A 62,083-nucleotide genomic window follows, 5' to 3' on the forward strand; every position below is an offset into this window, starting at 1 on the left:
TTAAATATTAATTTTATTCTCATAATTTTTTTTATTAATTTGATTCCTATAAAAATAAAATATATTTTTCTGGTCATCAATGGTAATTCTATTAGATAATAATTTGACGTTTATAAGTGAAATTTAATTATAAATTAATTAAAAAGTTATAATTTATGCCGGTTAAAATCTCTCAAGGTGAATAAAAAAAAATTCACAGTTAAAAACTTTCAAAACTTATAACTTTTTGTCACTTTTTTTTATGGTTTTCTTGCGATGAGATTAGGGGAATAGATAAAATAATAGTGAGTTTTAATATCTTCTATGTGTACTTGAAAAAAGTAAAAATAAAAAATAAAAATAAGTAAATATGTTAATAACGTCAAAGAAACATATAACAGCTCAGGCACACATCCTCTTTTATGAATGCATTAACAATCAACACCATAAATTATGGACGGAAAAATCAACACGTTTTTTTTTTTTGCAATAGTAAATTTAATTTAAAATATCAATAATTTATTATTTAATTTAAATAAATCATTTCTCTCTCCTCTTTTATTTTTTTAAGTATTCTCTCTCCTTTCACCCGGCATTAATTTTTTAAATCTTATTTTCTCTCACCTCCATAAATGCATTATAAAAATAAATGTATATTAAATATTTCCCTAAAAATAACCTTAGAGAAAAAATTTCATTTTATGCATAATATATTAAGCGTTAATAATTTAGCTCATGTTTGGTAAAAAAAAAAAAAGGTTACGTTTAATTTTTTTATTTATTTTAGCTTAGGATGTGCATACATTTTAGCTTATGAGTCTCGTGATATAATAAACATAATATTTTTGAAACATCTTAAATCAACATAATATAATAACATTTTATATTAAACATAAATTATTGTTATTCGTTAAAAATTTACATTTGATAAATTTTTAATAAAAACAAGTTTACTAAATCATCTGATGTAAGATTATTTTTTAGAGAAATATTTAAAATGTACATGAAATTATAAAAAAACTATAAATTAAAATATACACTTATTTTTATAATACATGTATACTACAATGAGAGGTGAGAGAAGGGAGAGCTTAAGAAACTTAATGATGGTAAGAAGAGATAGGATCATAGGAAGAGAAATAATTTATTTAAACTAAATAGTAAATTACTATGATTTCCTTAAATTAAATTTAGTATTACAAAATAACTTGTTGGTGTTTTTGTCCATAATTTATGATGTTGGCGGTTAATGTACTCATATTATAAAAGGGACATATATAAATATTATTATAGTCACACGTTGGTTTTGGGGAGAATATACCTTGAAACAATCCTTTCGGGTTTTAGGTGGAGATGAAAGCAAGGAGAAGCCCATAGCAAAACCCCAGAAAAGTGAAATGAAATTTAACTTAGAATTCTTCTTTTAAATGAAAAAAAAATAAAAAATCATCAGCAACGTACGACCCCACAGTAGGCTCTCCTTTAATGTTTCACCAATCTTATCTCAACTTTTCAATATTTCTTGGTCTGCCAAAAGTGGTGTTTCTTTCTTTGATTCTATTAATTAGAAGAGCCAAATCCACTTTTATATGATTCTCAGACGTATATGTACATAGTTGAAATTGTTCAAGATCCATATCCCGTAACATACCATAACTGCTTAACAACTTTTTCCCTCTCTTTACCTCTATATGAGACATTCATGCAATCAGGTACCTTAGACCTCATTTTATACACATCTTACTCTTAATTATTGACTTAAGTGTCGAAATATGTATATGTTTGTAGGTTTTTTCACTCATTGTGGATCATTAATTTTCACTCTTTAGAGTCTTCTTGACCTATGGATTTACTGTCCCAAACAATAGTGTCGTATGTAAAAATGTATGGACACTTCCGGTGGAGGAGTCAACTTCGATGAGCAACATAACATTAATTGGATCAACAATAACTAGAATTTGTAAATTTCTACTAAGATACTCCAACGCTTAAGTTAATTAATAAGTGCGAAAGGTGAGCATATCAAGCTATAAGAGTGGACGTGAAGGTATGTGATACACCTTATATAGCGTGTAAGCGAAAATGATCAATTAAGTGGTTAACACGAGTTGTAAGGCATGTAGTGATACTTAAAATAATTCAAAACTGTACATATTGTAGTTAATTTCTTTGCTGAATAGATCAATGATGTTAAGTTATTGTATCATATATCAAAGGTATTTGCGACGTATGTTGAAAGTATTCGATATATATGTTCAGGGATCAGGCCAGACACATAATCACATAGCCTCATTATTATATTAAGCTAAATTTGAACATAGAGGAGGGTGCATGTCCTCGCTCGCTATATATGGTCAAAAGAATAGACATCAATCATGTCTGGCTCAATATTAACCAACTATTTCTTTAAAACATATATAGTTTATATGGAAATTAAGGATAAACATGAAGAGAAGCATTGCCTTTTGACATTAATTAAAAACATATTTTATCTATTATATAACGACAGTCAATAGAGATAAGCAATATGGTCTTGTGTTCTCTGTGGCCCTTAAGAAGCCCTACTTTATGAGAAACAAATTATACTACGTGCCCTACTTTTTGAAAAAGATTAAACATGCTATGATCATAGTGGGTTATAAATTATTGAAATAGGCATTGCCTTGACAACTTTTGAAGTTATTCTTTGATCTTCTACACTTTCCTTAGACGATAAAAAATGGCTACGAGGGGATATAAGGCCAGGTTTGTGCTCATAATTGTGCTACCTCTTCTTCTGTCTTTGATGTGCCAAGAGATTGTAGCAACGGGAAGATTAAGAAGCAAAAAGGAGGGTTGTGTATCTACTGGCATTGCTTGCCATGTCAAGGTCACTGGATCACATGATCCTCTAGAAATGGATGAATATGATCAAGCTTTTGTTTCTCCACCTCATGATGATTATGACTTCTATAGAAAACATGGTGATATTCCAAGCCCAGGTGTCGGTCACTAAGGTGAGTATCGATCTATTGATATTTGATACACCTATTGTTTCTTAATTAATTAACATGTGTATTTTTCATAAGATACAGTTTGTTCCTTTTTCCCTTTTTGATTTTTTTTTCAATGTTCAATTGGGCATTTTGTGATATTGTTCTTGTTCTTGTTCTTCGTAGATTGGCTTAAGATTGTGATTATGGTTTTGGGGACCAAAACTTGCCTGTTGGTCAAATACCGTGCCGAAGAGGATGTCAGAGATGTTTTATATGGATTACTGTGGGTATTTTAGTTGTTGTTTAGTGTTTATATGACATACAAAATTGAGGATAAGATAAATTGAATTTATAAAGATTTGTTTATTTACATAGTGAGGATGAGATGCAATGTTTGTGTATTTTATTCTGTCAAAATAAATAATAAGTTTTTTTTTTATCGTTTTTATTTTGCCACTTGAACTTGAATAAGTCCAGCTTGATACGAAATGAAGATGAAAAACTATATATAAGAAAGAAAGAAAAGATGAGAAACACTGCCTATTGCTTTTTTTCTTTTTTTTTTTTCTTTTTATGGTGGGCACATTGTCAGTTTCTTCTATCTTTTGTCTGGTTAAAGGGTCATATTTATTAGCACTTTCTTTCAAATTGCCAAATTAAATACTGTTGAAAACTTGAAATGTTTATTGAAAGGAGGCCAGACACCTTAAACAGAACTAGAATATGTTTCCAAAAAAATAATTATGTTTATAAGATCAAATATATTTTTAATCCTTGAAAATAAATAAAAAATACTTGCTTTTAATCTCTAAAACATAGTCTCTTTTAATCTTTCATTTATAAAAATATGTCAAATGTAGTTTTGATCTTCCATTTCTAACCATATTATTAATAAATGCATACTTGACATATTTTCATAAATAAGAGACAAAATGACACAATTTTTTAGATATTAATTCTTTATAAAAATTTAAAACATATTTAATTCTTTGTAATTAAATATTTTTGGAGGTTCTTATGAACTTAAGGGAGGAGGAGTTGAGTTATCTTTGATATATATTAGATGAGTTATTTAGAATTTAACCTTTTAAAAAAATTATTCCTATATCATAAATTAGATTAAATAATTTGAAGAGAGGGACTTAATTTCATTCTTTCCACTCTTTTAATTAGAAGTTCTCATCATTCTCTATTCCTTTATTTCTATAATTTGAATTTGCAACTAGCCAAAAGAATTTTCTCTCAATCATCTCAAACTACATTCTTTTTATTTTTGTGTATAAGTGATCTTCTTAATTGTAAATCTTTTTTCAATTTATTCACCGGAAACAGCATCTGCCTAATCTTTTAGTCTTAAAGGGCTGCAAAAAACAACATCAGAATAATGCCCAGACATATGCCCAATGCGTCAATACTACAAAGCTCTAATTCTAAAGACACGAAACTAACAAGAAAACCATAAGGCAACTACTTAATACACCTTCTTTTTACTTGGTGCACCCTATAAGCTAAAATAATGAATTGGAATGGATTATTATGCCCGTTGATAGTGTTTTACTCCATCCCACTGCCACCAGAGACAGTGTTGTTGTGATGTAGCCGACAACAAAGGAGTTAAAGAGCATGGCAATCGGAAATGGAAGTAGTGATCGAATTTGAAAATAATAATTCTAGATTGAGTAATATGGAATACAAATGTATTCAACATTTGAATAACCAAGCTCCTCTCACAGGTTTCAAAATTTCAAAATGCAAATGGTACCATGAAAATAATTTCAAATAGCTGCATCGTTTCAGGAATTATATAAAGAAAATTACTCAATTAGCTCAAATTAGGTCAACTTGATTCGGGTCCCTGGTTTTGACCAAAATAAATCAGGTTGAACTAAATTAATTACATAACCAATATGATAATCAAACCAGACCAATCAAAATATCATTTTCTGATTGAACTGATTCAATTTTCACAACTATGATTATAACTCATCCAACTCTTGCTTACCACAAGTTTATTATATTATTTTTTTATATTATCTATGTATATAATATGTGTATATCATTTGTGCTGGCATTTATGTAGATAAACTTAAATCACTTTCCTTTTATAAGGTGTGGGTTTGAAACTCTACTACACCTTTATATCTCTAAGCCCAAAATCACATAATTTCTTGAAGATGTTAGAATAACTAGTTTAATTGAATCCTACATTATGTGGAAAATAATACAAGGGAAATTAAGGGGATGCATTTAATTGGAATTTTAAATGATTTTAAAAGTTTTTTTTAAAACAATCTTGTGGTATTCAAAATCATAAAGCTTTCAATAAATTATTTTGTTGATTGAATTTTTATGAATTTTGTATGACTTTTTAGTTGTATCTATAAATATTATTAATATATATATATATATATATATATATATATATATATATATATATATATATATATATATATATATATATGATTGCTTTTCTTTGTTCTGTGGTAAATTAGTACGATGATTCCGTTGAATTGGTATTATTATTATACTTGCCTCTGTTATTTATTCCTGCTATTTTTTCTGTTAATTTTTTAATTGAATTTCTTTTTTTTATGATTGTTAGTTTGGTTTGATGATTACTATTGTATAATAACTAGTTGCTTACCAATATAGGAGGTTCACGACAAGGAAAATAACAAAAGAAAAGATAAAGAGAAAAACAATTATGAATCTTGGAATAGGGAGGATACCAATGAGTTGTTGCACCCCTTGGTGGAAGCTATAAAAAATTGATTACATGATATGCTACTGGGTGCTCAGTAAACAAAATGTAGAAAGAGTTACACTTTCTCGTCTCAATGCCAAAACTAGCTAGATTCCATAAAACCCATAATCATTGCCTGGATCGAATGATTGAAATGGATCTTCATCTTTGGAATTATCGGTTAATGAAGATCAAAATTTTGAACCTATTGTTCGGATCAAAGAGCATGGACGAGAAGATGTTAATGTATGGAGGACTAGTATAACTTTAGATATGTTAAAAAAAATACTATATTGGAGGACAAGAATATAGAGTCAGGTAATTGTTATAATTTATATTGATTATATGTTTTTTAATCCAAACTTTATCATTTATTTGTTATTTTTCTCATTGATCATGATATTTTTGAATGTTTTAAAAAAATTTATGAAATTCTTTAAAATCTTTTAAATTCATAAAATCTTTTTAAATTTTATAAATTCATATTTTATAAATTTATTAAAATATAAACTATAAAATCCTAACCATAAAAGTATTTTAAGAAAAAATCTTAAAAATTATTACATTCTTACACAATCTTTTAAAATGCACATGACTTTTTTTTATGGAAAAACTTTTAAAATGCTACTTAAATACACCCCAATAACTAGTTCAAAGATAAAAAAGAATAAATATTAAAAAGGTAAAAACTTATATTTTAAAGAAAATTCTTAGAGTAATATCTCAACAAATGCTACAAACTAATTAAAAAAAACTTGTTACAAAATATTGGCTTTTATAGTTCAAAATTATAAAAGCCAATTGTGTCGGCTGCCCTGGGTACTTTGCATGTTGAATTTACTTTAAAGTTGAAGATAAAATTATCCTTAAAATTTTGGCACTGTCTCATTTGTTTCGAATTTTTATAGTTCAAAATATTGCACTTATGAGAGGTTGTTTGGACTAAACTTCAACTTCAAGCTTAATTTATCTATGATCTAGCTACACTTAATCTAATCAGAGTTTCTCTTCATGAAAAGTATAGATATTTGTTTAAGCTTTCCATATAAACTAAAATCACCTCGATCGATCACATTATTGGATAACAAGTTATGATCTAGAAAAAAAAAGAAAAAAATCATTAAAATCCAAAACTTAAACCTTTTAAATATTACTCAATTATCTTAATTACCCCCTCCCCCCAAAAAAATAGTTTAATCATAGTTTTTTTTTTTCATTTAACAGCTTCATCACATGAGAATATAAGTTAAGTTATTTTCTTCCGGTATTTCATGAAAATGGAAACATTAAAAAATAACTCTAAATGTACATATATACTTTATATTTATCACTACTATAGTATTTTCTTTTTACTTTGTTTCACTTTTTTTATTAAAAAAAAAAACACTCCATTAATGAAGATGTAACATCTGCATGATAATTGGCTAGTCCAGTAGTCCTCAACACTCAATCAATCAATCATGCTTGGTTCCAAATCCACCAAATACTGCAGAACCAAACCGTGTTCCAGCACAATATCCTCGTATCACAGTTGTTGAACCGTCACTTCCCAACTATGTGCTATATCTTGAGCAAGTCGATCTATATATGTCCGCTTGCTCTGATACAATGGAAGAGGAGAGTTGAAATTATACCACAATTGCACGGTCCTATATATGTACATAAGGGAGGAAGAGTCACTTTCTTCAAATATTACTATATATCCGAGATACACTTAATTTGGCCGTGTAAATGAGATGCCTTTTTACAGGTAAGGTTTTAATATTTTATATCAAAATAATAATCAAATTGGATTAAGTGGTGACATTAGTTTATGTCCAACTGCATTTTGAAGCACAATTCACAAAAGGTGGAACTGATCCAACTTCCAATTGGTGCTCATCTATATATGTCTCGCATTCATCATTGTAATTCTATACATCTTGATTTTGTTGTCTTGTGGTCTAATCAAAGTATTTCTTATCTATTAAGCACTCTTAGCATTCATCTAAATCTAATGGAGGTGCGATCGATGGCAGTTTGTAGCAGTTCGGACAGTAGCTCAGTTCAAAATAATTTTGTTTTCTTTAGTGTACACATCGTATTTGCAGTTCTGAAGAGTTTACGACAGTTCAGTTCAGTCTAGTTTTAACTGACTCCAATGCATATAATATTAGAAAAGTTGATGTTACTTCTCATTTTTCTTCCCTGGAAGCTAAGTCCTTGGGCAAAAGGAAGAGATGCATGAAAATGGGGGACAATGAGAGCTAAAAGGGTGAAACCTTATGAGTTAAAGTGATGTGGTTTTGATCAGTAGTTTTTTTTTTTTTAATCAAAAAATATTAATTTGTTAATTTTATTAAAAATGTTATTAGGAATTCGAATTTTCTCCTCCTGACTTTTTTCTTTTGTCTTTCTCTAAAGTCAATCTTATATTTTTCGTTTGATTAGTTGTTATTTTCACGCTGGATAAATCTTTGCTAACTAAACAATTTAACGTGTCAAGTATTATAGATATTTTGTTAATTATTGGAACTCACTTGAGAGACGAATGTGACATATAGTGTAGTTTATTAAGGACTATGTCCATGTCATTTCTTTGAGGGGCTAGTGTGTCCCTTTTGTAATTTTTGCTATAAAGCCAATTTAGATTTTATTTTTGGATTTAGCTTATAGATAAAAAGATATTTATTTTTGGAGAGCCACTATTTTTATTCTCTTATTTTTTTAATTATTTCCAAACTTCCCCTTTTATGATAAGAAAGGAAACATTGATATCCTCTCTCTTTATAACAGGGCATTGTAGGAAAATGTGAGAGTGAAAAAAGTATGAAAAACATTCTTCTTTCTCTTGGGCTATATGTTTATTATGCAGTTGAATTTTTAACTTAATTACGGTGACATATAAACCAAAACATTTCATCACAAGTTGTACAGAACCTTGTGATTATGGAAGGTTACAGCATGGCGAGCAACCTTATCAAAGGGAATGTATACCCCTCCTCTGATTCTACGCACGTTCTACACTCTCTACAATCCCAAAAAAATAATAGTAATTTTTGTTTTCTCCACATTGTTTATTTAGCGACATTCGTCACTGTCGGTTGGTACACAAATTTAACGGCCCTCATCTCCACTCTTGTTCATTTAATCTGAAACATAATTCTGTCTTTACCACTGTCTCATCCCTCAACCTTAAAAAAGAAAAAGAAAAAGAAAAACAAAAACCCTCTATGCATTCGGAATTGGATGTATCTATATCTGTTTGCCTGAAGTGCCATCAAATATGCACACAAGTAAGCTAAAGTGAGAGTGAGGCTTTCCTTCATGATGGATTGAGCATGATTTATTGCCCTAACTCAGACCTATAAAAGCTGTTCCTAAAAAAATTATCTTTCATTTATATATTATAGGAATGAACATTTTTGAATGGTCCACTAATAGTTAATGTAGATCTCCAATACACTTCTTTACGTCCCATGAAATTTATAGGAATGAACATTTTTGAATGGTCCACTAATAATTCGATAGCAAATGACACTAAACCTAATAATGTATCGTTAGAATATGTTTTGATATCATATTAGAAAAGTTAATTAAGTTTTTAGTCCTCAAATTATGAGATTTTGAATTTTTGGTGCAACAACAACTCATGAAAATATTTGCGCCTCGGGATAACAATTCATTTTTCTCATCTACAATCTGTGGTGTATTCATAGTCACTTAAATAAACAACTCAATACTTAACAAAGATTATTAATGATAAAGATTATTTATAATAACAAAAAATTATTTAGGGATCAATCTTTTTTAAAAAACAATTTAAGGATAAAAAATTAAAAATCTTCATAATTTAAAATCTAAAAACTTAATTAACTCCATATTAGAATGTGCGACCCGGTTTCACTGCAACAAAATAATTAGGATCTACCTCTCAGAATTCCCACGTGACACATGCAGCCCACCATGATATAAATATGGGATAGATTCATAACTCATTTTCACACACTTCACAGAACGTGCTGAGTGAAGTGGTGATTTTCACGAGCACAACTTTACGACTTTTGGGACGATGCGGGATCCCATCTTGACGTGATTGAAACAAGCCTTTCACGGTCAAAAAGTTTGATTTGGGTGAATGCCAAAAAGGGCAAAGTGCTTCTCCTCACAAAGCGTATATAGAGCTATATATCCACATAAAGGAATTGTGGAAAGCTGGGACTTGGAGTGGTGGAGGAAGTGAGAAGCACGTTCACTTGTTCAGGTATTATGGTCCTTTCAAAATGGCATTTATAGTCATGCACATGCCCTTGCTTTTTAATTAGTCCATTATGCTTAGTGCGGCATTATGGTCCATTCCATCATTTTCCAGATATTATTTCCTAGGCAGAAATTCTACTCTATTTGCTTCTTCTTCTTTTTTTTTTAATTTTTTTTTCTTATAGTTGCAAAGAGTATTCTTAGTCATTTACAGATATTAATCTCCTTTGAGAGAGGTACTCAAAGGTGGTATTCTCCATACACAAAACACATGATTGAAATTTTGATAATATAATGTATGTTTAATTTGCCGTTGAAAATATTGAGCGTTTCAATACAAATCAAATAAATAAAAATAAAATAAATACAAAATTAAGGATTCTGATGATTCATTGACAAAATTACTTTTGCCTCGAACATATAATTTTTCAATTACAAATCAAACAAGTTCTTATTTGATGTATACTTAAATTAAAGTTCAGAGAATCCAAAAGTATTTTTTACCTTGAAAACAATAAATTTTCGGTCTTTATTTACTGTACTAAAATTCGTTATTATAAATTAGAGTTTGTACAAATACTTTTCAAGCTTTAATCCAAAGACCAAAGATAGCATTAAAAACCTAAATCCGTCACCAATCAACTACTTGTTGGTATTTATTTATCTATGGATAGCCTAATTTTTCCTAACTCTTTGAATGGTTCGTCCACTTGTCTGGCTGCTTTAACTAGTAACGGACTAAAGAGAATTTCAAAGGTTAAGTGGGTGGGGAACTATGAAAGTTTGGTTGGTTATGGATACCAAACGATGATTAGTCATTAGTGTGTAGTATTAATAAATAAAATGACATAAAAACCCAACATGAAGAAAACAGTAGTGGTGTACTATAAATTATGTGAGGGAGAAGAAGGGAGGGGAAATAAAAAAAAAATGATAACTGATCCTCCAAATTGACTTCATTTGGGGTATGCACTTGGGACTAGTGAATTTGTAATTAACTGTCACTAAATCGCGTGATTATGCCTTCTGTCAACATCATGGAGACGGTTGGTTCATTCTATTCTTGTTTTTCTTTCTTCCTGTTGGCAATATTATTTGATTTTATGTATCCATTCATCTATAGCAATATATAAAAAGGATATCTCTTTTAGTAATCATTTTTTAATTTTCATTTTTATAAGAAATATTTTATCTTTTAAAATTTATATTTTTTCTATTCATCTAACCATCTATGTTATATAAATGATTCATGCCCGCACTCACTTTATGTAATTTATTTACTTTCTTTAAAATACAATAACTACTTAATTTTTTTTATGAACGAAACAACAAATGCTCTATACTATAATTTGGAACAAGTTTTGGCACAACGTGACGGAATGACGATGACAAAGGAAGAATGCGGCGGCGAATAAATGAACAACTTGGAGTCCCACTATAGGAACACCGAGGAGGATTGCAAAACAATGTGTATAAATATTATCTTTACAATTTTTTATGGTTTTCAAGAAAAAATATTTGGTGCTAATGCTATTAAGCAAAAGAAATTATCACAACAAAGGGAAAGGAATTGGTAATTGGTAGTTCAGTGGTTCCCCATCTTTTTTCTCACTATCTGTCTTGATGGTAAGACAAATAATCTCTAATTTATGTTAATATTCTTCTTATGTAATTATTTTTATCTATTTTCTTATTGTCGTTATATTTTTCTTTTGACAATGTACAACCATCTCTCTCTAGCATACATATACATAATCATCTCTACTAAACCAAATTTAAAAATGTCTATTTTTTATTTTGTTTTCATTTTGTTATTACTTGATTTTAAAATTCATTTTGATTTTAAAACTAGTCATTTTTTAATGTATGTACCATCATGGTAACATAATTGTCTATTTTAAAACTTCTCCTAAATCAAAGTTGCAAATAACTAATTCTTTTTAATCTCTAACTTCATTATAATTTTTTAAATCTACCAACTAATAATAAATGGATTTTTAAAATTTGTCATTTTTAATTTAAAACCCATTTTATAGATATATTTGTGAATTTTAAAATTACCCATTTTTGTTTTTTTGTATTTTTTAATAGAACTCTTTTTTGTTAAACTGCTCATTTAAAGAAATTAAGAATTAATTTAATTTTAGATATTTGTTAGTTTTAAAACTGATTTTGATTTTATATATGTCCACCTGAAAATTTCTCATACCAGTATTTGATTACTAACATTTACTAGGGATTGTTTTAATTTATTTATTTACTTTTTGGTTTACATAGGTTGTATTTTTTTTAAAGGTAGTTTGTAATTTTTTTCTAATACTTTGGTTTGCTTTTACATATCAAAGAAAAAGAAAACGAAGATCATGCATGTGTCATATCATATAAGTTTTGATAACGCTACAATAAAGGGTATGTTATATTATAAATGTGAAAACAATTAATGTAAAAGTTTTGTAATTAGAAAAAGGAAAAAAGAATATAGAAGATAAATAAAATAAAAGAATTGGTTGTTGATTTGAATTACTTATCTTATTTGAAAAATTGTAATACCTTACATGTAATATCCACTTATTTAAGTTCACACAACTGTCACATTGACATTATAGTTAAATTTAAATTGCGCATTAACATTAACATATGCTATCTTATTGCATTTGAATTTGAATTCCTATGTTATCTTGTTAGTTTGAGGTAATATATCTAAGCATATAAGAAGAATCATGTATCTAAATTAAAAATAAATATAATACTAATCAATAATCAATAAATATTTTACAACACATCTAACAAACTTATAAAAAATGATAATTAAAATATGAATTGAACATGAAAGATTATAAAACATCTCACGATCCTATATTATTCTTTAAAACATTAATCATGCTCAAATTTCAAGGGTTTCATGTGTCCTAAACTAATTTAGTAATTTATGCTATTTTGTTAAAAGTATGTGAAAAAAATGAGGTTTTTAAATATAAAAAACAAAAAGAAGTATCAAGAATTAAATAAATTAACAATAAAGAAACAATTTTTTGGAAAGTGATATAGGATACTTCTGATAAAATTTATTGAGTTAGAAAAAATATATACATACAATTATATTATTTATTTACAATTTTTATTATCAATAATGATAAATAGTAGAAACATAAAAAATATACTCCTTTTATTCCCATTTAAAATATCCAAATTCACATTGCAATTTAGTGATTAATTTTTAATAATTTATTTTATAAGTAGTTCTATTATTATGTAGTTACAATGTATAATAAGAAAAATCATTATAATATATTAAATTTAACACAACAAAAATATAATAACATAATAAAAATATATTAAATTAAAAAATAATAATTTATCTTTAATTAATTTTTACATCCATTAAAATATAAAATATATTAATTTTAGCACAATAAAAATGACACAAAATATTAAATTTAACGCGACAGCACTGGTATTTCAGCCCGTGATAATAACTGTACCGTGAAATTAGCTTCTTTTTGTTCTGTCTTCATCCCCATCATTGTCCCAACTCTCTCTTATAAGTTCTAATACACATTTAATTTCCTAAGGTGCTTCCTTTCCCTCTAAGGTTTAATTATTCGTTTTGGACCTACCAACAAACAAACAGTGAAGCCTTTGTTTTTATTACCTTACTTACACCTCTCTATGGTCTAGACCAAATAAAAATAAATGTCTGGAAGGTAAAATTAAATGAAGAAGCAAGCAGCCAGATTATGATCAAATGGTGGCATGTGATCATTTGTTATACAACCGGTTCTTTGAATGATTATTTGTAGGATGGATGAGATGTACTTGCTTCTTTCTTTGCCTGGGTGGTTCTTGCTCTAGTGTGTCTGATTAACACAACTTGTGAATTCTTTCTCCTCAATGTTATTTTTTTAATCTCTTACCTTTGAATATATTATATGAAATCAAATTGTGATTTAATGAAAAAGTATCACCTTAGGAATACTGATTTTTTGAGGAAATAAAAAATTGTGTCCACTTTTCAAGAAGATTTGACAGTGATATGGATGTCATGTGAGTGTTTATCCAAAAGTGAGTGAATGTCTTCCTTCTTCTAATCACCTCTGATTGTGGGCACCCAAGATGGGTGGCTGTAATTGCTGGCCTGAGATTCCTTTATTCTTGTATTGTTACAGTGTGCATGTTCCTTTGGTTTGTGTAACAAATTCGGTGCTGTTCCTCAGTGCAGATCTGCAGCTACAAGTGTGCTTAAGCTGACACTCTCCGAGTGGAGAACATTCACAAGTGAGTGAGGCTAATGGATCTTGAATCCAGCAAGTGTTGGGACACATCAAAGGTTAGTGCATTAACTTGGAAAACCATTGCAAAAAGAAAACTTTGAAATATATATATGGTGGTACCTAGATGTGGCTTCTTCATTGGCTGATAAGGGGTTGGTAAAATTTTAGTTTAGAATGAATGATTAAGGTGTAAGAAGCTAAATTGCATTTCAGGACTCTTGGAAGACAATTCTGCTCTTGGCCTACCAAAGCCTTGGTGTGGTATATGGGGACTTGAGCATTTCTCCATTGTATGTTTACACCAGCACATTTGCTGAAGATATTGAACATTCAGAGACCAATGAAGAGATTTTTGGTGCCCTTTCTTTTGTCTTCTGGACTCTGACACTGGTGCCGCTCTTCAAGTACGTTTTTGTGGTTCTTCGAGCTGATGATAATGGAGAGGGTAAGCATTTGAATGAGTAAAATGAAGGAAGCTAATATGCTGCTTCTGCTCTTGTTGATGGTTTTTTCTTGTGTGGTTCTGCAGGAGGTACTTTTGCTCTATATTCCTTGATCTGTAGGCATGCTAAAGTTAGTCTCCTTCCAAATCGACAACATGCGGATGAAGCGCTCTCTACATATAAGATGGAGGAGGCTCCGGAGAAAGATACTTCTAAAGTGAAGATGGTGCTTGAGAAATATAAGGGCTTGCATACAGCTCTCCTAATTGTGGTTCTACTTGGCACTTGTATGGTAATAGGGGATGGACTACTTACCCCAGCTATTTCTGGTAAGATTCCACTGGATTAATCTTAACTGTGTTTTTTTTCCAAATAATATCTCATCAATTTGTTGACTAGCCATCCATTTGTGTAGTTTTCTCGGCAGTATCTGGTCTTGAGGTATCTATGTCCAAGAAACACCACCAGTGTAAGTTTCACTTATGGCATTCTCCATCTTTCAATTCCAATTAAATGAAAAAATAATTTGTTTGATAGTCACATGAAGATAACTGAGAAAAAATTTAAAGTAATATGTATCATTTTAGAATTCAATGATGAAAGAGTTCATTCATAGCTTATCATATTAGTTGAAATGGTTAGTTTGCTGGATTTGTTCCTTGTTTTATTTTTTGAACCAATTGATCTGTGTTTGCAGATGCTGTGATTCCCATCACTTGCTTCATACTGGTGTGTTTGTTTGCACTGCAACACTATGGTACACATAGGGTGGGATTCCTTTTTGCTCCAATTGTGTTGGCATGGCTGTTGTGCATCAGCACACTTGGTTTATATAATATATTCAAATGGAATCCACATGTATATAAAGCTCTTTCACCATATTATATGTTCAAGTTCTTGAAGAAGACAAGGATAAGTGGATGGATGTCTTTGGGTGGAATATTACTGTGCATAACAGGTAAACATAGAAAATTCATATATATGGTTAAATCTTATCTCTTGCACTGTACTCCTACATAACATATTCGTTAAATCCCAACCTGTGCTTTTCTAAAAAAACACATGTTGTGTAGTTATCTCTCCTGCAAGCTCCAAGTCAAAACTTCGATATAATTAGGACATAGATTAAGTTCTATGTGCACACTTACTTTGAGTCAATTTTTATTTTTATCTGCTACTACATTATTATTCCCCTAAAAATATTCAACAGCATGGTGTTATCTACATGAACAAATTTCACTATAACCAAGAGATTTTGCCCCCAATATATTTCAGTTTCTATTGGAGCATTGAAGATATCTATGGTTGCTTCAACATGATGTTGTTTACCGTATGAATGACTTCTTGTGTTGACCTTGTGTGCAGGCTCAGAAGCTATGTTTGCTGATCTTGGCCATTTCTCATATATGGCCATTCAGGTTGGTTAATTTCATTTTCTATTTTCCTATATTTTTCTGGAATATTGACAAGCTCTAATGGGTCTCGGAAAGGTCATTTAAACACGAAAGATCTTCTAACAATTTGTCATGTGCAGATTGCATTCACCTTTCTGGTGTATCCTGCGCTTATATTGGCATATATGGGTCAAGCTGCTTATTTGTCACATCATCATGATTCCGAACTCCAAATAAGTTTCTATGTCTCAGTTCCAGGTATTCATTATCCCAGCTCATTTGACATTTACTTACTAGCTGGAAAAAATTTCCTGGCAATGTGGTGGTAGTAAATACGAACATATCTAGTGCCTTTATTAGTTTCCTGAATGTATATGAATTTTCTTGCCTGTATGATAGCATATTATAGAAAACATCATGCAACTTTTCGGCTGCAGAAAGTGTGAGGTGGCCGGTGCTTATCTTAGCTATTCTAGCTTCTGTTGTGGGAAGCCAAGCAATCATCAGTGGAACATTTTCTATCATAAACCAGAGCCAATCTCTGGGTTGCTTCCCAAGAGTTAAGGTTGTTCATACATCTGACAAGATACATGGTCAGGTCTACATCCCTGAAATTAATTGGTTACTCATGATCCTCTGCATTGCTGTGACCATTGGATTTAGGGACACAAAACACATGGGAAATGCTTCAGGTAACTTGTACATTTATGCATGATTAACTGAATCATGGTTTTTGCCTTTGTTAAAGCTTGAAGTGTTATTTGCACTATCATTGTTTTTTATGCTAGATCTTTTGGGTTTACCCAACTTATTGTTGACTCAACATTACATTTACTTTCTTAATATAAAGCCTCAGCTAGGTGAATTGGAGATAGAAGATATGTTGGTGTTAAGACAAATAAATAAATCTTTTTTTGGTGCAGGGTTAGCAGTGATGACCGTGATGCTGGTGACAACATGCCTTACTTCCTTAGTAATCGTAGTTTGTTGGCATAAACCCCCTATTATAGCCCTTTGCTTCCTGTTGTTCTTTGGCTTTATTGAGCTGCTGTATTTCTCAGCTTCACTGACAAAATTTTGTGAGGGTGCCTGGTTACCTATTCTGCTGGCCCTATTCCTCATGATTATAATGTACCTTTGGCACTATGCAACCATCAGAAAATATGAATATGACCTTCACAACAAGGTATCACTAGATTGGCTTCTTGCCTTGGGTCCAAGCTTGGGAATTGCTAGAGTCCCTGGAATAGGCCTAGTGTTCACTGACCTCACCACTGGCATCCCTGCAAACTTCTCCCGCTTTGTCACCAACCTTCCTGCATATCACCGCATCCTTGTTTTTGTTTGTGTGAAATCAGTGCCTGTCCCTCACGTCCCTGCTGCTGAGAGGTATCTAGTAGGCCGTGTAGGACCACCTGCTCATCGGTCCTACCGGTGCATAGTCAGATATGGATATCGCGATGTGCATCAAGATATTGATTCCTTTGAGTCTGAACTTGTAGCAAGGCTTGCTGATTTCATCCAATATGATTGGTACCGATCTAGGAGGAGTAGCATGAGCATTGACGATGATGCCTCAAACTCCAATGAATCATCAAGTTACAGATTAACCGTAATTGGAACAACTGGTTTCACTATCCAACCAGGATATGAAAGTGGTGGGGAGAGTATGCAGCAAGCAAGTGTATCTGTTGGTTTCCCCTCTGTACAAAGTGTGACTGATGTTATTGAGATGGAACCGGTTGTGACTGAGAGGAGAGTGAGGTTTGCAATTGATGATGAGCCTGAGAGTGATGCAAGGTCTGAGGCAGGAGTGCAAATGCAGGAAGAGTTAGAAGATCTTTATGCTGCACAAGAAGCTGGGATTGCCTTCATTCTTGGACATTCTCATGTAAGAGCAAAGCAAGGCTCATCTGTACTAAAGAAATTGGCACTTAACTATGGCTACAATTTCTTGAGAAGGAATTGTAGAGGCCCTGATGTGGCACTTAAGGTTCCCCCAGTTTCTCTTTTGGAGGTTGGCATGGTCTATATTGTGTAGAATATCTAACTTGTAATCAGCTTCTTTTTTGTTGTGTTTTTCATATAGAGACATAGGCTTCAATGCCATAGCAGTGTGCAGTTTCCAAAGGATTTTGTGAATGAGACTGTGGGAGTGACTCTACCCTTAAAATTTAACGTAAATTATATAGAATGTTTTCTTTTTTCTTCTTTTCCTTTTCCTTTTTGAGGGTAATTTATATAAAATTAGGATGCTTGAGTGCATGACAGAAGGCTTATATAGATGTATGTTACCATTCCCTGTCCTTGATGCTACTCGTAAGATGTTTTCCAAATTGTCAGATTAGGAGGCATAGTAACAGCTATAAACTTGTAATTTCTCTTACTTTTTAATTTATAAAACTACGAACAAAGATCATCTCCATGAATAGAAATTCCACCAAAAACATCCTACTTACGCGTGGAGTAATATTAAGGGAAAGAATAGATGTGAACAAACGGAATCGTTTGTCCAACCATATATAGGACATAATTATGTTTGAGAATAAGAAAATATCCATTAATAACAGCATTTGCAATTAAAGAAATCAAATTACACCCGCCCAGTGTTAATTGGCGTAATCTGTAAAAAAAAAAAACAATTGAATGTAAAAACATGTGTTATTGTTTTATATCTTAATTGTTAATATTTTATTAACAGAAAATCAAATACACTATTTTTCTTCTCTTCCTTCTCCTTTTACCGTGCGTCATGTACCGAAATATTCCATTATTTGTGTGTGGCCTTAGTAAAGGAAAACCTTAAATAATACATAATAATGTAAAATGGCGCACACATTAAAATTTTACATACAAATTGGATGTTATGGAAATATATAATAGTAGTTGTCTAAAATTCATTAAAAAGTGCCACGCAAATATTAGTACTCCATCCTGTATCCTACTTGGTCTTTATGCAAGATATTTAAGTCAATAATAATAAACATGAATCAAATGATCACGTGGCACAAAGTGGAAGATAACAGAGATCCTCTCGTTTTATGAGTTCCCTAAGGTGCCGCATAGTCCTCTATTAACCACCAGGTTTTGTGAGTGGCCAGTGCTGTGGACAAATTTGACAGCCACGTGTGGCTACAATTTTGTGGCTACAATTTTGTGGCTCCAAAACTTAAGGAAAGCACACCTGAATACACATACATATAACATTAGGAGCATAGTAGAGAAGCAAGGTGCTGAGTACCAAGAGATAGCTAAAATGGGACTTGGGACTCTGCCACTGACCCCTTCTTACAGCGGTTTCTCTTCAAACTCAGGACTTATACATGACACCACCAATCACAGAAGGGTCAATAGAAGCATGAAATTCAGAGTTTCAGCAAAACAAGAGAAGCAAGAAGAGAAGAAAAAGCAATCTTTGTTCAGCAGTGTGACTGAAGCTCTTGATTTTTCTCAAGTGAGATCCGCTGAGGATGCTCAGCTTATAGAAGAGGCTAGAGAAGCCACAAAATCAGGAGAAAGAATGAGTAGGGAACAGGTATATATATTGTATTCTTCCTACTCATATTGTTTATTTAGTAAATATTTTCTTAATAATCCTGCTAACTAATTTTTTTTTAATGCAGTATGGAGCTCTTAGAAGGAAAATTGGTGGTACATACAAGGATTTTTTCAAATCTTACGTTGAAGGTTCAAAATAGTTATTCTTGTATAATAGCAATATATACTTTTACCTTCTAAACAAATGAGACATTAGTCTGTTCCTTGATTAGTCTCCTTTTAAGTAGCCAACATTCTTTAATCTTCATTTTCTTCTTTGGCTAATGAAATTATTCTATACAAAATGTTCTTTTTTCTCTGCTAATAATGGAAGGAGAATTTCATGTCCTTCTTGACCCAATTGGTGTTAATTTGACAAAAATGCATTGGTTACTCATTGTCAATTCTATCACCAATTGGCATTTTTCATTTTTTGATGATGCACTTAGGTCAATATGGTTAGTTGAATCAGTGTCTTAATTAGCAATAGAACTGAAAAATTATTTTTCCATTGAGCAGTGGACGGGGCATATGTTGAAGAGGGCTGGGTTGACAAAACATGCAAGGTGTGCAAGAAGGACACTAAGGGAGAGGCAAGGCAAGTGGACAAGTTTGGAAGATATGTTCATGTAGCATGTCTAGAGAAGGCCAACACAGGGAACTTCTTTACAAGACTGTTTTCTAGATAAAGAGCAGCATTCCAGAGTCATGGCATGAAATGGTGGGGGGAAAACTCATTTTCTCATATAGTCTTTATACCCAATGATTCTATTTAGTCATCCAATTATCACATTAGATATTCAGCTTGTGTGTATTCTTGTATACAAGAGTGAGAATTAATTATAGTTTCCACGTTGGTCAAATGAACTATAGCAATTTCAACCATACAATCATTTATCTATCTCAAGCCTTTATCATCGTAGCAAAACAAAGAGTATTATTGCCTCATGGAAAGTGTATTTTATTCAAACAGCCACACGCATGTGTTAGTGAGTGGCTTTTAACACTTTGTTTGGGAAAATGTAAATGGCGGAAAAATAAGAAATAGGTGAGAAATGAGAAATTGAGATTGTTTGTTTGCGTAAGTGGAAAGAGAAATAAAAAGGTACCAGACCCGCATTTTTTATTGCCTCACTGATATGCAGCCAAACGCAACTTGACAAATGCATCTTGCACATTTTGTGGTGATCAGGAAACGCTAGAAATCGTGCATTTACTAGCAATTTCTTGTATTCAGTATCAATTCTTTTTCTGTCAGTTAGAAATCGACACATATTTTGTGCATTTAGTTATTGGCAGGGTTTTTCATTTACCAACAATTTATAACCGCTAGTCACAAACATATATTATCAATTTTCATGAACTACAGTCTGATTTTCACACATTGCAATCAGTTATTTGACCCTAAATTTTCTATTTTAAACAATCTAACTTAGTTGATTGAGAAATTTGACTGAGTTGTTATAAACTCTCTTATTCTTAAGTTTGATTTCCTACAAATGAAAAAAAAATATTCTCTCAAATAATATTATGATCTACACTTAACATTAACTATTTTAAATAATTTGGATTCTATAATGGAACCTCGTTCCTTTTTGTACTAAAACACTAGGTATATATATATATAGTGGTTCAACAGCAGTAAAATTATATACTCAAACTAAATCAAAAGAGATACGTACAGGAAAGAGAATATCATGTTGGCCTTTTGCAATAAAAGACGTGATTGCTGAAGAAAATATATGGAAAAAGGAAACATTGACATCAGTAGTTTTATTTCATAAAAGGCAAATTTCATGAAAAGGAAGACACATAACTTTGATAACATTTATAAATAAACGACAACCAAAAAAAAAGTTACGAAATAAAGGCACATAATGGTGACACAATTAATCCCATCTATAGCTAGCTAACTATATATTAATTTATCCATCATCATCATATACAAATTTGAGTCTCACTGGCATCAACCCAAACGCAGTTCCAAATCAACTTCTCCATTAGCACTAGCATTCATGGATGTTCTTGCACCACCTGTTTGCATCTGGAACCCATACATGGTGGTGTTGTTGCTGCTACTTGCTTCTCCATGTGATGGGGCCAGAAGGAAAGGAGCATTCTCCGGGAAAAGCATGTGAGTTTGTTGTTGTAGCTCATTAACAATCATAGGCATGGAGACAGATGCAGCCATAAGATTGTTGTTTTTGGGCATGAGGCTAGATGTTGAGTAGGTTGGCTTCCTTCTCCTAAAACCATGTAGGTGTGTAGATGGTAGGTGCCTGAAGAAGCTAGCACCATAGCTCTGAACTTGATGTGGTGTCTTATTCAACAAAAACTGTCTAGCAATTTTGCTCCAGTGACCTCTTCCATACTTGATTAGCCCCACAAAAAATAGCCTAAAATCCAAATGTAGTGTATAGTACAGATTAGTGTCATACAAAAATGAAAAAAAAAAGTAATGATAAATACTTAAGAAGGAAAAAATAGTAACACAAGCACCACTTAATGACTTATTAAAATTTAATTTCTTTCTTCAGTATTTCTTTAATAAAAAAGTTAAAACTAAGGTTTTAAAAAAACATTTTTGACCATGATTTCGGCCGTAATGTTAAGGTTTGAGTGTTTGCAACTATTGAAGTTATATTTGTTTACAGCTTTTCACAAGAATTACGAAGAATCTATAATCACGACCATAATTTAAAACATTGATTAGAAGTGTAATGGGAATTGAAATGCAATTAAATAGTATAAGAAAAATGAGAGAATGCTAGATATATGAAGTTTGAAGGACACAAACTCATGTTCTTTTTATCAAAAAAGTTGAAAGTGATTAAGGTTTTTAAAAAACGATCTAGGACCGTGATTTCGGCCATAATGTTAAGGTTTTTCTAGTGTTTATAACCGTATTTGCAGCCACATCTATCAGCAGTTTTACACAATCTTAAGAATCCCAACGAAAACTATGATCACAATCGCAATTTAAAACCTTCATCATTATAGAAGAGTAATGGAAATTGAAATGCAAAATGAGAAAATGCTAAATAAATGAAGTTTGAAGGAAACAAACTCATGTTCTCTGTGAGTCCAGGGCTCCTTGAGTCTAGCTCCATGAGGAAACATGCATGTGATTGATTCAGGTACTGGTTCAAGTACTGTAGCAACCCTTTGTTGCATACTGGGTTGGAATGTAGTAGCAATCTGAGAGTGCTCATTGGTATGTCCTGAAGCTGCCCATAGAGTACTTTGTGGCTGGTTGGTATTTGTGCAAGCCATTAAGGATATAGGAATAACTTTCTCAAATTGAATTTTTCCATTAGAAACAGAATCAAAATTGAGAATTCTTGCTGCAGTATTATGAGATGAACTGGGTGATGATGGAGGGGAGTCTGAAAGATCAATAATTTCAGCCACCATTGTTGAGCAAAGCTAGGTAGAGAGAGAAAGAAACTAGCTAGCGGTGGAAGAATGGAAGGTATCATACAAACGTTGCTAAAACTATGCTTGGACTATGTGTTGAAAGATGAAACTATTACTGTCTTTTTTTATAGAATTCGACGGTTACATTTACCTAAATATCTAGAGAAGATCTCATTGTATCATCACACATAGAGATTAGATAATCAAGGTTTATGAGCTCACTTTCATTAAATTTAACCAATATATATTAAAGATGTTAGTTTAAGATTTTTTTAAAAAAATATATATTAATTTAACTAAAACATCTTGAATTAACCAAATGGGTTGACAATCTTGCACTCACACAATGTATGTGGGAACGATTTATTTAGCGCTATCAAATGCGAAAATCTTTGGGATTAATAACAGTCACAAACAAAAAATAAGAAAAAAGATTAGTCTTTAACTCATTAGATTGAAAGATATATGTGACTAGAAAAAAAATATCTTCCCTTTAAATCATCTAATAATATATGAATCCGACAGATTCTAAAGACTTAGGAAAATAATGGTTTGATTAGAGTTTTTCTGGTTTTTACTAAAGACTTCTCAATCAATAGACCAAAACTAATATTTTTTAAATTGAAAGAATCACTGAACTGAGTTTTATTCGTCTAAAAAAAGAGTAAATATATGAAAATTGACTTACTATTGCACGTGGAATATTTTATTTTCAACAGCAAAGAGCGAAATTGGTTGAACCATGAAACGTTCCATGATTCATTTATACATCCATTCCTTTCAACGATGTTTTCTATGCATCAGTTACCAGAGTTTCCGCAATGTTTTATTTGGATGATACTACTATCTCTCTTCATCGGTTACCCGAATTTCTCCAGTAGTTTATTTCGATGATGTTGTCTTTTTCATATCGATTATCTGAATCTCTATTAACTTTTTTTATCTTCCTTTAACCGTTGTTATTCTGAACGGCAATAACATTTTTCTGATTCTTTGTAAAAAAAATTATAATGATTTTGTTAGTATTGATTAGAAGATGAATTGATTTAAAAATATTGGAAAATCAACATATTAATTATTATACAGTGAAATGCTGATATATATGAATTGATTTTGATGTACTAAGAATAAATCACAATGTATATATGAATTTAATAGTTTGGATATAGCTTTCTGCCTGGCTAAGAAAAATGGTAAAAGAAAATTTCATGCAGAAAAAAAGATTAAAAGTAATTAATAGGAATAACGCAACGGCAATGCAATTTTTAAATTACTGCTACTATTATGATCAACCGCTAAACAATAACATCTATGATTCATTAATAAAACAAATAGTTAAATTGCATACCCACCACAGCTTCACATGCTTTTCATGGTTCAAGCTTCTCTACAAAATTAATTTGTTGTGCATATGTTTATTCGTCCTCACCCCATTACTTCTATTATTTCGTTATCATGTTCTGAGCTCCTGAACTCCAGAATGAATTCCATAAGTACAACCCATCACCTAAACATGATACTAGAGCAAATTGAGGTTAAGGTTCTCTTAATAGGCATTTTAAATTGATATGAATATATCTTTTATTCCATTAAGCAGGAAATTTACTTTGATTGCGTACAACATAATGTGTCCTCTTTCAATCCTTGGTAAAAATTATTCCTATACACCCATTAGTATGTCTTATTATAGAAGAGTCTTTTACATTAGTATTTTTGCTGGTCTATCTGATGTACTGAAAAACTCAGATAAAAGTCAATTATTATCATGTTAGCTGAATGCAAATTTTAACAGATAGTGTATCTCTTTAATCGCTAAATATTCTAGAACACCAGGTGTGAAAGGTCGCGAAAAAGTGACCAAAGTTCTCTTCAAACACATTCACGTGGTCCGTCAATTAAAACCGTTGGAAAAAAATATATCAAATGACTTATATATTATTTTAATAAATGAAACTTTAAATACCAGTCGTTCGTCCTTCATCCAATAACTCAAAAAATACACATTCTCATAGCAGATTAATTATAACCGTTGAATGAAAATCAAACGATATATATAATATTTGAGTAAAATCAAACTTAAAATACATGTTTAAATTACAAGTGGTTTGATCTTTTTCTCTTGTTCTCTTTTCATTCTCATTTTTATTTTGATCCCTACAAACCTCACATGGAGACAAGTGTGAGGGTCTCCTTTTTTTCTTTAAGTACAAATGAAAATTTATTTGTGACATCATTATCATACTCTTAAGGCCTTCCAAGTAAGATGGTTAGTTTTCATAGGGACTACATCAAAAAGTCTCTCATCAACATATTTTTCAATGAAGAAGTATATCAAAACTTGTCTATATACAACTAGTTCCCCATTTTCACTCAACCATTGTAGCTTGTAAAGCCTAGGGAGAGGGAAAGTTTTGAAAGCAAATTTTTTAATCAATCTTTGACTAGCCATATTGGTGCAACTACCCCCAACAATAATCAAAGAACATATTTTTTCCATGACGATGCACCTAGTATGAAAAATGTTCTCGCTTTAAGTTTTATCTCTATCCTTATACACTATTCATTAACCTCCTAACTATCAAAAGATCACCTTCCAAGAGTTATACATCACATTCACTCTCACCAGAAGAATTACAAGAGCTAGAATTCATCCAACAACTCAGAAAATACATTCACATGATCAGATAATTAGAATCGTTGAATGAAAATCGAATGTCTTATATATCATTTTGATAAATCAGACTTAAAATCATTTATAAAATACAAGCCATCCGATCTTCATCCAATAACTCATTCATGAATGTGTGAATTCATCAAATCCATTTTCAAAATCTTTAAGTTGTATATTAGACTTTGGATTAGTCGTTCGACCTAAAAAATTCTAGACAACTGAAATTGACTTTGTTACTTTCAATTTAATGTAGACCCTGAACAAATTATGATTGAGACAAAAAAAGTTATGAATCTTATCGAAATGAAGACATGCTTCCCTGTTTTTTATGTAGATAACAAAATTTTGACAGGAATGAAAAACATAATAAAATTTGACGGCCTATTTAGAAATTTGACTCGGGTATGTGTGTGACGTGAGTTCACATTTTCAAATTTAACAAGTATGGCCGTTTCTGTAGCGCAGGTTATTCCTATTTCAAGCACCCTATAATTTTTACATATATCTCAAGAATTGCAGCTCATTCCAATTCCCATTTCCAAAACATTGATTCTATCTAATCAGCAATCAACATTTCTCCAGTTTACCCAAAAAGAAAAAATGCTCAACCTAGTATATAAAATAAAATTGAGTGCTAACAACACATTTTCTAATACACTCCTCCTAACATACACTCTATTATTGGTTGAAGTTTATTGGAAACTATAAAATCATGAGAGAATCATTTAATAAGATGTGGGAGTCATTTGTTTGTAATTTTCAATAAATTTCAACCAATATGAGAAAGTGTATTTAAAAGAGTGTGTCTAAGAGTGTTGCTAGCATTTCTCAAATAAAATACAGTATGCACTAATTTGCCGAAGCTGCTCGCTCAAACGCTTCGCTACCATATCCCTGCATATAATTCTCTATGAATGTCATTCGTGCACACCTAAAAGCGGTGAGCCACTGAAAAACATGAGATTCAATTGTTGATGATAAATTGACAATATAACACCCAAACTGGGTAACCTATGCTAGTGAGAAAAAATAAAGTAGGCAATTCTCTTTAAGAAACTAAACTTTGGTGGAGCCTCTTGAATGATTCCATATTTCTTAATGCAACAATTCTGATATTCTTTCAAAATACAATATTGGCACATTTAAGCTAACGTATTTTTTTTTACTTGAGCTGTTCACGCTTGCTTACAGCATCACATGTATAAAAATTCCACGTCTTACTTCACAATTTAAAAGCAAATAGTTGCAAAAGGACTAACTAAAACTTACCTTGTCAACCAAAAATCTTATGTTCCATCTACAAAAAATTTCTCCAACCAAAATCTTCCATCAATGTTTCGTTCATTCGATAATTTTTCATGCCGGCCAATTCCAATACCAGAAACCTTCATTGAAAAGTGCTGAGATGCATATGGCAATCTACATAGGAGTTATATTCGAGGCATGCCTGTTGTTCAATGCTCATATACCTCTAGATGAGGGTAAGCTGAAGTTTTGGCCGGTTAGGCTGAGGCTCCACAACCTCCATGTGAATTTGGACTGTCTGCAAAACGTTGTATGAAAGGCTACCATCCATCTTTTTAATCTTCTGCTGTTGCTCATCTACATACCATTCTCCACTTCCCTTTTCTGCTTTTGTCAAATATACAGGTCCTTCTATGCCATATCTGTAAGGGGTAAAAGGGCCATACAGACAATAAGTGACAAACTCACTGAAAGTATACAGAAATAGCTGGCTTCTTAAACATTTCTGAAGTAACCATCTCCTGGTCAGATTAAATCAGATCATTCTTTTCTCCTATTTTTTGTTATCCGTATTCACCTTTCCTTCTGTTATATAGCAAAGCAAAATAAAAAGGAAAGAGACGAGGTAAGAATAAGATGCTTTACTTGGGAACAAACACAAAAAATCCATTAGATCTTATTTTCACTATTCTACCCTCCGTGTCTGTAGGCCTGTGTGAACAAAGATCAACATACGTTAGAATAGGCTGTTAAGTGTAGATAAAAATAACAGTAACAGGGAGCAGAAGTTAAGTCACATACCTCTTCCTGAAATAAATTAGAGTATGTAGCTCTACAGATGCCCGCCCTGCATACTGGGCATTCCTGTGCCGATAATTTAAATCTGAACCATATATGGGTATAAAGCATTATTAACATAGATGTCACACCAAAGAATAAGACCCATGAAGAAAAAATTATTATTTGATTCCTAACATATATGTGTAAAAAGCATTATTAACATATATCCCACATCAAAGGAATAAAACCCATGGAGAAAAAAATATTTGATTCCTAATGAATATAGCTAACATAGAGAAAACTTCCATAAAGGCATTGATACAATTGAAGACAAACATAAATGATCAAGTTCTATTGGATCATGAAGGAGATTTCATACTGTCTGCAATACTAGTGAGCTGGAGACTGTCTTGAAATACAGGTGGTAACTTGGATATCCCTAAAGAAGCAGCAAGTAGCCTGTGCACAATGACATCTGCAGGGGAAAAAAGTTTCGCTTCACAATATTGTGCACAATTGACCAAGCAAACATATTATTATAATATGGCATACCTACCTGCATATCTTCTTATAGGTGATGTGAAATGGGTATACAAAGGAGCTGCAAGCCCATAATGATGATATTCTGGAGGGCTAAGATCCCCACTGCAGAAATAAACTGCCTAAAAACAAAACAAAACAAAACAAAAACTCAATTTATTTTTTCTTGTAAATTCTAAATCTAGGTTCTCATTCAAATTCAATTTACCTGAGTCATGCACCTAGTTGCCAGTATACGGATTAACTTATTGAAGTATGGATCATCACCCTGAAAAAAGTGTTTCATATATGAGAGAGAAGCATGAGACCAAATAAGACCCTAAGAAAATAAGTGCTTACGCTAGCTATGTAAGCTATAAAAAGGAAACTATTAAAGATGCTGCAGCCCAAACCATTGCATCATTACAGCTAATAATCATCCATAAAGCATATTTATAATTATGGTTGATGGAAAACAACTAAAAAACAATAATGATGAAAAAAATAATAATAAATGCTAGATAAAATATTTACCACAGCATGGTCAAGAGAATCAGCCAACGCTTTTGATGACGAGACATCCAAGTGCAAGCCAACTGCAGCAGCAGTCCGTAGTAAGGGTTCAAGCATCTCTCTTGTTGGTGTTGGATGACGCCTACACAGGAACCAACAAACGAATACCAGAATAGCAATTACACAATCCTGCCACGTGTAGATGCTTTGAACAGTTTCAATCATGTAGGAACATTCAACACTTCTAATGATCTTGCATGTTTGGTATTAGAAATGCATGAGCCTAACTCAAACTCCCAAACACTAGCTCAAAGAGGGAGGATTGCCTAAGTCTTAGGAGGAGTATTTTGCCCATATATCTAGCCAATGTAGGGCATTTTAACACAACCCTCCTTCCCAAGACTGGATAACCTGAGCATGGAGTTTGCAGGACTAGACATTTGTAAGTGTCTAAATATCAAGACTGAAAATGCTTTGATACAATATTAGAAATGCATCAAGCCTAACTCTACCTCAAGCTAACTCAAGAGGTGAGAATTACCTAAGTCTTAGGAGGAGTATTTTGGTCATATCTCTAATCAATATAGGACATCTTAACACACACCTGAGACTAAACATCTAGCCTATATATGTCATTTCTGGCGTATTCTTGGCTCTCTTGGGTGCAAGTGTGCTACGTCAGTTATGCTTTATAAGATTCATTCTGCTTTCCCCCACTATATCCACCAAAACTCTTTTAAAAGAAATTTTTTGTACTAGGCACTAGCCCATGGAATAAAAACTATTGACGTACTAAATGCATATCCAATTTAATTTGTAATCCTCAATTCGACAATTAAATTCTAGTAACTGACATGGAAAAACAAACAAACAAAAAAGGGAAAGAAAAAAAAAAGGCATGCAAAAACATAGAATAGAGGCAAGGGTGCAGTTAGACATACTGTAAATGCATAACAAAACTAAAGTTAAAAGTCAGATTAAAAAAAAACCTTAATAATGAGCACAATGGAAAACTTTTAAGAATTTGTTGTGCAACGGAAACATTAGCTGCAAGCATAAACTCCTCCACCATTTGGTTGGCCTCCCGGATCTGGTACATTCCTGCAAATAACATCAAACAGTATAAATAATTTTAAAATCAGAAAGGGAGGGGGAAAAACTGTTTTTTCTCCCTCTCCTTCCACGAAGGAATAGCTAAAAGCAAAGTAGAAAACAAAACCATCAACTCAGTCACTCTCCTACAAAATATCCAATTTAACTACAGGTAAAACTAAACATACTAAAGAGAAAGCAAATAAATTACTGTTGAAAATTTACAGATTAGATAAAATAAGAGAAATATATTTCAAGAATGAAATGAGACTTTGAATCACAAAGTACATATTCGATCTCCCATCAGGAATGTGTGACAAGAACCAATACATGACACCCATTGCTCCTATAATGAATAATTTGATGACACCAGCAGAACTTCATAATAAGAATACACAATTGCCCACCTTCTACAACCTCAAAAAGAAATGTTAAATGCTATTATGTAAGAAAATTATACCAATATCAAGTGGATCATGAGTCTCCGTGTCAATTTGAAATTTGACCTCAGCAGATGCAAGAGTCAAAGCTCCTCTCTCAATACGCCTTAATCTCATTTTCTGATAGGTCATAAACAAAGCTATACTTTTTAATTTCATTATATAGCAAGAAAATACAACCATACTTATAATTATGTGAGTAAAACAATAAGCAAGCATCTGAGCATCCACAAATTCCATACCTTAGCTAAACTATTCATATTCCTCAAATCTGCAGTAATCGGATCCATCAATCGACTGTACAAAGAGACATAATATAAAGCAATTAAATTTTTCCATGAAAATGAAATTCCATGACAAAGTAACAGGCTTCAAAAAATAATCAGCAATCCACAAGAACATGGTCATCTAAGCACATAAAGCAATTGAACAACAAAGTATTGATCAACAAACAAACAGTTTGAATGGCATGAATGTAAGCCCAGTTATTCAGTATGGGCTTTTGATTAATAACTGTCAGAATACAGTCAATACACCCCCTCTACCTCGTGATTTTGTTTTGCAAGATTCCCTGGATTCAGTACAGCACTACTGCACTACAGCTATTTCATAAGTAATTATAGCAGGCATATACTCTGGAATAACAGAATCCCAGAAAAGAAAAATACATTATTTTTCCCATCTAGATTATAACTAAGAATGCTAATAAAAACCACATCAATCCATATCATTTATTTTACAAAGCATCTAAGGAGAAATAAAAGCTTACCTATCGTCCATCCTTGCCTGTGCTTCAACATAAGACAATGCCGCAGAAGATTTTATGACACTTTTTGTGTATGAGGTGGCAATAATATCTGCTTCGGGTGTCATTTCCTGAACACACATAAATAGTTTTAGTTTTTTTTACAGGCAAATAGTTTAAGTTCAATCCTGGGAAGAAAATGGAGTGTACTTGAATATAAATTGCTTCAGATGACATCCTTTTGAAATATTGAAACTGTGCCATAATCATATTTTGACCATATTATTGAAGACATAGTAGATACAATGAACTTGGAGAATATCAAATAATTAATATAAATGCATATGCACTTTCTGCATTATGCACACTGACCCCAACACCCTAGCGATGTACCAGGAATAACTGAGAACTGATAATGGTTGCAAATGACAACAAAATACACTATTACGTAGCATGGAAAGTACTTATCTACATTCAGTTTATGAGACTAGCACACAGAGGAGCATACTTTGTATAAAGTTAGAGGTGTTATACTGTACATTCTAAATAGGCATTCTTACTGGTTGTAAAGTGTATGGTATGAACAGAGATGTATGCAAAAAGGTGAAATAGGAGGGAAAGTTTAGTGAGAAGAGACTGTTTCAAAAAAATGCTTCCTGCTCCTTGTGCTATTGTTTACTGCTTCATAACCTTGTTGATTGTGAGCCCAGTTGTTTAAGCTTTTTCATAAAAAAAAGTTTTTAAAAAAACACTTATTTCGAGAAGCTATTTTGAATAGCTTTCTGAAAAAAAAAAACTGCAATCATAACTGCTCTTCAAAATAAAAAGTACTTTTTATAATTGAAACCAAAACAAATATAGGTAGACTTTATAAAAATCTCTAAAAAAAAACATCATTCTTTTATACATCCTTGAATACACTTTTTTAAAAAGCATAAACAAACAAGCCCTGATTATGTACAGGTGTGTCATGCCTGCATTACATTTTCTTTAACAAGTATTGTCCCAATTCATTTAAATAAATAACAAAAGAAAAGAAAATGGAGATTGTGAATTATGGCTGTGTTAATGTGATATAGCATGTGATGGTAATAGTAGTAGTAGTGATAATAATGAAGTGTAGATGGGGAAGGTACTAATGGAAATTGGAATAAAAGGAATGATACACAACACAGTTCAGGCAACAAAAATGGTGGAGATAGCAATAGTGGAACTTGCGAATCTAAATTTTTTAGTGTTCAATGTAGACTAGGAAGCAGAAAAACCAGTCACACGGTGGTTGCATGTTTGTAGATGAGCTTGATTGTGTACATTTGGTGATAAGAGCAGTAATGTTGCAACAATGAGGTCAAAAAAATCACAGCTGAAGTATAATGGCAAGTGCCAAAACTTCTGACATAATAAAGGCAATTGAAAGATTTCAGTGATGCTTGTGACTATTTGGTAAATATTCAGAAGATTCAACCAAATAATAATTTTTATCCTATAATAATGCACATGCATGTACAAAAAAATATAGATCACAATAAATTTAATCATGGTAAAAATATGTGATCATGCATACCCATATGACAGAGAATGCAAGCCTTTCCACATCAGAACGAAGAGAACATATGTCTGCCAGATAAAGGTTTATCAATAAAGGCATAAGAAATTGCTATAACCACAGCAATCATTTTTTTTCAAACCAGTTAAAAGAAGGTCGAACGATATTACCCTCCGTAAGAGGTTTGGGAAGCATGTCTATCCGCCGCTCAACAAGGTAGACAGACGTACCCCTTTGTGCAGCCTCATCATCAAGGGGAGTGCCAGGATAAACAAAATTAGTCACATCAGCAATATCTGACAGAAATCCATTAAAGATGAACCATATAGAGGGATTACATAGCATAAGCTTCATACGTTAGTATACAATTCATGCACACTAGAAGAAAGCACTACCCATATTTTGTAAGGACGCTAGAAGCAAAATAGCAAGCAGGTATGTTAATTAAAATTGTCAGAAAGGGCATCCATATGCCAAACTAAAATTACCATGGCATGCAAATAAATGATGAAACCATAACATCCATCCAACTGTAGTAACCCACAAGTGCTAATTTGAATACATATAGCCTATGGACACATGCATCATCAGTAAAATGAATGTCCTCAAACAAAGGATACGAACTCCAACTTCAAAGTTTCCATTTGGAAGGACGTGACAGTGGAGTGCATCATCAATATCCTTGCAGCCTGCATGCAAGAAGCAGCAGAAATACAACAACAGCCTTATATGCCATTACCATGTTCTCTTCTAAATCAAAGTAAAGCAGCTATTTCAAATGGTTCTTTAGCAAGTGAAACTATTAATGAAAATGCAAATGTTACACATCAGGAAAAGGGAAAAAGACAAATAGAAACACAAAAACAGCATTCCACTATGTCCATTTTTAACAGCAGTAGACATAAGCTCTTCCATTTTGATTATCAATGACGAGTTGACTCATTCAAGAAGAAAACAATACTCAGCAGCAGAAAAAGGCATCATTTACAAGATTATATGGTTTTGTTGTTGGGGGGACATGGTCAGGTTGCCCCAAGGCACGCCACAAGTTTCAATTGTATTTAAAGATTGCATCATCTCAGGCATGTTGAAATTGCAAAGAAAATTTTCGTCATAAATTTTTTATTCATAAAAATATTATATTGTCATATCATTTAATGGTTGGGATTTGGAATATACATTGTGAATGACTAATCCATGAACAATTTTCTCAGTATAGATCTTTGATAGAGACAAGCAAATTGATAAACTGATAAAATACAATCCTGAACACATAAATCATACATAATACAGCAACAAACTTGATTTCCTAGAGAAAAATTTCCTACAGAGTATTCTCTGCCCACAAACTGCAAATAACAACACACTTGCCTAATTACACACCCTACTAATATATATAATCCTAACGCATAACTGCCATCAGTTGGTTTCTATGAATAACTGCTATTGTGCAGTTTCTAATACAAAACTAAAGCAGAATTACTAATACAAGTTATTATATATAACATGTACTCCCAATAATAACTGCCTCTAATCCATCAACGGATTCTTCCTAAGCCACTTGGATCTTGGTTCCCATTACCAGCAATCTTTGAAATATAAAATATTTAAGTAAATATTAAATTTTCAATAATTGATGATGCAGTAATATTTCACCTTTTGCTGAGTAATAGAGATGGAAATTAAATAAGACTCACACCTGGAGGGTCCACACTGAAGACACGCAGATGACGCAAATCCTTCCTGATTGGATTAGACAAATCTTCAGAAGAGACTACCCATGGCAATGGTGGCAAGCATGCCAGCACTTGTGAAGAGAATGGCCGTGTATTTATATCATTTTCTATCAAAACCACCTATTTTGTAACAAAAAAGGAGAAGAGATGCCATATCATAATATGGTTTAGTTAGTTAAAAAATATAATAAATAGTTGCATTATCAGATTCAGAATTCAGATATATGAAAATGTGCAATAGTGAGTATTCTATGATGCATGGATCATATTTAAGTACAGCAGTACAAGTATCAAATACAATATTGGCAACTGCCAAGACACAGATATGACATTAGCCAAAACATTAGAATTCAGGTACAACACGATTCAAAATAAAATAACAATATGTCATGAAATGCCAAGAAAACTCATCAAACCATCATAATATATCACAAATACAAAATGATAAATGGGTCATTCCATAAGTGGGGGAAGTGTAGGGTTTTCTTATTTGGTATTAGTCAGTACAGACACACTGAAAGCCAGCATTTACCAAATTCTGATGTACAAAACCATCTTGGAATAAAAATCAAATCAAAATAAATAAACATATAGAAAACAGTGCAGGATAGTAGTATCTAATGATGTCTGCACTCTGAAGTCGACAGTATCCGATAAGTATCAATGTACCATCCTACAACAGTGTGGCAAACATTTTAAATGTTTCCTTGCTTGTATGAAAGGTATTTTCAATTCTGTGGTTCCTTGCATGTATTGAAGGGGAATTGCAATTCTGTTTCCTTTCTAGTTAATGAAATCATCAACAAAATGGAACAAGCTGAGTAAGTTGCAGAGAGCACAAGCATGTTGCCAAGTTCCTAATGACTTGCTCTAGTGACTGATGATTATACTAGTTTCACAACTTTAAAATCTCACATTCTAATCATCAGAAGATAATGAGATGAAGGGAAAAGAAATCACTTCCTAGACAGTATTATATGCATGTTTCATCAAAAACATTATAGCAATAAGTAGAAGTTGCCACATACTCATTCATTGTTTTTCCCACTATTCATACAAAGAGAGAAATCATACAAAATCCAATTTTCCATACCTCGCTTTCAGTATCTCTATCACCTATCTCCCCTATAGTTCGCACATAATGGCCTGATGGATATCGAGACTGACGATCCCAAGAATCAACTGCCACAATAATCCTCTTATCCAAAAGGTTCTCAAGTTGACGGGTTTGGATTCGAATCTTGGGAATTCTGCGATCTTTGGAGACAAACAAGGCATGGGCAATACCACCACTCCCTGCAGGCATAGGCATTGGCTCCAAAGATCCACAATACCTGAAAAGAGATTTAAATATACCAATCATGAAACAACAGAACATATACAATTAGAAAATGAAATATACAGACACAAACTTATTGGTTAACATTTCAGCAAACAAAAAGTACTGATAACTGATAAGTTTAACAAGATCAACATTTTAATAAACAAAAATTTCTGATCAGTTAACAAGGTTTCACGTTTCTAAGAACAAATAGCATATCTATCTTAAAGAAAGAATCTACATGAACCTTTATGCTCAAAGACATGTCAAATTTTCCTTTTGATTTTACTTTAATTTTTTACCTTATGTGTTGCACCTAAAGCTACCTAAAGTATGACATATGAACTATGAAAGAATAGGTAGCTAGTGTGCCACATAATCACATCACAAAGATTAATTATAAAGTTAACTATCCCATTTGCATTGACAGTATAAACAGTAAACGTATTTTGACAGTTACAAATATATTACCCAGAAAAAAGATGCTGTACACATCTAATAATGTCCTACAGATATGCAGATGAATAGATGTAAACAACATTCATGAGCCTACACCAATGTGAACAAACAATTTAGAATTTGTTCGCTTTGCAGTTTGCTTGCCAGGTTCCCTATTTATGAGGCAATTTTAGTGGATGACAAAATTTCTTGCTTTCGTGAAATGGAGTTTGAAGAAGTCCTCAAGGTAAAAATAATTGCACCCTTAAACTTTGGTAGATTTAATCATTGATAATAGAGTTCAGAGTACAGAGAGAGTGAGGGAGAATTTAGGGAAAGAAAATGTTATTCATTTAATTGTGTTTTACAGAGAAAAAAGTGTATATATAGAACATCAAAGCTTCTCATAGAAGCAACTAACTAACTGCTGACTCAGGAGCTAACTAACAGATTAGTCTAACAGAATTGTAACTGTACAAACAGAACAATAGGTTACTCTATTAATTGACACCATTTCATAGCCTCTATGAATAAGTGGTCAAGAGTTATATCTTTACAGCTCCTATTTTTCTAGATATAAGTTAAATTTCAATACAAGGAAGGTGGGCCTGTGCATTGTTCACACTTCAAGGCCCGAAGAACACTTGTTTTAGGAGGTCTGTTAGATATAAAAACCATTCGCAGAGTCTTTGCCTAAGAGAGTAAACTTTTGGGATATTTGGTCATTGACAATGACTACAAAATTTTAAAAAAAAAAAAAAAATTCCGCCAGACAAGCATAACTTGCATGAGTGTAGAGCACCCAATCTCTGACAACAAACCAGCAGACCTATATGTTCCAGTTCCATTTGCCTTGTATTAACTTAGAGGATTTGTTCATGGAACAATACTCGAGATGGTTAAGGATTTTTAAGAGTGTTGCATTCTAAAAGGGCAATGTAATCCATATTCTGCTATGAAAAAACTGTGAAGGCACTTTCCCTTATCATCGGTACTTACCAAAGTTGAGACTGAGGTTATCATTTCTATCTTTAAAGGAACTATTAGTTCAAGATTGAGCCAATACAAAGTTTTGGCTGTTCAAAAGGGATAAAAATAGATCTCATCATCCAATTAAAGTATTTAATAATTTAAATGCCAAAATCCCTCCAAAAGAATGAGAGAACACTTTCCTTTTATCCTATTTCTGTTTTTATATTTGTGGAATTCTTTCTTACACCAGTCCTTCCACATGCATCCGCAATTCCTCATGGACAAATTTTTTATTAATATAAGGAAAAATAACTACAGAATGTTCACAAAAACATTGCTGCAAAATGTTTGCCTTTATGTGCTTTTTAACATTTTAAGCCAAATAGGTTGATGCTAAAATGATGTAGAAAGCAACATAGGCTCATGTGCTAGTAAAATGAATGCACCTCATTCACATATGGTGCCAATTAGCATTAGAAGAAATGTGGTCAACAGCTACAGCCAAAAATCCAAAATTACATTGCCGCTTCGGTACACTTCATCTTTTATATTTTTGTATTTAAGTTCAGATCTATCTCTACATTTCTCTACCAGTTCTTACTAATTCACACAAAAACTGATATAAAACAATGACAATAGCAGAACATCCCTTAATTAATGGAGATAAAGAGATATTAGTTTCCTCTAATGAAAAAAGGTGAATTCAGATTCCAATCAAATGAATACCAGTTTGTAAGTAAAACAGAAATGCTTTGTTAAGGGAAAAGGAAAACAAGAGACGTCGGATGAATCCCATGCATCTAAAGTCTAAACTGTACAGCAGAGCTCAATTATATGACTAAGATCATAACCACACAAATCATTGTTAACCTAATTAACATAAATGCATGATTTCATTAGCCTATACAATGAACTTAAACACTATTTACATATTTCCAACATGCTCCACATAATTAAAAAGATACTTACGAATGCCAGTTTCTCTTTATAATGCCAACAATACGACCAGAAGGACGACTGGGCACAGCATTTACTTGTTCAGAAGAACCCTGCTGAGAAATAGTTCTAGGTGCATCATCAGCACTATTTGGAGCTAGATGAACATCTTCATCCTCATCCTCGTCTTCTGCAAGCAAATAATATTACTTGAAGGAGAATTCAAATAGAAAAACAAGTTCACAGGCATGTGCATACACAAAGACTGAAGCTATTTCAGCCTTAAGAAGTAGCATGCACTGGTCAAATACAGTATGGAAGAGAAGAAAACAAAGCAGCATGTTTTCACACTTATCCAGCTCATATTAAGGCAACTTTAATATAAATCTCTCAATAACTTAAATATGTGAACATGCAGCACTAATGAAAAGCTCTTGGTATTAACGTAATTGTACTTTCAGTCCTAAGGCATCTCATCCCCTCTTTCCCTTGTATTTCTTCTCTCCTGTAATAAAGTTTCTTTTTCCGTCCAAAATAATAAAAATAATATAAGTACACAAAGAACATTACTGTCTGACTTAGTCAAAAATCATGAACCAAATGAAAATAACCTTGGGAGAACCACACCACAAAAACTAGCTATTCTAACTGGAGAGCCCAAGGCCTTATAAACCCCATATTAGAATCCCATACTTCCAATGAGGGACACAAGTCCCATAACTTGCAATTGGATCCTAACACAAAATGAATGGGAAGGCTTATTTGTGAATTGAAATGCATCATAAATTGTAGGATTTATGATAAATTACTAGAAATAGCATAAAATATATTTTATCAAAATAAAACATTACAAACATCCATATATTAGCATTTTGAATCCAAATAACTCATTATTTAGTTAACGAATTGAAACATAAATTTCAAAATAAATTGAAATTCATGACATATAGTCGAAAGGGAAAAAAAATGAGAACACTATCATTGTTGGACAAAAAAATATCATAAAAAGTAGAAAATAACAAAACATAGTAGGGTTTCTTACATGCAAAGTGGACTAGCAGACCAAAAGTAACCAGAAAACAGGAGTTCTCATGGGAAGAATAGAAAAGGGACCCAGGCAACAGATTTATGATTGAATTTCTTTTTATATGGAGACAGACAAAAAGTTCAGCACTCTACTCCTGTGAGAAAATGAGAAAGGAAATTTTTCTGATTGTGCTTAAGTGTTTTTTCCACCAACGTAATTGACTTATTGATATTCAAGAGCATTACAAAGATAACCAATTTACCAGAGAACAATTAACGATACCAAAAGTGCTCTCGAATAGTATCTCGGGATTGGTCTGAACCTAGATCTCCTAGACCAACCCAGTTCACCTGGACCGATAACTTGAGAGGCACATAACACCAACAAGGGGGCAAGCGTAGAACGTGTGACCCTGGACAGGTCATACGGACCATGTGACCATAACCGCCTAACTTTCCTACCCAAACTTGCATGTAGAAAACGAACCCCAAGTATGAAATTTAACCCAACTCTCATAATCTACTCCCTATCTTCTTCATACACTAACTTGGACGTCGAAGTGCATGCAAGTACTCCACCGTCGCTGCGTATCCCATCACCACCACACTCCACCGTATGACATCTAGATCTGAACCAGATCTTTGTTGCTGAACCGGTTCTTCACCATTTCCACCAAACACCAAGTTCACACGGTTAAACAATAGACCATACTCAAGAAATGTGTTACTTTCTTCATGGCTTTTTAGAAAAGATGGCAAATGTCTCCCAAGTCTGAGAAATTTGAACACAAATTCTCTGAAGAAGAATATCTTCAATTGAAAGCCACAAACCAAGCTCAATTATCTTCTGCCACTATTGCTTCAACAGCTTGTGTCTCACTATCTGCTAATTGTCCATGGATAATCAATTAGAGTGCCTCTAATAACATTTCTAGTAACCTATCTTCATTCTCCTTCTAAATATCCTCATCTCATTAGCAAATGGGTCTAAGGTTACTTCCAAAGGAATTGGTCAAGTTTCCCTCTCTCCTTCATTAAACTTGAAATATGTCCTTTTCACATCCCTAATTGTCCTTTTAATTTAATCTCTTTTAAGTCAATTAACTCGGTCTCTAAATTGCCCAGTAACATTTGATGTTGAACATAGTATGGCTCAAATGAATGTAAATCTTAAGGTCTCTACTATATAGGATCAACTCCTTCTATGGCTTGTGTTGCTACTACTACATTCCCAAAGATTCTCCATGATGATCTCAGTCATCCAAATTTGTCAAAATCAAAGCATATGGTCTCAAATCTTGAAATACGCAAATGTTATCTTGTGAGTCTCGTCAATTAGACCAACATGTCTGCTCTTCTTTTCCAAAACCAATTGAAAGTAGACGTAATTCTACTTTTTCCCACTATTCTCATTCAGATATATATGGTCCAAGTCCTATATCTTCCTTTGGCTTCAAATATTTTTTTATCGATGAATTTTTTTCCATGCACTTGGGTGCATTTTACGAAGAATTATCAAAATTATTAATATACCCACTATTCTCATTCAGATTATTACAAGTTGCATGTCTGCCTTATGGCAGGGTACAAATAATCTAGCAATTAACATACCTTCATGGGCTATAGATAGAGATGAGACTCCTTGCCACTGGTCCTGAGGCAGAAGTTCAGCTGCCACAATATCCCCATCAAATGCTCGATTCATGTTTGAGCGCCCATAAATAATTATTTCATCACCAATGCTCTCACTCCCAACATATGCTTCAAATGGATTATAACGGTTAACACGAAGTTTCCCTTGATGATATATTCCACGATGCAAACCAGAAGTAATTTCTGACATCGGCTTATGCTGAAAATTAATATAGCATCAATACTCCATCCTGTCATTTTAACCAAATGTGCAGACACACATTACTATATAGAAATGAAATTAACTGGATACCTCGGAGTAGATGACTTTCCTCTTGGATGGTCTAAGATCTTCAACCTCTTCCATGTCCACATCTTCAGATGCAGGCCGCACAAGCAGATCAAGTAAATCAGGTTGGTCCAAAGACTTCACATATGACTCAACTGAAACAAAAGACAAATTGAATAGTAAGATTTTAGGATGACTTCATTCAACAAAACTGTTAGTTTTGATATTCCTCAAAGACACAGCTGAAGTACAATGGATGTCTAGCTATTCAACATACATTTCAATTACCATGAAAGATAACTACCTGTTTCGGCCAAAATACCCTCTTCACTAGCCTTCCTTTTGTTCTCTTTGTCATTAGTTAAAAGCAACACCTTTACTGCACCACCAAGATGATTCTGATACCACTGAGTAGCCACTCGAATAGCTGCATTGCCACTATTTAAAGTTAAAGCCTCAAAACAATTTTATCTTTATTGGCAACTCATGTAAAAAACCATCCAATGAACCAGAAAGCATATAAAAATATAAAAAAAAATAATTATAAATTCAAAGCCCATCTGAAAAGCTAACCTCTATCATTCCTATCATTTTTAGTTTCCCCACTCATTTCCTTAATATATGTATCCCTGCCAATAGAGAGAGAAAATATCAAATCAATATAGGTAGTTGTTGGATATGCAACAAATTAAGAAACTGATCAACCTTACTGCATCCTTAATTTTCCCTTCCTCTCCTTTGTAATACTGTAACACAATCTCACCCTAACTACAAAGTACAAACTAATAGTAAGTCACGAAAAAGGGGGCCAAGAAGAACTACCTGTGGTATTCATTGGAAAAAACAAAGAACTTCCTCATGGAATTGCTACAGATAGCTCTTATACGGTTGTAAACAGACATGTTCTTGTTCTTAACCTCTTCCAACACAATGGACAACACCACAACATCGTCAATTGCCGGATTCTCCAGCAAATCAATCTGCAGCAACAACACACATTCCAATTCACAAAAAAAAGAAGCCTCAGTTGAATTAAGGCGAGAAAAATAGAGGAGGAAGCGGACCTGGTTGAGAACGACATTGGTGTCGACGACGAGAATGATGGAAGGCGAAGCACTGAGGCGAGCACTGGAAGAATCGCAAACGGTGCAAAACGGTGCGCCACAGTATATATCGTCGCGCAGGTAGTGCTCCCGCACTTGCTACTCCCAAACAAAGAAAACAAAAAAAAAATAATTAATTAATTCATAAATAAAAGAGGCATAAAAAATATAAAGAAAAGAGATTGAGTAAGTTAGGGTTAGAAAGGAAGAAGAAGTGTGTACCTTTATGACTTTGCCACCTTTGGTTTTCTTGACGAAGGACTTGTTGTGGAGCATGTTGACAGCGGAGGAGATTGCTCTGCGCTGAGTAACCCTACTTGGAGAGTGTGTTCGTTTCGAAGCTTTCTCTACTTTGGAATGGTGAAGATGCTGGCGTGGAAAAGAAAAAGTTGATTCTTCCGGGAAAAAAAATTCACCTTAGCGCCTAAGAAAGGAACCGGTGTTGGGAGTAGGACCGCGGTGTTTTCCGGCGGTGATCACAATCGCCGGAGTGTCGGAGCAGGACGCAGGTGCGGGCGTGCAGCGGCGGCACTGTGGAGGTAGCAGAGGGCAAGCAGTTCAAGAGAATTGTAGCGTGTTAAGTGGTGCGAAAGGTGTAGGAAATTTGACCGAATTACCCTATGATTAATTATGACTTAATCATACAATTAATTTCTTAATTATAACGAATTGTACATTTTTTCCTTATGATGCTGTGATTACTATGATATGTACATTTGATAAAATTGATGTGTATATTTATTTTTAAATTAATGTTTTTTTCTGCATGCATGTTTATCTATGATCTTTGATAATCTACGATTTACTTTTTTGCATTGTTCAAAGTCCAATCTTTACTCTGTCAGTGTTAAAGATAAAAAAAAAAATTATAATTTTTGTCCTTGATTTATTCCTGTTCTAGTCCAAAATGTGGGCAATCAACATTTTAATATTAACATCTTAATATTGTATGGAATTTTATAAAATAGGATCAAATTTTGTGAATTAAATTATTAAGGAACCAAATTTAAAACTAAAGATAAATTAGGGACTAAATTTACAATTTTATCAAAAAAAAAATATAAACACACAAAAGCATTAATATTCATTAATATTCACATAATTGGATATCTTTTTTAAAAAAAAAAATTGTGGGCGAGTGAGCATGTGGAAAAGAAATAAAAGCTACATTTAGCTAAGAGAGAAATAAAATTTGGAATTACATCAGAGATCCTATAATATATTAAGTAATATTCTTTTAAGAAAAAAACATTAAGTAATATATTGATGCTAATTTATAGGAGAAAATTTTGTTTTGTGAGTCTTTTTTAATAACGTTGATTTAACAAATTGTCGTGATAAATACAATTAAAAAGTATGTTTTAATATATTTTTATATAGCTAATAAAAATATTTTATTAGTCATTAATTAGAATTTGATTTTAAAAGATAAATGGATTTATTGAAGAAAAAAAATAATTTAAAAACAACATTCAAATTTATATTTATATTTGTTATAAATTTTAAGTTATCTCCTGATATTTATTATGTAATGAATGTATGATTTTTTATCCCTCAAAATTATATAATTTTTGGATTTGTTCTCTAATAAATATTTTCTTTGCGCTTGTTTTCTAATTTTTATTTTATTTTATTTGTATTTCATTTCTGCAATTACGTTGGCTATGTAAAGTGGACTCCTAAATATTTCTAAATTAATCTTTTGGTGTCAATAATATTTCATGATTTTTCTTTCAGGCACTCTTTTTTTTTTATTGAGTGTGTTTTCATCAGATGACAAGATACGTCAAGCTAACAAAATCAATATAATGAGAGATGCGTTAAGCTAACAAAGTCAATATAATGACAAGTACAAAACATAAAATATTTCCTATCACTAAAATATCCCTACTAAGGGGAGGTAGGACTAAGCGGAGCAAAAAGGATTTTTTCGATGATCAAATGCAAAAAATCATATATTAAAGCCCAATACAAAAATAGATAATATTTCAAGGACAATAACATATTTAAGTATTTAATAAATGTAGTATTTAGTGACATTGTGTAATTTGACTATTTGTTCATTTTTAACAATAAGTATCTATAAAATTATAAATCGAAGATCTTCATTTTAAATACAAGCCGTGCATAAAAAAATTATAAATATGCCATATTTAATAATTTTTATTTAAATATTCAATCATGTTATTTAATTTAACTATATATTTTAAATTTGATAAATAGAATACATTGGTAGAAAGTCAAAATTTCTTACTATATCAATTAAAGTCAATTTTGTTACTTTTGAGATTAGTCCTAATCCGCAAGAACTGAATGCACTAAATGATATTGGGAGAAAAATCAAATGGTCGAAACAAAATTATTTTTCATAGTCTAGTTTTATGATTAATATCATTCATTCATTTAAATTTATTTTTCTAAAAGGAAAAAAATCAAATATTTTAAAAATTGTCTTAATTTTACACATTTAATCAAAGGTCACAATCTATATTATAAATGTTATGCGATTTTAATATCTTTCCTACGCTTATCAACTCTCAAACTCAAATTTTGATTTCAAATATCATTTTTTTAAATTCTAATATCTTTTCTTAATAAACTTTGGTTGTGAACTTTTCATTTTACTTTTTTAGTTGTCCTGTCAATACATTGGTTGCTTGAAAGAAACATAAGAAAAATAATTTTACAAATATAAATAGTAGATGTTACTTATTGACTATGATTTATTGATTACAATCATGCATGGATGTTATTTCACCCTTCCTCCTCATCACTTATAGCATATTATTATTTTATTTTGAGATGCTTGCAAGCAAATATTCACCATTTTACTTGTCATCACTTTGGTGACAAGTAAAGTAAATTGTAAAAACAAGTTAAAACATAATTACTAAACTCAATTACAAAAGATATTTGTAAAATCATTAAAATAGGTTATTGTGGTAGGAGAATAAATACCAATATTGATACCAAGAGACTTAATCAAGTCACAACTAGTAATACAATTATAGACAAAATGGTTGAACAAATTGTTACACTTTGCTTTACAGTCATCCATACATTTTGAATAAAGAGGAGGATATGGTTCTTGAGATGCACAGTGGAGAGCACATTTGACTCTACACAAAACTCCACCAAATTACTCAAACATGCATCAATTCAACTTTATTTTTCTGAAACTTTCTTTCTAAAAAAAATCATATAAATCACACAACAGTGGTGTTATAAATTAAAAAAATTCGTTGAGAGCTTAAAGTCATTATAAAATAATCTGAACCAATTTAAAATTGGTGGCATTATCCATTTAACCGGAAGAAGTTTCATACAAATAACCATGCATTTGAACAAATTTAAAATTGAAAATACAAAAAGTAAAAAAAAAAAAAAACTTTCTTAAACATCAAAACAAACGAATTTGTTAGTTAGTTTTAATTAATAATGTCATAAATTTTAATTTTATTAAAAAATACCCTTTTAATTAATTGGTTAAGGTAATGGTAACATTCAATGCCACTATACCTCCACCTAGTTTTGCCTTGATGGTTTTCAATTACACGGTTTCCTGTCTATAAAGAATAGTAGGAAAATCAAGTAATGAAGGGTAATTCCAAAACAAATCATAATAATTTCGAATTCCAATATTATTTGTAACAAATTCTCACCATAATAGAGGAAACAAATCCCAAACAACACAAATTAAAACATATCCTAATTAATAAGATTTTGAGTGCAATTGTCCAATTGATAATATAAAGTGTAGATTGAGCACTTGGAATGCTAAGAATTTGTTGTTTGCGGGGAGATTAACCCTCTCCAAGTTTGTCCTCTCCGCAATCCCATTTCATTCGATGCGGTCAGTTTTTTCTCCCACGATGTGTTCGAAGAAGCTGACCAATTATGTCATAATTTTTGGTGGGTAATTATGAGAGTAAGGTAATTTTTTACTCGAACTTAGTCTTGCAATATGATATTCTCATTCATATCAAAATTAAATTAAAAAAAGATAAATATATTAATTTTATTAATTTAATATATTTATAATTTTTTTTCTTCTAGTAGAGAAATCACACATTATAATAAAACATAAATTTAAATAAATTTATATTCTCAGTCAATTATAAATTATTATATATGTTATTTTTTTAGTTTATTTTTATAAAAATTATTTTTAAATTAATTCTATACTAAAAAACTTCACTTATAACAGCTTATTGATAGCTAAAATTCAGAAATGTTTAACAAAATTAGGATTTGTATGAGTAGTGAATGAAATGAAATAATAAATAAAAATATATGATAGAGCAAAATGGCGGGAAGGAACCGGCTAAGAAGATTTGGCGGGAAACGATGACATAAAAAGGGTGCCTTCGGCTGAAAACCGTTCCTCATTCCGATTTCTATTTTCTACAGAGTGAAGCGAGCGAGCGAGTCACGACTCAGTGAGCGATGGTGGGCCCACAGTACGATTTTCTGGCGAACCCTTTGGGCGCCGTCAGATCCACCTTCGACGCCGCCGTAGCCTCCGTTCCCGATCCCTCCGCCTTCGACGGCCGCGACTGGGGCGTCTTACCCCTCTTCCAACACTTCCTCTCAGATCCGTCCAGACTCTCTCAGGTTCAATCTCAAAATTCCAAGAGAAAAAAACAAAACCCTAATCTTCAATTATAATACTAATATTTCTCAATTTTTTGATTAATTAATGGAACAGGTTCCTCTTCTGACCCCTGCCACCATCCAATGGGTGAAGCCCAATACTCTCGTTCGGTTTCGCGGGATGATACAAGACATGCTCGGGAATGAATTTTACGTTGGCGCTTATAAGGTTTTCTTTTCTATCGCGTTGTTAATTTAAAGATTCGTTACCTCGAGCATTAGGTTTAATTTAAGGGAAAATGTTAAATTTTGTTTTGGGTGTATGCTTATTGAAGGATGGTTCGGTGTGGAGGACCAACAAGTTTATGGATGCTTCTCAATCTCTTACGGCTTCTTCGGCGGATATGCGAATCTGGGAACGTCGACTGCTTTATTGTGTTCCGGTGAGGCATTTGGGGTTGCTGTTTTCTCTATTTTCTCACCCATGTTCAGTTTTTTGTTGTATAAATGGTTGATGATTTTGGTTAAATTGTAGAATTTTGAAGGATTAGCTTTGTTTATTTGTATGTAGGTTCCGGGATTGAGTCCATGGACTCAAGTTTCAACTGAAGAATTTGGCCATCTATCTATGGATCGGACATCAGAGAATAGAGAAAAACGGAGGAGAGAAGATGATGAGTCTTCTGATATGCCTGTAATTTCTGGCCTTGTGTTACTGCTTCTATTGATTTATTGCTTCCTCTAAATCATCATGTGACGGGTATATGAACCCCTGAAACATTTAGGGCCTTACATTCTTATTGTTTAGCCATATTGGTCCGTCTAGTAATATGTTTTGGATGTTGAGTTGGTTGTTTCATTTGTGCTTCAAGATAAAGGTGATGCTTTGGAATCTATAGGTTTTCATTATAAATTTTGGAAATGCTAGATACAGGACAATTAGTTTTTTTTTTTTCATTTTTCTAACTGGTCTATGCTTATTCACAGGTCTCTGGTGATGAGGTTCAGAATTCTCCAAATACTAAAAGAATGGTATACTAAGCTTTCATCTGACATTGTGTTAATGGATTTTACTTGCAGAAAATAATCAACCAAAGATTAGCTTTATTAATATTTTGTTAAGTGGTTCGCCAAAAACTGTGCTAATTTCTGTTGTTCCATGGTGGTTTGCTTTTAATTTTATTTCTCAATTTCCATTTATTCAAACTAAGATATCTGTGATCCTAATTTGAGTAAAGCCATACCAAGCTTCATTCAAGTCATCAGTATCATATTTAGATGACAAATTATGAGGTCTTGAGAGGTTTATAAGTTATACAGACAGTTAGGTCCGGTTGTATTTTTTCAATTTATGATACCAGATGGTCTAATTTTTATTGCTCCTTGCAAACTTCTATTATGGTTTTTGAGAATTAATCTTCATGGTTGTTTTACAGAGAGAAGGTGAACACTCTTCCCTTGCTTCTAATTCTCGAGGAGCTGCGACTGAGATTGCCAGCTCTGGTACCAGTTTGGTGTCTGGTCTTGATAGCAATTCACCTCCCTGTCTTGTGAAGGTATGAATTCGTCTCTTTTACTTCTAAGTTCTTAGGGGATGTATTTTATTGATATTTTAAGATCAATTTATTATTATTATTCTAATTTCATGGAATTATAGCAATTTCTTCCCTCATTTTCCTCTGTATTATGCCAGATATATGATTCTCCAGATTCTGAACTGAAACTGAATGACATTTTTGAGTTTGTGGGTATCCTTACATCTGACCTAGAGCTTGAAGAGGACAATGAAGATTGTGATTTATCAGATGGGATTTCTGAGGATCCTTTGTGCCATCTCCCACCTAGCAAGGTATGCGCTTTGATTTTGCATTTGAGCAGGGCCACTTGATCTATGGGAAATAATAAGAGGCTATATTGTTCTTTTAGGAACAACCACCAAGAGGCATATGCATTTGTGTATCATGTCTATGTCCACCCAACATCTGGTTTTTAAATTTGCATTTTCCCCTCTTCTGCAGGTGCCATACCTTCATTGTTTTATTCACAGGAAATTAGCGGTTCACGACTTCCTTCAGCATAACCCTATTGTAGAGGTAGCTTTCTTATGTACCTAAATGTTTTTTATTCATCTGAGCAAAGTACATGTTGTGTTATTGTTTAGTTCTCGAGTTGGATCATTGTCTCAGCTTAAAAACACCTTGCTGAAAAAATTATGTGTTTGATCTCACAGCCAAGACCCAACTTGGTCAGAGAAATCAGGGAAGCATTGCTAAGGCATCTCACGGCTGTTCTTGGCAATGATGATTTCGCTACTCATTTCATGTTGCTGCATCTTCTATCCAACGTATGCGGTTCTTAATAGATCATTTTCTTTAGTCATTTTATGCACTGTAAATGTTCTATTTATTGTTCTTCATATTGCTTATTTCCCATTTCTAATCATGCTTTTTCTTTGTATGCTTCTAATTCCTCCACCCTCCATTTTGAGAGTATTTGTTTGATGGATCGTTATTGAACAGGTGCATGCTAGAGCAGATGATCTTGCTGTGGGAAAGCTTTCATTAAATCTTACTTGTTTTAGCAAAGAAATTGTGTCTGTATTTGGAAAACCATTAAGCGCTGCTCTGAAGAACCTCCTGCCATTCACATTTTACATACCCCTTACAGTTGAATATTTGAATACTGTTTCACTTGTGCCAAAAAAGAATTATGATACTAACAGGTACTTACATTTTATTAGTCCTTCTGAACATGGACTTCTTCCCAGTATACAAATATATTCACATCTTTTAGTGTTAATACTCCAGGCTGGAAACTGGAGTCTTTCAACTAGCTGAAGGTTCACACTTGATTGTTGATGAGACCAAACTAGAAGCTGGAACGCTCAACTCTGTAGGGGTAGAGAATACAAGGCTGCTGAAAAATTTAATGGAATTGCAAAAGGTAATTGTTTGCCTGTCTAGCCCTTTTATCTTATTGAACTCTCGTGTTTTCAGTTATAATTTGTGCATGCCTTGTGCAACTGTTGGGAACCTCTATCAACCATTATATGCTGTGAACTTGCTAATATGTAGAAACAATCTCTATTTACAGTTTGATTGTTTGCAACTAATTTTTTGGAGGTACTATTAAAGATGACATGCACTTGTTATGTGTTTCAGGTTGAATATGATTTCAAGTACTATAAAGTGGATATGGCAACGGATTTCCAACTGCTAGTTTTGTCAGAGGGGAAATCAAATATCTTGCCAGCTGATGTAATTGTACCGTTCCGGCCTTCTGCAACCAGTTGCTCTGAAGCTGTGACTGCAGAAGCTTTGGAGGCTTGGAGGTGGTATTTGGCCACTGTTAGACAGCTATCACACACTATTGAACCAGAAATGCAGAAGGTATGAGTGTCGTTGGCACTAGTATTCACGAACAAGTGTTCTTCTGGGTCAAGCTAGTTGTGAATAATTTATTTAGCCGTTAGCCTACACATACTCAGCAACCAACAAATTTCTAAGCTCGCCTGAAGTGACATTTTAGGTTTATTCTTCCATTTCCACTTCAATCCATAAAATTATCAGCTGAAGATACACATATAATTCACTATTTATATTTACAAGAATACATTCCAGGGGGGAAACATAATGTTGGCACTCTAGTTCCTTCATTGTTTAGTTGAAACCACCTATTAGCTTACCCATAACTTCTAGTGCATAATTAAATGTTATGATGGAGAATGCATAACAGCCTTTGCGCATTTGCGTGTTTTCAGGTGGTAGAAACTGATCTAGTTGCAGCAAGACAAGCAGACAGGAGCTTGAGCTCCCAAGACTTAAGCAGGTTAGTTAGTGACTATTCTACATGTATTGGTAGCATTTTTCTTTTTCCGTAGCACAACTTTATTGAATCATTGTTCCCCTACCTCTTACACCTGTTTCCCTTCTCCCACAGATTGGTAACAATGGGCCGTCTCATGTCATTGAGCTATGGTGAGACCAGCTTGTCACTAGAACATTGGCAAACGGTCAAGGAACTAGAGAGGCTGCGAAGAGAGAGGCTACAATGAGACACAATATGGAAGCACAAGTGGTACCAATTTGTACAAGGTTTTAAATGAGTGCAGTTCAAAGGGTCTGGCTGTTAGTTCTGATTACCAGAGCTGTCTTTATGGGTGCTTATTTGGCCAGCATACTTAAAAGACAGATAGTCGGTTCCATAAGTTGTGAATTCAGTAAAATGCAATATAAGGCCGTTTTACTAATCCTTGTACGAATCTCTTGCCTTGTTTTTTGTTAGTATTCAGGTAGATATCCTGTTTTCATATGCACATGTTCTAAATGTAATATGTGCATAGAAGCGAGTGCACCAAGCGTTTTTTCAGCCATAAATTGTGAAATGGCTGTGAACATAGAAAGGTTAGCTTGGATTGAAGTAAAGATCCGTAGAAGATGGCATAACCCCATAAGGCCTTAGGGCTGCGCAGGCGGGGGAGGTGGGGTGGGGATCTGCGCCTTAACTTTTTCCTTCAGGACTAATTATAATTTAAAATTGTTTCTGAATTATAGTACCTTATTTGGTGCTGATGTCTTTACCTAAACATCATTTGATCTTATTTGTCTTCCGCTGATAAAAAGAAAGATTAAATAAGAACTAATACTAAAAGAGATTGTTGAAAAAAGTAATATATAGTAGCCGTTAAGTTTGCTAGAAGTACAAGTTTCTAAAGTTTATAGATAGATGGATTAACACAACATGACAATAATGTATAAATATCGCGGTAAAAAAAAAAACCATTGTTAGTAGCTGACCAGCTAGCAAACTGAGAAGAACTTCTGGAGGAGTCAAAATCATTGCTGAGAAAGCAAATTTAAGCTTTATCTTACAAGCCAAGATAAGATCTTATAAACGAATTCAATCAATGGTTCTAGTTATAAATGGTTGAGTACCCTTTTCTTTAGCTTAAAATTGATCTAAAATAGCTCTAATCTATATATCAAAAAATGATTTAAAATAGGGCTTCATTACAATTTACAAAGCATTACTAAACTTCGAAATGGTATCAAATTTTGACCTTGAAATGTGTCTATATACATATGTCATGTTCTGCAATTCATTTTCGTTATTAAAAATACAACCATCTAGACAGGACGAACACCACCGCCACTAGGATGACCAACAATAACAATTTAAATTTCATATTTTTTTATAACAGCTTAACTCTTAAATTTGAGAAGCTTTTTGGGACACAATTGTGTTACCCGAAGAAGTTAGCTAGTCAGTCTCTTTTCTTTCGGTATGGGAAAAACGTTGCATTTTTATTCTTTATAGTTGCTATTGCTATTGATGGTCCAAGCCAACCCAAAGTCCTCGTCCCAGTGCAATAAGAAATTGGAAAAGTAGAAAAAAGGAAAATGTATAAAAAAATTATTGACTTTTAGAATCATATATTACTTGGTAATCTAGCCTATGTATATAGAGGCAACAACCCAATTCAATATTAAAACATGGAACAAGAAACTGGTTTATTTTTTCACATGCGTAACAAGCGCAGGACAAGGAGTACTGAAGTGAAAATCCTAGTAAAATGAAGTCGGTGCAAATTTCTTAATCAAATTTAATATAGTCACTGAAAATGCAAGAGTTGGAAAAAGACCTGTAATCAGAAAGCATATTCAACTTGATATTAAATGGCCCCCAAATTGGTTTTTGTACCATTGTGGGGGATAAAAAATACAAGGCAATTGAGATCATCAACACCTTTTAGTTCATCAAAAGGCATCGATCAATGTGACAGATATAAAATTAAAGACGTTATATTATATTAGTCCTAGCGGGTGCCATATAGCCACCACAGCATTAGGGGCCATGTTGGCCTGAAACTCCTACTAATCTACCTTTTCTTCTCTTTCCCCACCCTTTCCAACTATAACAAAAACAAGTGAACAATGCCATCATATATTACACACAAAATGTGAACTTAAAAATTATTATGGTTCCTAGAACTGTGCCCCTTCAAATGTTTGTCCAAATTGCCAGTTAGCAGGCACAATGTTGTTGCTAGTGAGAGTCCTGCCATCACTTGTAGTGACCTGAAAAGAGAGGCTTTGCCCATTGAGGTAAGAATTGCTTTGCCAATTCTGCCCCCAGTTTCTAGACATGGTTTGCCACCCAGTCCTTGAGCCTTTGATGGACACAGAATGAACATCTCCTGCTCCACCAACATTTGTGATGAGAACCAAGTTGAAGTAAGAGTGACCATTGATGGTGAACCTGATCCCTCCTTTCTTCACACAGGGGACTCTGTTTTAGGCCAAAAACAAAAGCATGTTGGAGAATTAGGTCTCACATCGATTAAGTAAAGACAAGATTTAGTATTTTTTTTCATATGTAGGAATTGAAGAAAGTACTAGAAAGTTTAGTACAACTCATGCATTTATTCAACCAATTGAACTAGAATCACTTAGTAGACAAGTTTTAGTATATGTAAGTATAAAAGGTTAAGTCTTATTGGTTGGAATCTTCTAGATGATCACAATGAGCTTAAAGCTAAAATTGGAGGGAAAAAAAAGTAAAATAAAAATACTTGAGGTGTTTGTAATGTTTCATTTATTATTACCTTCTGAAGGAAACAGGAACAATTCCAGCTTTGTACTGAGCAATTTGCAAGAAAGCAGGCTCAGCAAGATCGAAGTGTTGCAAAGGAGGGTTGCACCAACCACCATTGTTATTAGCCAATGCAAAGTTAGGGGGGCAGAAGTTTGTGGCAGTGACGATTATGCTACCGGGGAGGCACCATTTGGGGTCAGTGTCACATTTCATCTCATAGCAAGACCCGCAGCTCATGCCATTGTTGAATAGAGCAGTGCTGAGTGCTGCAGTGTTGGTTCCATAGCCTTGGCTGTACAAATTTCCATAACCACAAGCCCCTCCTGTAAAAAAGCAACAATTTTTTCATGAGTAACCACACATCCTAAGTGAAAAATATCTTTGACTCATAATAATAGGAGAGAGAGTGAAAGTAATGCACAACATTAAGGTGCCCGTGATATAAAGTTATGTTTTTTTATTTTTCCTTTGAACCCTCCAAATGTGCCCAAATGAAAAGACAAGGCATTTGTTTGAACTTTGTGTAATTATCATGTTGAAAAATAAACTTAGCAAAATTAGGTAATGTGAAACTAAAACCTTTTGAAATACTCTAAAAATGTAACACTTTGAATGAACTTACCCATTGTGCCAGATGCATCACCCCCACCATAAAATGTAGCATGACCACCTTGCCATCCACCTCCATAGTCAGCATAAGTGCCTCTTAGGCATAAATTAAGAAGAAAGAAGAGAAGAGGGGTTGCTGCAATGACCATTGTGTGGTGCTAGTGCTTAGGGAAGTTGAGGGTACAAAAGGATTTAAAGATAGTAGGAGAGGCTTACTCGTTGGTGTTTAATGCTTAGCTAAGGTTTGGTTTGCTTTATATAGGAAAAGTTAAGCATAGGTTGGAGGCAGTAAAGAGTGAGGGATGTGGGGTACCATGCCCGAATGAGACAACATAGAGTTTCTCAGGTCTAAAGAGAGAAGCCAAAGGATTCACATTTTTTGGAACGTCGAGCAAGAATCAAGGCGCACATGCATGTGTTTCGGTTACACTACCAACTACTTAATCTACGGGCCCACTCGGCACATGTATTCTTTAACTGTTTCTCTTGTAATTTTATAAAGGTTTAATTATTTATTTGATGTATTTTTATTTGTATCTTTTAGTTTTAAGTGATTTTTTTAGTTTTCATATTTATATTTTTATTTTTTTAGTTTATGTATTTTGAAAATAATATTTTTAATTTTTATAATTTATATTTTAATTATCTCTTAATTCTTATAGTTTAAAAGTGACTTTTTTATCTTATATTTTATATTTTAATTATTTTTTAGTCATTATCATCAAAATATGAATAATATTATCAATTATAATTAATTATTAAAATATTATCAAGTAATTCATAACTATTTTATCGCAAAATAATTTGTAATAAAAAATTAGTTAATAATTTATAATTAATTTGAAATTATATATATATATATTGTAGCAATGTAATTAAAATATAAATTATATGAATTGAAAAGATCAATTTTAAATTATAGGGATCAAATAATTAATTAAATCTTTTATAAAAATCTTATTAACCAATGTCTTGAGACAAATCCTTACTATATTGATTAAAAAAATTAAAAAAATATTTATTTATAAAAATTATAGGACAGTTTAAAAAGATAATAAACCATATAATTTTATACATTTAAATAATTTTTTATTTTAAATTTATTAACCAATATCTTAAATACATCCATTAGTGTGATATGTATTCTCTTCTTAAAACTTTCCCTTAAATCACGGCCTATAGCAGAAAAGGGCCACTAATTTTGGGTCACTGACTCTGACCTTGAGATACGTCCGACATGGTGTGCTGCTGTTGAGGGTCGCACCAAACTGTTTAGAATTAATGACTTTCTTTGTGTGAAGGTATTCTAGACTGCTAGTGTTATTATTATTACTATAGTATAACCTGTTTTCACTTCTCATCTTATGCGCAATTTGCATGCAATGGACCATTCTAAGTTCTACTAGTTAGCAACTTTATTTGTTAATAGGGTTGGTTTTAGTTAAAGAGGTTAGTATCTTCCATCGTATTGAACCAAGGTTGAAATTTTCTTATAGAGTTGAAGTTCACATGTACTAAAGGGATTGGTTTAGCATAAGATACTGGTCTCTCACAAACATATCGAATTGTAATCCAAATATTCCTTAAAAGAAGTATTTATATTTAATATCTCAGAGTCTCAAATAAATTTGTCTTTCAAAAAAATAAGATATTTGTGAGAAATAAAAAAAAAACCAACTATTTTGTGAATGTCCTTAGAAAGAAAAATTAAAATATTATATTTTGTGAATGCTGCTACAATCCCCCGTTCCCCCAAGTCCTCTCTAGAGAGATACAGTGCCCTTCCTATGGTGGTTCTGCTTGGCTCTACCCTATTACATATGAATAGGACACAGTTTTTTTTTAGAGAAATTTGTATGCAGAAGGATTTAATATTGGAGAGTATCTTAGCAAATAACCAACATGAAAGTGTAGCAGTCCATCAAAACCAAGAGCTCAAGTATTTTGATTACACGTGTGGCATGCTCAAGTTAAGAAGATTTGAAAAATCGATACGGCTTGAATTTTACAATGATGACCAAAACTAAAAAGAAAAGAACTTACAAATTCTGTGTCTTTTTCTTTCGGTTGCCTAACTTTTTAATTACAATCCTCGCATATATTAGTCACTTCAGATGACTATTACTTGGAGAGAATCCTATATTTTATTTGTCGGCTACAATGACAAATGATACTCTAATTAAGCAAAAGTACACTATACTTTAACGAGAAGGCACTAATGTGAATGTCTCCGCTGTTAAAATAAATTACCCTATATATGTCCACTTATATGGTGAATCAAAGTTTGGTTACCCACTCTTCATACCACAGTGCACAGATAAATTTAAATTAAAACAGTCATATCAAACTAACTCATTGTTTCAACTTTTCTAAAATGAAGAAACATGTATAGTTTACTTTAGTAGAGTTATATCTATGTAGTTTTAAGGTTTTTTTAACAATTTAAAAAAAATATGTGAAATGTTTGTCCAAGTAGCAAGTATAACAGTATACTTTTGTTGTGGTCCTGTGGACCATTTTTCTCCAACGAATTTACCCATATCAAAGATTACAAAATTTTACTCATCTGTTTTTTTCCTTACCTCATCAAAAGGGTATACATTTTTCTTATTATGAAGATTCTAATTTCCTTGAATGACAAGGACCACATTCCATATTAGGAGGTAAATCCCCAAGTGCCATAATAACTTTTTCTAATATTTTTCTCACACTTATACATCTCTTTTGCTAACTTAAGTATTGATATAAGCAAGTTTCGTTAGAAGAGATTCACTCTTTTAAGCATATAACTAGAAGCCTACATCAAGAATCAGGAGGTAACAACTTTGTGTACTGTGTTAATTAAATTGATCTAACCATTACAGTGACACAGTCAAATTGTTGAACGGAACAACTAGCCTAGTACTATTTGGAATGTGCCACATAGACATGCGATTCTATTAAGAATAAAAAATAATACTAAGAATATTATAATAATTTACGGACCTTGCTCATTTAATTAAGTTATATGTTTTTAGTACATGTGGTTGCATTTAATCAAAGGACTTGGGGCTTAACAAAAAGCATATAAATTATTACATGGCGATTAATGAACGGGCTTGAAGTTTAACCAAAGAGAATGAGAGTGGTTAATTTGTTGTTTAATGAAACTAAGCTTTCGATGCTTCCAACCATCATTTTACGGTGCTACTTTTCTGTACGTTCCTTTTTTGACGGTGTTGTAGAAAAACTAGTGTTAAGATCTCACATTGGTCCTACCACGTTACGAGCACATGCCCGTCCCGTTCTTCACGGCCAATTTCATTCAAGTGTCATTTTCAGAAAGAATAAAAAAAATTGTGTTGTTTTGTTTCTGTGGATATTGACGAATGAAAACTGGAAAGCAATTACAACAAATTTGGATAATGACTTATACGTAAATAAATTAATCATCTAGTGACTTGTTATATCAGTAGTGATCAATTGATATGCATTATTATTATGATACGAGACGTGGATTGTTTTTAATTAATATTTATATAGTTTGCTTACAACTGGAAGCTACTTTGATTGTTACACGGTGGAGAAAAATTTTATGAAAAAAAATGCTGACTTAGAACATGTTTATGTTGATTGAAATTAAAAATGGTACATTAAATAAGGTCAGTGTAATCAGACTGAGATATGGTGTTATGGTTATTTGCTTCACTATAGATTAATTGGTTTGAAATTTTAGCCGACGCATTTCTGATGTATATTATGTAGACATTGCATATGGAATCTTAATAACATATATAAAAGTGTTTGTAAGAATATATGATGAGAAGAAACCTCCTCCCGAGTATTACTTGAAAAAGTAAAATTAAATTTTAAGAGATAGTAAGAACAAAAGGACAAATCTATATAGATCAGCAACTGTATGGTGGTATCAAATCATTTGGTTACGTTGTGGCAATCTTTTATTAGGACACGATTAAACGTCCCTTTTAAATCACCGTAGGAACATCTTTTCATGAAACCAGCTAATTTGTCTTGATAGGGATTGAAATAATAACATCAGAGTATGGTTTGATGAATTAATCACTCCCGTGATCTGATTCTGATATATATGAAGCACTGAAGCAGCATTTTCTACCCATAATCGTGAAGGATGTTTTTACCTTTTTGTTTTTTCATCATTGTCCTATCAGGGTAGTTTCCGTAGATATATAAAAGGTAGCAATTAACCAAAAAGAAATTAAAACTTTTTTATGAAAGAGCCAATGTCATTTTTGAGTGCATGGATTTTCGGTGCTAATGTGTCAAGATTTAATGGCCTTACCACAAAACCAAAAAAAGTAGAAGGAAACATGAAGAGGGCATGCCAAAACTAGTGTCAGATTTTGATAGAGGACTGGAAAATCTGTGTCCAAAAAACAAAAGACCAAAAGGGAAACAATAAAGTTCCTTGCTTGTACATTTATGACCATCCAACATTCCACCACTTCTTAAAATCGAGTATATCTATAAATAAATAAAAAAGGGATGATAATAATGACAACAAAAATGAAATTAAAAAATGATGAGAATTTTTTTTTGTTAATGCTTGATAGATCGAACAAAGAAAATTCAAAAGAATCTCCTTAAGGGGAGTGGCTGAAGGACACTAGAAATGAGATCCACAGAAGGGCATATGGATAAAATCCATACATTGTTAATTTGTCTAGGGACCATATGAAATTGCCATCCACAAGGCATGTCTCCTAGTTCCACTTGGACAACATGCAAAACCCAGAATATGGACTGAAGTTGAACCATTAACAAAGGATTTGATGGTGTCCCTTTCCACTGGTAGTTAACTGCAATGGTCATATATGTGGAAGATATGTAGAGTCTTTCAAAAGTTAGTTTCTTTTGTCTTGTTCAAACTTCAAATTCAAACATGTTCCCAACCCTACCATGTGCATTAAAGTTGGATGCTGGGGGCTGTAGCCTAATAGGCCATCCATAACCATAAGAAGTGAGACTATTTTTGGTTACAAGTTACGTGCCCGTGTATCCGTTGAAATGATGTGTCGCATTGGCTCTATTAGATGATAGAATCTGATGTAGGGTTAACTGCTTTGGATCATACCAGTTGTTTCAAGAGCTCGGTTAGGTATAGAGGTTGTAATTTAGTTGAAGTTAGGTAAAAAGAAAAAGAATATATGCATTAATTTTCCTAATTGGATGGGATCTAGGTGTTCATGATTCGGTGTGATTTGATTTTTTTATTATAAAAAAATCACTAGAATTAAATTTAAAAAACATATGTTGTTTAGAGTTTTTATTTAAAATAAAATCTAAATCAAATCAAACTAATATTTTACGGTTTGATTTAGTTTTTTCTATTTTTACTAAAATATTATTTCATTAGAATGCATGTACTCTCTTCCAACTTTTAAATTAAATTACATCAAAAAAATTCTTAATAACAATCTATAAAACTTGTTAACATGTTAAATTTTCTACAACAAAAATCTATCAAATTTTCATCAATTTTAAATCAAACATATCTTAAAAAGGACATATGAAAAAGAAAGTAGTATATATCATATAAATTTGTATACATACATAATACTATAAAATACCGTGAGACTCAAGTAATACATATAAAATGCATAACGCTAAAGTAATAGAGATGTTAGTATAAGTGTTGTGGTTTGGTTTGATTTCAAAAACACAAACCACAAACTGATCATTTTGAGAAAAAAAATCATTCAAACAAATTTAAAAATAATCGGTTTGATTTGATTTTTGATATTTTTAGTGATTTTTAGTTTTTATTTTGGATTAGTTTAAATTTAAACACACTTAATGAGATGCTAGTGAACTTAAATGAAATTCTTATTGTTAACAATGAAAATCCAAGATAGTCATTATTTATTAATGAGTTAAAATGACAAAGAAGTTATTGTTAGACAAACTTCATTATGCTAACAAGTCTGAGAGGAACCAATGCACGTTAGGATTCAGGATGGACAACATGGGTCACTATTTTTATTCATATCATAGGTAAACTCAAACCTAAATTTTAAGATTTAGAAATAAAATACAATCTAAGGATTATTATTCAGCTTGTTTGGTCATCCGTTATTGGACCCGCAAATGTCTAATCTTACAAATTTTACATTCGAGAAGTATAATCCTTGACATAAGGAAAGTGTATTGAAGATATCTCATTAATTAGTAATATAATCAAAATATAATGTATATAATCAGGAAGTCAAAGGAAAAATTCAACACACATAATAATTCTATCCAACTTAAATAGAATTATCTTTTGGTTCCAAATTTACATTAGGGCTTTTTCATTGCTCTTGTAATGATGATTACATGGCAATAATTCTATTTCAAGCATCCCTTTCTGATCATTTGTGATTTAAGACTATATGCATGATTTATGACTTAAGCACATCAAAAGAACCCAATTGAAAAGACTTGTTTATTTGATGAAAGAGTCTTGAAATTTAAGTACCACATTGAGAATGTATAATACTTCTTCAACACCAGTCTAAGGGGCAGAATATTCAAGCAAAATTCATTGTAGTCTACATGACTAGACTAGAACTCTGATGATGTACTGTACGTAAAGATTCTGATGCTCAAGTCGGTATTTGCGGGTGTAAAGTTAGAAAATATACCAAAGGCTTCTGACTTATTTATACCATTCTCTATGCTACAATAGTAATTCTTAAGTGATGAGTAAAAGGTATCGCTAGGATGAATCTTATGATTTGTGTTGTAAGTTGTCGATGAATTACACATATCGAATCACATGCTATGCGACTGCATGGACATTGGTGTGGGCTCGAAAGATCCTCAACTCGTACAGGACCCTGCGTCTACAATTATCCTATTAGGCCTAATTGTATTGGACTAATAAATGACTTTGTCTGCCTTTAAAAAAAAATGACTTTGTTTATTTATGATCCAAAACAATACTCAATACTCAATGTGCAACTCATAATAGACTATTTAAGTTGTTCTTTTCCTTTTTTTTCCTTTTGACTTGCAAAGATTGAATCAATGTATTTAGAGGTGTTTGCAAGAGCTTAAACAATGTTTATTTAGACTTGTGAAAAATGATTTATAACTCTCTTATACGTGTTTTTTTTTTATATTTCAATCAATTTGATAAATCTTATTAAAAATAAGTTCTTTTAAATTAATTTTAATAAATTATATGGTCAAATTGTCTACATAAATTCTTACTATATGATAAAATTTTATTGAAAAAGCACGTAATTGAGTCAATTGGTCAAACCCGTGAAAGTACTGTGAATTGTGATTGTTATTTTTTAAAAGTTTTTTTTATTGGTGATAATCAGGTAACTGTTTTTCGTGCAAAGTATACGGGAACTATGTCTAATTTTACTTATTAACTCAAGTGGTCAAAAAGATTTCGCACTTGAACATCTTATACTGGGCATATTTTCACAAGTCATTTTTTTCTCCGAAATAAAACTAAGCAAACATATTATCTGTCTTAAAACTATAAATAAAATGTGTAATTAGTTCAATTTATTTTTAAAAAAAAACTAATTATTTTTATTTACTCATGAAGAGATCTTTTTTATAAAAAAGTTATCATTTCCCTGATAAAAGTGGTTTCCAAACACGTTAGCGGTCATTGACTTAACTCAGAAATATATGGTGAAAATTTATTTTTTTTTTCCTGTTTTGTAACTTTAGTTCATCTCTCTTTGAATAAATCTTAATTTTTTAAAATTTCGAATCCGATCAATCGATTTGACCAGAAAATTGATTAACTAATTAGATGCTTGAGGTACATAAACCAAAAGACCGGTTGATATAGAATCTGTTGAAATCTGATACAAAATTGATGATGAAAAACTAAATTAAACTAATTGTTTTATTTTATGTTTTGTTATTTTTTATTCAAATATATATTTTGCAGTCAATTAAGACCCTATGTCAAGCAACAAAAGTATACAATATAAAGTTCATTTACAAATTATTCAACCACTTGCTATTGACTTCTTTTTTATCATACAAAACATATAATAAGATCAATTTAAAATCTTACCTTTTTAAGGATTTAGTGTTAATTTATTACTTAATATATTATGCAACTTTTAAGATATTTATACTTAATTATCGATCAATAATTCAGCTAAAACAAACTAATGAACTACACATTTTTCAACTAAAACAAACAATCTAATTTTCAAAATGTAGAAAATTATAACGCTATACAACCCTTTCTGCAATCTTATCAGCAAGCCTGCCACATAAAATGCCTGAGAAGGGGGAAATTAAAATGA

The 62,083-nt window shown here is 32.3% G+C and overlaps 6 protein-coding genes and 1 long non-coding RNA gene across 20 annotated transcripts; 4 read left to right on the forward strand and 3 right to left on the reverse strand.

Moving 5' to 3' along the window:
* Window positions 1–2,484: 2,484 nt before the first annotated feature.
* On the forward strand, window positions 2,485–3,393 carry LOC106798675 (uncharacterized). The gene is made up of 2 exons (XR_001388203.3): window positions 2,485–2,975; window positions 3,138–3,393. It is a non-coding gene; the product is annotated as an uncharacterized lncRNA (long non-coding RNA).
* A 10,111-nt stretch (window positions 3,394–13,504) lies between these two features.
* On the forward strand, window positions 13,505–18,235 carry LOC100806122 (potassium transporter 2). Of its 13 annotated transcripts, none has more exons than XM_006578775.3 (10): window positions 13,505–13,748; window positions 14,156–14,263; window positions 14,421–14,652; window positions 14,737–14,979; window positions 15,066–15,119; window positions 15,348–15,608; window positions 16,016–16,068; window positions 16,185–16,302; window positions 16,482–16,736; window positions 16,968–18,235. In XM_006578775.3, exons 2-10 carry the CDS (start codon window positions 14,225–14,227, stop codon window positions 18,083–18,085), a joined length of 2,373 nt encoding a protein of 790 aa, XP_006578838.1. In that variant the 5' UTR covers window positions 13,505–13,748; window positions 14,156–14,224; the 3' UTR covers window positions 18,086–18,235. The 13 variants fall into 13 exon arrangements, with proteins under 13 accessions (XP_006578838.1, XP_040870946.1, XP_006578828.1 ...); XM_006578765.4 differs by having other exon boundaries at window positions 13,508–13,809; window positions 14,151–14,263; XM_014774900.2 differs by having other exon boundaries at window positions 13,508–13,640.
* Window positions 18,236–19,271: 1,036 nt separating this feature from the next.
* Window positions 19,272–20,519, forward strand: LOC100500559 (uncharacterized). The gene is made up of 3 exons (NM_001249172.2): window positions 19,272–19,579; window positions 19,668–19,731; window positions 20,101–20,519. The coding sequence occupies exons 1-3, from the start codon at window positions 19,301–19,303 to the stop codon at window positions 20,268–20,270; spliced, it is 513 nt and encodes a 170-aa protein (NP_001236101.1). The 5' UTR covers window positions 19,272–19,300; the 3' UTR covers window positions 20,271–20,519.
* An 838-nt stretch (window positions 20,520–21,357) lies between these two features.
* Window positions 21,358–23,192, reverse strand: LOC102665898 (myb-like protein J). Its single transcript, XM_006578776.4, has 2 exons — window positions 22,649–23,192; window positions 21,358–21,977 (listed from the first exon to the last, which is right to left on the reverse strand). The coding sequence occupies exons 1-2, from the start codon at window positions 22,993–22,995 to the stop codon at window positions 21,548–21,550; spliced, it is 777 nt and encodes a 258-aa protein (XP_006578839.1). The 5' UTR covers window positions 22,996–23,192; the 3' UTR covers window positions 21,358–21,547.
* Window positions 23,193–26,810: 3,618 nt separating this feature from the next.
* On the reverse strand, window positions 26,811–42,605 carry LOC100806652 (exosome complex exonuclease RRP44 homolog A). Of its 2 annotated transcripts, none has more exons than XM_041015013.1 (24): window positions 42,225–42,605; window positions 41,964–42,101; window positions 41,722–41,879; window positions 41,473–41,528; window positions 41,204–41,326; window positions 40,924–41,054; window positions 40,590–40,830; window positions 37,986–38,139; window positions 35,379–35,619; window positions 34,249–34,405; window positions 33,170–33,238; window positions 32,720–32,845; window positions 32,568–32,620; window positions 31,028–31,134; window positions 30,501–30,555; window positions 30,279–30,378; window positions 29,716–29,827; window positions 28,748–28,868; window positions 28,443–28,502; window positions 28,251–28,356; window positions 28,074–28,169; window positions 27,716–27,797; window positions 27,560–27,625; window positions 26,811–27,336 (listed from the first exon to the last, which is right to left on the reverse strand). In XM_041015013.1, the coding sequence occupies exons 1-24, from the start codon at window positions 42,276–42,278 to the stop codon at window positions 27,141–27,143; spliced, it is 2,802 nt and encodes a 933-aa protein (XP_040870947.1). In that variant the 5' UTR covers window positions 42,279–42,605; the 3' UTR covers window positions 26,811–27,140. The 2 variants fall into 2 exon arrangements, with proteins under 2 accessions (XP_040870947.1, XP_006578840.2); XM_006578777.3 differs by having other exon boundaries at window positions 37,986–38,142; window positions 42,225–42,604.
* Window positions 42,606–46,360: 3,755 nt separating this feature from the next.
* LOC100790573 (mini-chromosome maintenance complex-binding protein) lies at window positions 46,361–50,844 on the forward strand. The gene is made up of 14 exons (XM_003522460.5): window positions 46,361–46,616; window positions 46,711–46,824; window positions 46,931–47,038; window positions 47,167–47,289; window positions 47,583–47,627; window positions 48,032–48,151; window positions 48,289–48,444; window positions 48,614–48,688; window positions 48,826–48,939; window positions 49,115–49,317; window positions 49,403–49,538; window positions 49,757–49,984; window positions 50,356–50,423; window positions 50,535–50,844. The coding sequence occupies exons 1-14, from the start codon at window positions 46,449–46,451 to the stop codon at window positions 50,647–50,649; spliced, it is 1,773 nt and encodes a 590-aa protein (XP_003522508.1). The 5' UTR covers window positions 46,361–46,448; the 3' UTR covers window positions 50,650–50,844.
* Window positions 50,845–52,239: 1,395 nt separating this feature from the next.
* On the reverse strand, window positions 52,240–54,222 carry LOC100807183 (expansin-A8). Its single transcript, XM_003523228.5, has 3 exons — window positions 53,812–54,222; window positions 53,200–53,512; window positions 52,240–52,883 (listed from the first exon to the last, which is right to left on the reverse strand). The coding sequence occupies exons 1-3, from the start codon at window positions 53,945–53,947 to the stop codon at window positions 52,580–52,582; spliced, it is 753 nt and encodes a 250-aa protein (XP_003523276.1). The 5' UTR covers window positions 53,948–54,222; the 3' UTR covers window positions 52,240–52,579.
* Between the last annotated feature and the right edge of the window lie 7,861 nt (window positions 54,223–62,083).

This window comes from Glycine max, chromosome 4, assembly GCF_000004515.6.
Source record: "Glycine max cultivar Williams 82 chromosome 4, Glycine_max_v4.0, whole genome shotgun sequence".
In the NCBI taxonomy this organism is placed as follows: Eukaryota; Viridiplantae; Streptophyta; class Magnoliopsida; order Fabales; family Fabaceae; genus Glycine; species Glycine max.

Coding starts and splice junctions, on each gene's coding strand:
- LOC100806122 (XM_006578775.3), top strand. CDS start 14,225: ATGGATCTTGAATCCAGCAAGTGTTGGGACACATCAAAG. Junction 14,264..14,420: donor AGTGTTGGGACACATCAAAG/GTTAGTGCATTA, acceptor ATTGCATTTCAG/GACTCTTGGAAGACAATTCT. Junction 16,303..16,481: donor TTTCTATGTCTCAGTTCCAG/GTATTCATTATC, acceptor TTTCGGCTGCAG/AAAGTGTGAGGTGGCCGGTG.
- LOC100500559 (NM_001249172.2), top strand. CDS start 19,301: ATGGGACTTGGGACTCTGCCACTGACCCCTTCTTACAGCGGTTTCTCT. Junction 19,580..19,667: donor AAAGAATGAGTAGGGAACAG/GTATATATATTG, acceptor TTTTTAATGCAG/TATGGAGCTCTTAGAAGGAA. Junction 19,732..20,100: donor TTTCAAATCTTACGTTGAAG/GTTCAAAATAGT, acceptor TCCATTGAGCAG/TGGACGGGGCATATGTTGAA.
- LOC102665898 (XM_006578776.4), bottom strand. CDS start 22,995: ATGGTGGCTGAAATTATTGATCTTTCAGACTCCCCTCCATCATCACCC. Junction 21,978..22,648: donor TGGACTCACAGAGAACATGA/GTTTGTTTCCTT, acceptor TTTGGATTTTAG/GCTATTTTTTGTGGGGCTAA.
- LOC100806652 (XM_006578777.3), bottom strand. CDS start 42,278: ATGCTCCACAACAAGTCCTTCGTCAAGAAAACCAAAGGTGGCAAAGTC. Junction 41,880..41,963: donor CCAATGTCGTTCTCAACCAG/GTCCGCTTCCTC, acceptor TTGTTGCTGCAG/ATTGATTTGCTGGAGAATCC. Junction 27,337..27,559: donor TTTTTTGTGTTTGTTCCCAA/GTAAAGCATCTT, acceptor TACCCCTTACAG/ATATGGCATAGAAGGACCTG.
- LOC100790573 (XM_003522460.5), top strand. CDS start 46,449: ATGGTGGGCCCACAGTACGATTTTCTGGCGAACCCTTTGGGCGCCGTC. Junction 47,290..47,582: donor ATGAGTCTTCTGATATGCCT/GTAATTTCTGGC, acceptor GCTTATTCACAG/GTCTCTGGTGATGAGGTTCA. Junction 48,152..48,288: donor CACCTCCCTGTCTTGTGAAG/GTATGAATTCGT, acceptor GTATTATGCCAG/ATATATGATTCTCCAGATTC.
- LOC100807183 (XM_003523228.5), bottom strand. CDS start 53,947: ATGGTCATTGCAGCAACCCCTCTTCTCTTCTTTCTTCTTAATTTATGC. Junction 53,513..53,811: donor TGATGCATCTGGCACAATGG/GTAAGTTCATTC, acceptor GCTTTTTTACAG/GAGGGGCTTGTGGTTATGGA. Junction 52,884..53,199: donor GTTCCTGTTTCCTTCAGAAG/GTAATAATAAAT, acceptor GGCCTAAAACAG/AGTCCCCTGTGTGAAGAAAG.